The 70,709-nt window shown below is 52.3% G+C and overlaps 2 protein-coding genes across 2 annotated transcripts in view; both read right to left on the reverse strand.

Annotated features, from left to right (window-relative positions):
* Positions 1–5,371, reverse strand: part of LRRC32 (leucine rich repeat containing 32) — a gene marked incomplete at both ends in the record, with an annotated part of 6,042 nt that extends 671 nt beyond the window's left edge. Inside the window, 2 exons of the mRNA XM_084239776.1 lie at positions 1–1,237; positions 5,285–5,371. The exon at positions 1–1,237 is cut by the window's left edge and continues 671 nt beyond it. Of these exons, the coding sequence (XP_084095902.1) occupies positions 1–1,237; positions 5,285–5,371 (1,324 nt within the window). The remainder of the gene's footprint in view (positions 1,238–5,284) is intronic.
* An 18,817-nt stretch (positions 5,372–24,188) lies between these two features.
* On the reverse strand, positions 24,189–58,754 carry LOC311181611 (guanylate cyclase D-like; the record flags this gene model as incomplete). Its single annotated transcript, XM_084250057.1, has 18 exons — positions 24,189–24,297; positions 28,230–28,315; positions 30,516–30,610; positions 31,610–31,708; positions 32,423–32,597; positions 38,439–38,631; positions 39,057–39,220; positions 41,734–41,882; positions 45,867–46,016; positions 46,272–46,428; positions 46,669–46,845; positions 47,383–47,463; positions 48,759–48,887; positions 48,972–49,068; positions 49,723–49,807; positions 51,810–52,164; positions 53,841–54,136; positions 58,133–58,754. 18 exons carry the CDS (start codon positions 58,752–58,754, stop codon positions 24,189–24,191), a joined length of 3,219 nt encoding a protein of 1,072 aa, XP_084106183.1.
* Positions 58,755–70,709: the final 11,955 nt, after the last annotated feature.

Raw genomic sequence — 70,709 nt, forward strand, 5'->3', positions numbered from 1 at the left:
AGAAGGTCACGCAGTCTGAGAGGCCAGGCCCGCTTGGTCCCCCACAGGGCCTGACCCGGTTCCCCTGCAGGTTGAGCTTCTGCAGGCTTGCAAGGCTGGCAAAGGTGAACGGGGGCAGATCCTGCAGGGCATTGTCCTGCAGGAACAGCGTCCTCAGAGACCCCAGGGCTAAGGCGCCCACCTCCAGTGCCTCCAGGGCATTGTGGCTGATGTCCAGGAGCACTAAGCAGGGCAGGGAACCGGCCCGCTGGGCCTCAAAGGCCCGCAAGCAGTTCCGACTGAGGTTCAGGAAGCGCAGGGAGGTCAGGTGCTCAAGAAAGCCCTCCGGGAGGAGCTCGATTTCATTGTAGCTCAAATCCAGGTTCAAGAGCTGGGAGTGGGGGTGGGTGCTGGCATTCCAGCTGGGGTTTGGAAGGGGCAAGGCTGACCAGCCCTCAGAAGGTGCATGGATGCCCTCGCCTCCCAGAGGAGGTCCTGCAGGGAGCCGGATGAGGTTGTTGGACACATTCAGGTAGATGAGTCTGGGGAGGGCAGCCAGGTCAGGGAAGTGCAGCAGTTTGTTCTCCCGCAGGTCCAGCCAGGCCAGCTGGTACTCAGCCTGCGGCTCCGGGGGTGCCATCTGAAAGGCCTCGATACTGTTGCAGCTCAGGTCCAGCACCCGCAGCTGCTGGAGGCTGAAATCAGAGATGCAGGTGAGAGAGTTCCTGGAGAGATTGAGGTGGGCCAGGCGAGGCAGGTCCTCGAAAGCACCGTCCTCGATGTCCATCAGCACATTGCTGTGCAGGTCCAGCTGCTCCAGCAAGGGCGTGCCCCTGAAGGTGTGGCGGGTCAGGCGGGTTAGACTGTTCTCTGCCAGTGAGAGGGTGCACAGGACAGGAGCCTCCCCCAGCAGCGGCTCCACCAGGTCACTGTACAAGCTGTTCCCAGACAGGTCCAGGGACATCAAGCTCGGCAGATGACCTAGACCAGGGGTGCTCAGCGAGGTGCCCACCCCCAGGCAGTTATGGGCCAGGTTGAGGTGCTCCAGATGGAGCAGGGCCTCGAAGACACCAGGCTGAAAGAAGCTGATCTCGTTGCTGCTCAGGTCCAGGTGACGAAGCTCTGTGTAGAAGCCCAGGGGTGAGGTCAGGATGCCCCGCAGCTGATTTCCAGACATGTCCAGGGCCTTGATGTCCAGTGGGAGCACTGAGGGGACCTGGAGCAGACCAAGGCCCTGGCACAAGGCCTCCTTGTCCACCTGGGGAGGCAGGGAGAACAGCAGGCATTAGAGGTGCAATAAGGGTAGAACCAGACTTGGTCCTCTAGGGAGGATGACTTGATTTTCTGTCAGGCTTGATTAGGCTTTTCTTCTGAGCTCCCAGCATATCTCACATTCCTAGTCACCCCAGCCTAGTCATGTCTGAATGACCTCCAGACATCCTCTCATGCCTGGAGGGCCCCCATCCCACTCCCTGCCCCTATCTCTGGGACCCAGTTCAGTATGGGGCATCAAGGAAGACCCAAAGAAGCTTTGATGAGTAGGTGGATAGAAGTAGAAGGACCAACAAACTAACAAAAAGACCTGTACTGAGTATTTTACAGGAAGCTGAGCCATGTATCACCTAGAATGATCCAGGGCCAGTGAGCAGCAGAGCCAAGCCGGGCCCCTGGCTGCCTTCCTTGGGCCCATACAGTTAGATTTAGCCAGCTGGTGTCAGGCTATAAACTACTTTGGGAGAAATGTTTCTGAAAGGGAAAAATGAAATTTGCACCCCTGTCATCAGTTTTTATTTTGGCCTCCCACCCAGCCCTCATTTAAGCCTTCATTCCATGGGCAGAATTCCGGGCACCAGCGCTTCCTCACTGATGCGCCCCAGATGTGACCTCCTTTCTGCTGTTGCTCCCCTCCACCACCCCCTTCGGTGGCCTCGCTGCTCATGGTCCAGTCTAGATCAGTCCCTGGAGAGGGGAGTGAGTCTAAGGGGCAGGGGAAGAGAGGGCCAGGGTCCCCACCCACAGTCTTTGATGGCATAACTGATTTTTCTGTGCGAGCCCCATCGATCATTTACCACTCTGATTACTTATCTAGAACATAACTCATCCTTCTCCAGCACCTACTCTGCATTTTATAGTTTATTGAGACTTCTAGGCCCACTGTCTCAGTGAATCCTCGCCATAGCCTGCCCATCAAACATGATCAACCCTATTTATAGGAAGCCCAGCTCAGAGAGGGGAAGAGAGGTTGAGGATTGCAGCTTCTAAATGGTGAGCAACAGGGCTGGGATGGAACCCCGATGTTTTAACAACCAAAGGCTCCATTCTTGTCTTCCCACCATGTGTGACTTCTGTGCAAACGCAGTTTTTCTCTCGCCTTCCCCAGGACCCCAGGAGCCTCAGGCTTTGCCAGTGAAAGGTCTAATTTCCACAACCTCCCAGCTCAGTTCCACTCCCGCTTAGGCCTCTCTGTTTGCACTGCCCCTTTCATGCTCACCTACCAATCAAATGCCTGGCAACTGCAAAACCCCACTCTGACATGCTGCCGCCTGCTTAAAACTCTGTAGCACAAAGTCCAGGACCTTCAGCAGGGCGGTATAGTGTTTGTGGCGCCTGCCAACCTGTCCCGTCTCCTTCTAAACCACTGCAGCAACCAATGTCCACCTTGCCCTCCCACACCCGCCTCTGGGTCTCCTCCTTGCTGTTCCCTGTGCTGGTTATGCCATTCTCACTAGATCTGCAGAGAGAACATCTGTATGCTGAGCTCTGGGTCTCCTCCTCCAGGAAGTATTCCCTGACTGCCACTGGGCAGGTCATTTCCACTGGGGCGTCCTCCTTCAGAGCCTCAGCCACTGAATTGTGATGCCTGTGTGGGGACCTGCTACACAGTAATCTCAGAGCAAACAGGACTGGCGTGACTGAAGTGGATGCTTGAAACTGGCCCACAGAAAGTGCTCAGAAAACTTTATTAATGATTGGAAAAAGTCACAGGCATCACCCGCTTAGTTAAGGTCTGAAGGATCGACTCAGTCACCTTTCTAAGAGGAAGACATGGGATTATCCAAATATCTACACTGGAGTCAAAGGCCATTAGAGCAAAAAGATGGGGAGATTGAGTCTGAAGATGGCAATGACCTGTATAAGGTCACAGGGAGTGAGCGGCTAAGCCAGTGGGGCAAACACCAGCCTGGGTCTTCCCAGCCTAGCCCAGCTTCCCACTTCATCCCCAGAGCCCCAAGTGCAGGGGTGAAGGCAGGAGGGGGACAGAAATGCCCTTCCTCCCATATCCTCACTGGTGCCCCTGCTCAGGCATCTGCGTGACTCTTCCTATTCAGTGCAGCACAACGGCTGACACTCCAGGGGAGGTTGCTGCATGGAGTTTTGAGACCCGGGCAGATCTATTGTATCCCTATTGTTGGGTACCGCTGTATTGTTGAGTACCCATGTAAACAGGAAATCTACCCCAACAAACTTGCCAGTCCTGCCTGGCTCCTGCCTCCTTCATCTGTCCCGATCTCTCTGCCAACTGGAACCACTAGGTAACACGCTTTCAGTCCTAGCCTCAGCTTCCCAGACCATCCTGACTGACGCAGTGTCGCCGGTCTCCCGGAGCACCAGCTCTGGGCCAGGCTTGGTCTGTGCATAGATGATGAGGCTCATTTCATCCTCCCAGGAACTATTTATTCCATCAGACCCTCAAAGAAAAATGAAGTTCAAGGGGGGAGGCTATTATAAATCAGATAGCCAGAGACTCAAAAGTATCACTGCAAACCTATGCTTGCCAGTGCCAGCCAAGTTCTGACCATAGGCTCGCAGCTGGATGGGCTCCCGGGTTGAGTCCTTCGTGGACACCATTTCCTGGGCACTTACTTGGGGTGGATAAGATATATGCTTCACACTGTACCCCTTGTGCAAATGCACACCTTGTTTCACCTCTGGGTATGCAAATGTTCCCTGGGGTACCAGGCCCTGAGAGTTGAGCTGGGATACAAGTGGGTCAAACCCAGAGTCTAAGATCTACTCTCAGCCCAGGTGCCAGGTACCCCTGCCACAGACCTAGAGAGGCTGCTTTGGGCAGGGTTGTGGTGGGCTGCCTAGGAGGGAGCCGGAAGGCCAGGGAAGCTCTCGGAGCTGCATTCAATGGCCCTCCTGCTCCCTGGGCTCCAAACTCCCAGCATGACTACTTATAACCAGGCCCGGTACTTCTCACAACTTGCTGCCTACTCTCTCTGGAATGCCAGGAGGTAACTGTCCAGCACTTTTTTAAATAGGGAGAAGGACTCGCCACCCCATTCCCTTTTTGCCACCTGCATGCAGAAAAGAGCAGGGAAGGAAGAGTCTCCGGCAAAGGACAGACAGCATGAGCCCAGGGGTGCCGGGTCAAATCCTGCCTCTACTACTTCCTATGTGTATGACCTGGGGGGCCACATCACTTCTCTTGGGTTCAGTTCACCTAGCCGAAAAGAGGTTTTCTGGACAGGGTAAAGTGAGAGGGAGCCCTTAGTACAGTGTGGCACCCCAAGAGCCCTCTGCATATGGCAATCTCTTTTTACTACTTTGAAAATCTCCATAGCTGCAGAGTATGTTGATTTTTCCATGGTAGCTCTGATAGTCGAGAGCAAGCTTTCCTGTCTGTGGTCTCATTTGCCAGGAGTCAAAGCTCATCCAGCTTCCCTCTGCCTGTGGGTGGCCCGGGCCTTTGCTCCCAGCCTGTCTCCCCAAGTAGAATTTGGGATGGCAAGTGGTGCCATCCAAAGCCCTCTCCACCTCATAGTTTGGAGTTTGGGAATCCCAGAGGGGCCGTGGGGGCAAGAAGTGAGATGGCAACAGCAGGAACTGCAACCCCCAAGGGAGGCTGCGGGCCCCTGGCTGCCAGCTCTTCAGCCTCCAGAAGCACCTGCCCCTCCTGTGTTATGTCAAGAGCTTCCAGGCCCAGGTCCAAGTCTGCTGCTGGAGGGCCCAGTCCAAGCTCCAGCCTTGACCTCAGTGACTGCCCAGGCCTCCCTCTCCCCTGAACCCTGCAGGGGCAGAGCAACTTCAGGATGGTCTCCCTGACTCAGGGCAGGAAAAAGGAACAGAAATAAAACAAACCTGGTACCTACTTTCAAGAAGTTTTTGGTCTGGCAGGTAAGAGAGGCTTAGACCCATCACCAACTACCGCACATGCCCAGTTTTGAGAAAGAGGGCAGCTTAGCACTTTAGAAACCCAGGGAAAGGAGCAAATAGAATCAGTTCAACCTAGAGGGGTCACAGAGGCTCCCTAGAGGAGTAATGAGTGAGGTGCTTACCCTGCCTGGGCAGGGCTTCTTACCATCTTACAGGGCATCTTGTCTCGGTGTTGGGAGGTAGCCAGGCCCAGAGTCAGCACAGCCAGGAGCTGCAGGGTCCGGTGGCTCATGGCTCTGTATAGAAGACAGGGTGGAAGGATCGAGAACACGGTCAGATCACTGTCTCCTTCCCACTACCATTCCCCCTCCCCCCCAACCCTTCCCCCCCAGCCCCCCCCACCGTTGGCATCTGCCATCAGGGACCCCCAGATCACAGTTGGAGCTGGGATAGAGGTTCTGTGGATATAGCAAGGAGCGGGGTGAGAAGTGGGGCCGTAGCCCACCACAAAGGGCTTCCAATGTCAATCCAATTTGCTAAGCCACTTCTCTGGGTGCAGGAGTTGTTCAACAGCAGCTGAAGTAGTCAGATTCGGATTTCAAAAGACCCCACCTGGGGGAAGACAGCCTGGAGGTGAGGAGTAGGAGCAGAAAGAACCTATGTCTGCTCTGAGCCAAGCTCAGGGCTGGGGTAAGGTGATGTGGGGAGCTGGGCCTCTGGATCCACTTCCACCCAGGTCATAAGCAGGTCCCCCATCCCTGGGCCCCAAACGGAATTCCTTAATTCCCCCACCCTGGACTTTTATTTTGCCCTTTTTCTTTTGATTTTCTGATACTGGAGTCCCTGCCATTGTTTGAAGGCTGGGCCCAGAGCACTGACAGGAAGCCCGCCAGGAGGCCAGCCCTGCCCCCAGGACTGCTACCCTGGACTTCCCCAGGAGCAGGTGGCCGGGCCCATTACTTTCACTTAAACCTCAGGCATCACGCAGGGGACACCAAGGCCTGCTGGTTCAGCCCTTCTCCCAGAGGTGGGGTTTAGAAGGACCACAGAGACCTCAGCAGGGTGAATCCTAGTGCTGGTAGGGGCTTCCTAACTGAGGACCTGGGTTAAGTGTCAGGAACACACAGATCGATCCATCAATTTCATTCATTCATTCCTATCTTTATTCCTGGTTCTGCGTTGGGAAGTGAGAACACATTCACTGAAAACGATCATAAAACCTATACTGTAACAAGGAGGGGCACATAAAGCCCTCAGGAGCACTGGGCTCTTTTCTCTCCTCCCTGGCTGCCCCTCTCACCTCCTCTTAACCTGCCATGTGACCTCGAGCATGTTACTTCACCTCACTGAGCCTCAGTCTCCTCTTCTGAGGTTAATGCCACCTCACCAAGTTTGTTAAAGATCAAATGAAGTATGTTCTATGACAGTGCAACTGACAGGACATTAATTATACACCACTCACCCTCCCCGATATTTTACTTGCGTTCACGCAATCTTCACAATGATTCCATGATTCGGTTCTATGATCCCCATTCTCACTGTGCAGACGGGGAAGCTGAGGCTCGGAGACATTAAAGAACATGCAAGGTCACACAGCTAGCAAGTGGCAGGCACAGGCAGTCTGGCTCCTGGGTCTGTGCCCTTAACCTCTACATTATAAGGTCTCCAGAGGTGCTCAATAGGTGAGCACTGAGTTGTGACTCTGAAGAATATTTTAGAAGAGGCACTTATAGGACCTTTGAGGACTGACTGTTGGAACCCACTGGCATCTTTGGTGATAAATTTTAAATGCAGATAGCTCTGCTCTGACATCCTTCCTTGCTCCAACATGCAAGGGCCACAGTAGTGGCTTTTAAACCCTACTCCCTGAGTTCCCCCCAGGGTCATGCTAACCCCGTCCTGCTGCTCACAGCTGCTTTCCACTCACCTGCATTACAGGTTGGGCTTTCACAGGAAATTTTGCTCTGCTGTTTAAAAACCAAAACATCACCGCCCGTCTGAAAGTTAGTGTACTCAGAATCAGGTACTAGTCTCAGTGGAAGCTTCGGGGCCGGTACTTCTTTCCATTCCGGCACTTCTTTCCATTTCGTCTCCCACTCTGGGTTCCAAATACCTCGGGTAATTTTCAGTCCCTGACCAACCTTTCACTGCCCCAAACCTCCACCTTCTCCTCTTTCTTGTGCTGGAAACATCCTCATGTTTTGGGTCTCAGCTTATATGTTACCTCCTCCAAGAAGTCTTCCTTGGTTCCCTAAGTCTGGTCTATACATGGCCCTTCCTATTAGCTCTCCCATGTCCCAGAGCCCCCATTGAGCACATGGAGCTGGGCACCATGGCTTGTCTCCGACTCTTCTCTCCTATGCGAAGCACCCCTAGAGCAGAGGGGCTCACTCTCTGGAATTCATCTCACACCACAGAGGAGGTCAGAGGATGCCCTGGGAATGGATAGGAGGAGTCTGGTGCTGTCGACTCCCTTTTCCTTCCTGCCACATTCCTTCTCCCCATCAGGGGGTTCTTTCTGCTCTCCCTGAAAAACAGCCCAGATCTGCCTACCTCCCCCCCCCCCCCCCCCCCGCCCCGTCTTCCTTCACTGTCTGAGGCACCACCACGATTCTGAGCTTCCACCACAGCAACACCCTGACCTCTCACAGTCTATCCTACACAGAGCAGCCTGCGTGATGTCTTTACGTCAACTCTAAATCAAGGACCTGATCATGAATCTCTACTGCTTGAAAGCTTCCGCAAAAACCCAAGCTTCACACAATTGCCTCCCTGATTCCATCTATCATTTTCTGTTGCCTCACCAATTCCAGCTTTCTCACTGTTCCGCAGACACAGCAAGTGCATTCCTGCCTCAGGGCCTTTGCCCTGCGGCTCCTTCCACTGGGAATGCTCTTCCCCAGATCCTCACATGTTTTATCACTTTCCTGGCATTGGTAATTTCCTGATGATTTCTTATTCTGTGAGAACAGGAGTATTAAGCAGGTTCTCACTAAGCTCTACAGTGGGCTGGTGGTGAGTGCGAGGTGAAGGCATGGATGGGCCTGGATTTAGTACTGGACCGGAGGCAATACTTTCTCCTCTTCTTCCTGCCAGATCCCACCCAGCTCCCAAAGCAGGCATCTGCAGATCCAGCAGGGACCAACCTTCTTGTACCCAGAATTTGCCCTGGCAGCTGACAGGACGAGGCCCCTCAGCAGTGGGCACCCATTGGCAGTGCCCAAGACACTGTGGGTAGCATTGAAAGGCAAGAAGGAGAACTGGAGTAACGCAGAGACAGTTCACATCCAGCCTCTACAGCTCGCCAGCCTGGAGCTGTTCCCTTAATCTGTCAGTGCCTCAGTGTCTCATTTGTGAGCCAGTAGCCTGGTTCAGGTTCTGCCACTGGCCACCCTCAACCATTGTGGTGGTTAAGCTGAGAGTCCGTGAATGTGTCCTGGACACGTGTTGTCTTTCCCAACTGGGGCAGCGACCCACAGGGCCGAGCAGCCCATGTGAGGCATGCTGAGGAGGGGAGCCCAGGCCTGCAGACAGGGGGCTCAGGCAAGAGTAGGCAAGTAATATCTCAGGACTCTGGCTGGGAAGAGAGGCATACAAAAAAGGGGTGTGTGTGTGTGTGTGTGTGTGTGTGTGTGTGAGAGAGAGACAAAGAGAGAAGGGGGAGGGAGGGAGGGAGAAAAGGAGAGCGGGAGAAAGGAGAGAGAAATATGGGATGGGGGACAGTGTCTACAATTATCATAAGCCCATTTGTACCATTTAAGGGTGTTGGACACGCTTTGAAATGCTTGCCCTATATTATCTCATTTAATTTCCACAACAATCCAATTAAATAATTACTATAGTTTCCACTTTATAGATGAGAAATCTGAAGTTACTGACCCAATAGTTACCCAGTTCAGAGTGTTTTGGGATTTAGCCCAGGTCCACATGACCCAAATACTGTGTTTTTTCTAGCAGGTGCTAAGTAAGCTGCCTGCCCTGTAGAGTAGAGAAACGTCTACAATTTACAGGAAGAAAATGAGGCTCAGAGAGGTGACTTACCCAAAGTCACACGAGGCAGTAAATAGCATTCCGGATCAGAACACAGTCCATCTGCCTCCAAAGGAAATGGTAGGAAGTGGTTCCACCACATCAGGCCAACATCTCCCTCCTGGCTCTCCAAGCCCCCTTCACCCCCAGCAGGCACACAAGCAGGCAGCCTCCCAGGGCTGGGCTCTGAGGTGCTGCTCTCCCTCCTCTCAGCCCCATCCCTGGCCAGCGGATGCTGCGAAGGGCGCTGTGAATCACCAAGGGCAAGTCCCATCTGGAGACATGTGCATCCCACGGGGGAATTAGACCAGAACCCAAAGGAATGTAGCTGTGATGGTGGAATTTCAGGCAGCTCGGGTGGGGGTGGGGGTCCCTCAGCCACCCCCCCACCCATGAAGAAGGCTGACTTCCGAGGTTCTAGGACAGGTGGGTGCCCCCACTCCGTGCCACAGGCAGGCTGTCCGGGGCGTGGGGTGGGACGCCAATCCCAGGCCAGGGTCAGAGGGTGGCAGGAGCCCTGGGTTCAAATCCTCTTCTGCCCACCTAGCTGCGGGTCCCGGGCAAATGCCAGTGTTTCTGCCCGTGTTCCCCCATCTGTCAGACGGGGCGGCCAGCCCGCTCCCTCTGCGGGGACGAGGCTCGGGGCCAGCAGGCGCGCAGACCTCTCCGGGCCAGGGCGGGTCCACCCGGCTCCACGCGCGGAGTAGGGGCGGCTGGGCCGGGACTGGGGGGTGGGCGCGCTGCACCCTCATGAATTAGCCCTAGCCCCGCCGGGGCTCTGCGCGCGCGGAGAGCGGGGTGGGGCTGGGAAAGTGGGGCGCGGGACTGGGGTCCCCCGGGTCGGGTCAGCCTGGCCAGCCGGCGGCTCCTACCTGGCTCAGCGCGGCTGCCGCTCCGCTCCCGAACAGCACCGGCACATTTTGCGCAAACCCGCCCGCGCCCAAGTCCCACCCCGCGCCAGACCCCGGGGTCCCCGCGGAGGAGGCTCGCGGCCGCGCCACTGCCCCACGGGAGCCCGACCCGCGAGGGGGCGGCGCGGGCTCCGATTTAAACCCCGATGCCGCGACCCGCCCCACCACGCCCCCGGCCCGGCGCGGGGTCCTAGCGCCCGCACGGCGCGCCCCGCAGACGCGGGTTATCTGAACCCCGGGGGTGGGGGAGCATCTTCTTCACGCTGGATCCCCGCTGGGAAGGCGGGGTGGGAGGCCCGGGGGAGCGCGCCGGAGGGAGAGGGGTCGCTGAGAAGTGGGGTGCCAGCGCGGTCCCGCCCGCCGCCCACCCCGCACGTGCAGCCCGCGGCCCGCGGCGTCGGGGTGGGGGGGGCCGGGGGTGACTCCAGGAGTCGCAGGTCCGCGGAGGAAATCCGGGCCGGGGCGCTTGGGGGGCCGGGGGTGGGGGTGCAAACAGGAGAGGTGACTGGGCCGAACGCGGAAGGAAATGACCCTTCGCTGGCCCTGGGGCAGCCACAGAGGGGGTTCCCCGCACCGTGGCCACATCCCCTACGGCGAGTCCAGGCGGGTCGCTTCCCTTCTCTGATGTGCTCTAGTGTCCAAATTCATCCTCTTCCACCCCCTCCCAGGACCCGTCAGCCACCCTGTGAGGCAGGACTGTCACTGTCCCGCGCCTGGGGAAGAGGAAAGCAAATATAAATAAAACCCAGGGGCTTGGGACTGGTAAGGTCCCCGCCTATATTTGGGGAAACAGAGGCACGGAAAGGTTAAATGGCATGTCCAAAGTTACACAGCCTATAAGAGGGAGGGATTTGAGCCCATTCTGCCCCAAAATTCAAGTCCCTTTGCCAGGCACCATTTTGCTCTAGGTGTTCTACAGCGCTGCACACAAGCCCAGCGATTGTCTCTTCAGCTGCCCGCCCAAAGGAAGCGCTTCCTTTTCCACCAGCTCCAAAGCTGCCCCCTCTTCCTGATGACTGGGCCCTACCAAATCACTTGTGCCCTGCCCTGCTGGGGGGGACCCCATGGGAGTGGCTGGGAGGAAGATCACAGCTGTTCCCCACTGCCCTGGTTCAAAGGGCAGAAGGTTCCTCTTCCATGGTGTTCCTCTTCCCTTGGTGCTCACCAGCCCTGAGAATAGCACAGGGGGGCCCATTTAACAGATGGAAAAGTCACACCCCATCCCCCAAGCCTTGTGGCAGATCAGGGTAAAGTTAGGCTTAGATGCTTGGTTCCCTGAATCCTAGAAGGCCGCCCTCTTTTCTTCCTCCGGGCTGGCTGACTGTGGGGAGGGGTCTGGGGAGAGAGGGGCAGCCTAGAGAGGAGTCCCTGTGAGAACAGTGGCCCAGGGCCTAACCTAGCCTCACAGGAGGATTCGGGAAAGCCTCCCTACGAGGCCTTGGGCTGCAGTAGGGAGATGGGTAGGAAAGGTTTTAGGCTAGAAAGGGTGCCCAGACCTCCCCTTCGCTCCCAGCTCTCTGGTCAAGGAGGTCCCAGCTGGTTGTCCTTAACCCCTCTCTGGTCAAATGGAATTTCAGTCTCCTTGTGTGTGAGGTGGGAAAATTGTAGCTCCTTCTTGAGGTTGGTGCCAGATTTAAGCATAATGGACCCAATCTGTGGCCTGCACCCAGCAGATGTGAGGTAACTCCTCAGTCTTTGTTTCAGGGACTGATGATACCTCTGCTAATATTGTGCAGGCTGCCTTTTCCAGATCCTTGTCCAAGGGGCCAAACGTCCAGGGTGTGCTTCACAGTGACTCTGTAGCTCAGGCTCATGGCTGAGTCAGAATCAGGCTGTTCCAGGGCTTCCTAGCCCATCTGCTCCCTCTCCACCCAGGCCCAGGCTGCCTGAAACCTGTGGGCTGATGCAGAGCTTTGGCTAAGGCTGGGCTAGGGCCAGGCTGGGGCTGTGGCAGGTCAGGGGAGAGGCGGCCTCCCAAAGCCTGTGGTTGTGGTTAGTTCCACCTCACTCAGTACCCAGATGGGGCTCCCCAAGAGATGGAGACAGAAGAGCAACCAAGCTTGCCTACCTGCTGCAGATGGCCCTTGGGACTGGGGGTTACTATCTGGAGCCCCACGTGTTCAGCACCTCTTCCTTCATCTCTTCACTTCTTCAACAGTCATGTTGCTATGACTTTTGGCAGCTTGCTTGATCTTTCTGACCTTAGTTTGCTAATGTGCAAAGCGAGGCTAATAATAGCATCTGATATGCTGACTTGCTGTAAAGACCAAATGCAACAACCTATGTAAATTACATGGTGGGGGATTCCGGCCCATGGTACTTGTTCAGTAAACATTACCTCTCTCCCCTGGTGGGCCCTGGATAGCTGGTTAATAACAATGTCCAGAACACACCCTTGTGGAGCTCCCAGACCAGATGAGAGGCAGAGGAGCACGCAGGATGATTGAGTCCAGGGACCTTGAAGGCCAAGTCCACGAGTCTGAATTTGACCCTGAGGAGGAGAAGCGGACAGGGTTTATTTTGCCCGGCAGTCATGCGGAAGGTAGCTTTCTTTTAAAGATCACCGGAGCCAACTCTTCATCCAGCTCTTGCTCGCACACCTGTAGGAATGGGCAGCTCGGTCTTCACAGTGTTGGTATTTTGGTAGAAATGCTGCTATTTCTTCATGAATCTGTCAGTGAAGATAGGAGACCTGTCTTTTCCTGTGTCCTCAGGACTACATTCTAGATGAGAAATCCTCTCAGGAACCGGGTTCAAGTTTCCCTGGGGGGATTTCATCTTGGGCCAGGATGAAACCTAAGTGTTCCGGAAGGAGTAAGTGGCCCAGGAAGTGGACCATGATGAGTTCATCTTGTGTGACCTAGGCCAAATCACTAAGCCTCTCTGTGCCTTACTATACTCATGTTACCATAGACTGAAGTGGGAAGGCCATGACATCCGAGACCCCAATTTAGTTTCCCTTACTCTTTGCTGAGCACCCAGTGTGGGCCAGTCCATCTCATGCAGCAAATGAGGGTAAAGACGGCCACAGTGAGGTGTCTTTATTCTCAATTACTGACAAGGGAGCTGGGGCGCAGAGATTAAATGAATAGCCGAAGTCACACAGCTTCTGGAGCCAGGAACATAGTTGTACAAACGCCCAGGCCAGAGCTCCAACAAGGATTCTCACTCCCTGGCCCTCCCTGCACCTCTGTGGGTCCCTGGAGATTAGGGAGTACCCTCATCCGCACCTCTTGGACCCTGCCTTCTGGGACAGAAAACTGGGTTTCCTAGTTCTTCTCTTGCCTGCCCTCCCTTGTTTCTTAGGGCAACCAGGTTCACACTATAGAAGCCAAGTCCTGCAGGAAAGAACAGCAGGGTTTTGCTGAGTGTCAGCTATAGGGAGTTTGTGAGCTCAAAGCCAGGTTTGGGTGCTTGGAAAACAAACACTTAAAAATGGGACAGTGGTGTGTCCCTTGCTCTGAGGCCCAGCTGAAGAGTTAAGTGGAAATGTTAAGCCTTTTAGGACAAGGTACTTGCATGATCTCACAACCACAATGAAGAGAGGATCCTTGTGCAGAGGGAAGGGGGCGGGAAGGGGGCCCAGAGGGAGTCTGTGGGTACGCAGCTCACAGGGCAGGCACAGCAGCAGGTCCTGTCTGCGTCCTCAGGCTCCCAGGCCCTTGTCCATGGCCAGTGAGGGCTTGGCTGTTTTTCTGATTTCAGTGGGAGCACAGGCCAGCCTCAGGGAGCACTTGGCATGAACAGTGTAGGGAAGCAGGTGTTAGTGAGGCCCCGTGTACCCTCAGCCACACAGGAAGCTCCTGGCTCTGAGTCTGGTCATGGAGAATTGGGTTGAGGAGTCCAGCAACTCCGGGAGGTCCCACAGGAGAGGGGGGAATGAGAGATGAGAAAATTCAAGACCGAGCAAAGCAGGCAGGGCCAATCAGAGCGCATCCACGGCATGACCGGGCCCTGCCACAGGCCATGAAACCACAGCTCTTGCTGCTCCAAGCCTGCTGGGAACCTGAAGGTCCCTTTGCGCCAGCAAGCACTTTCCTTCATTTAGCCAGTTGAAGATTAGCCCCACATACCTTTTTCTTGATGATCTAGGGTTCTCAGTATGGGCTCTGGTGTGGTCCGTGATGTCTCATAAGGCGTAGTCACCACGCTAACAACAGCAACAGCCAAGCCAGGGTGGGACCGCTGCAAACACTCACCTCACTGGCAGGTGAGGCTGCCGGGGACTGCCGGCCACAGGGAGCTGGGGGACCGGGGAAGTCATTCTCACCAGTTGTCTGTTTCTCACTGGTAACATAGAGACAGCCTTTCTGCCAGCTTCAGGGGGAGGTGAAGGAACAGCGCGGTGGAAACGCTCGGGGAGTAGGGGCGTGTTGATCTCATCTGCTTCAAGTGAAAGAATGTGATTCTGTGGTTGACTGAACGGACCTGTTGGCAGATGGCTCATCCAGGGGTGGAAACCGTGACTGGGAAGGGGCTGAGTCAGAGGGACCCTGGTGCTGTGGGCTCAGTGGGCCCGTGGCAGGGTGGGCTCCAGGCTCCTTAGGCAGGGCCCAGCTCCCGTGCAGAGAAGGGCTGTGGTCCAGGCAGGACATCCGTGGTGGGGGTATCCCGCCTCCCTGGAAGACCCTTCTGAACACCCCAACCCTTCCCTATCTGGAGTCCCTCACTGTGTTGAGCTCCCCAAGGGCTGCGGGTTCCTGTTTTCCTCAGGGCAGTCAAGGCAGAAGACCTAGCAGAGCTTCTGGAAGTAGGGTCACCTATACATAGGGGATCCCTACAGATAATGGTTACCTCCCAAAGTTTCAGAGGACTTTGCTTGCCCCCTCTCCTTCCACCCAAGAATGATGCAGGTACTACACCCCCAAAGGGTTTGTGTGTGGCAGACGTCATACTCAGACTGAGGGTGCTATTTCCCTCCCCCCACCCTACTTTCTTCCAACTTGTCCCACATGAGGTACTCCCGGGTTCACCCTACAAGCTCTGTGGAGGTCCACCCTAGTTCCCCTCAATCGCCACAGGAATCCCTAAGACTTGTTAAAACAGTGCCACGCCAGAGTCTGTCAGTGGGTCTGAGGTGGAGCCTGGCGCTGCATCTCCAGCAAACTCCCAGCACCGCTGAGGCTCAGCAGGATGAAGTCACACTGGCCCTCCCCACTGACTTGCAAAGATGAAGGAATGAAATGTAAATGTTATGGTTCACAGGATTATAAATCTTTCTTTCCATGAATCAAATTCTGAGACCAGCATGAGGCCTCTGCTTACTTTCAAGTTGGGCTGGACTGGCCTACACAGCTTTCCAATGCAGCTTCACCTGGCAGCCCATTTAATCCTACAATACCTAACCAGCTCATTACTGTTGTTGTTTTATTAATAAATAATGTATCATTATTTCCCCCCATGACACATGAGGAAGCCCAGAGAGGTTAAGTAATTAACTCAAACTTGCACAGTATGTGTGGATGAGTCCAGACCTCACTGAATAATCTGTTGTACTATCTGTGGAGCATTCATTGGCCAACAGGGTAAATAATCTAAACCTCTTTAAATTTTCCCATGACACCCCCTCTGTGTAGAATTGTGTTTTCCCCTCTTGGGTGCACTGAGGAGGGGCATGAGGAGAGTTGAGTGGAGGAAGAGAAGAGGCCCAGGTCTCAGAGAGGGACCCACCTGCGTTCCCATCCTCCTTGCCCCACCAGTGTGACTTTGGACTGGTGGCCTCATCTCCCTGTACCCAGCCCATCAGGAGGAGCCGTTTGAACAGTGAGCGCCTTCGTGCCAAGTGCCTGCCCTCTCATGGCCACCGATGGCGCTGCTGTGGTTCTTGGCTGGGTTCCTGCTTGTCTTTGCGGGGGCCCAGTTCTATCTTCTTGAAAAGATTTGTGAAACTCCCCCTCTGCTTGGGGGCTGAAAGGTATCTGTGGCTGCATGTCAGGGCAGAGTGGGGGATGGCATTCTTATTCTTCAGGGGCCTGGGTAGGATCCCCAGAAAATAAGTCAAGGGCTCAGAGGCCTGGGCACACCCCACTCTCACTGAAACAGGGTCCTCTTTAGTGACCCTTTCTTGCCCTACTCCCATTGCCTTTGTCCTCCTGACAATAGGGCGTTCCTGGAGCACTCCAAATATGGCCTGGGGGGCAGTAAAGAGTTCAAGGTCACACAAATAGGGGATGGTAAAGAGGGGGACTGGAACTCTGCCCCTCTCTGTGTTGGGATTCACACCTCCCCCACATAACATCCCTGCACACATGATGCTCCCCCCAAAACAGTATAAAAACATCCCTTCCAAATGCCCCTCTTCCACACACATGGCCTGAAGCACAGGCTCATGGGTGCCAGACTGTAATCGCTCATTGCTTGAGACGCTGATACATTATTTATTAATAAAACAATAACAATAATTAGCTGGTTAGGTATTATAGGATTAAATGGACTGTCACGTGAAGCTGCATTCGAAAGCTGCACAGCCCAGTCCATCCCAACTTGGAAGGGGAGCACTGCTGGACAGGTAACTGTGGTCTCCCAGGCTCTCATGATTAGGACAGGATGCTGTGAGCTCAGGACCCCAAGAACTGGGAGTCTGGGCTGGGGATCCAGAATGCAGAGGACTGGATCCCACCTCCTGAGGGGTGGAAGCCCAGACCTACTGCCAAAGCCAGTCCCTCTCTCTAGGTTGGAAGCTTGGGGGTGGTGACAGGCCTTCAGAACAATAGCCCTCTGGCCTCTTTTGAGCTATATAACTTCTGCCTGCTTGCTTTTCCTCCCTCCTGTACACTGGGAGCAGGAGACCTGGGTTTGAGGCCTGAACCAGATCCCCTAAACCAAAGCACCCCTGCCAAAGCCTCTGCTGGCCTCTCAGGGATAGGCTGCCCTTCCTGCTGGCAGAGGCCACTCTTCAGAAACTTGGGCAGCCCCTCTGCCTGCAGGTTATCCCATCAGCAAAGACACTCCCTTATATCATGACCCCCTCCCTGGCCTTCCAGGTCCCCAGCTATAGTCCAGTCCCTTGTCTCCTCGTAGCCAGACCTGTCAAGGTCACTGCCTACTCTCGCTGTCTCCACTTCCTTCCATTTCCCTTGCTTCTGCTTGTGTCCAGCCCTTTCCTTCCAGCAAGCTCCCCAGCGCCCTTGGTCACTTGGCTGCATTCTTCGTAGTCACCCACTGTCTCCTTCCTCAGGCCTCCTCCTCCCTTGGCACCTGAGACACTCTCCTTGTTCTCTCCCTCCTCTTCATCAACTGCATCCATGTGCCGGCCTCCGCGCCTCTGCCATCTGCTCTTTAAGTGTGGAAGCTCACAGGTCTTCCTCCCCCTCGGCCTCCCCGGGGACAGCTGCCTGCCCCAGGGTCTCCCTTTCCTGGTCATCCATCCAGCCGTTCATCCTCCGCATGGCAGCCAGGCGGAATTTCTCCAAAACACAGATCTGACCAGGTCACTCCCTGCTTAAAACCTTTTGATGGCCTGGGGGTCCAGGCACATGTCATGTTTCTATTTTCCTGTCTCTCCCACTCCTCGTGGGGGCCAGATCCCCTATCATGCACCCACATGCATCCTCCGTCATCGCTTCTTTCCTGCTCTGTTCCAACTACGCTTAGTTATCTACCTCCCTCTCCCTTAGCTTCTGGAGCCCTCATATCCATCCCCCCCACCCCCAAAGAAGCCGAGCTCACTGATCAAAGGACTCTCATGTCTGCACTAGAGGAGAGGGGAGATTGTGGCTGCCGGGGGTAGAAAACCAGCCTCCCTTGTGTTTCCCACAGAGGGACTCTTGAAGACACCCTGCCCTGTGCCTGGAAGGCCCGAATCAGCCCGTTACAGGCTCCTTGCCCACAGCCGGGGTTCGGCTTCGGAGCCCACTTGCTCACCCGCAGCCCCCACTTACACTGTAGATTTCGACCTTGGCCCCCGCCCACAGCCCACGCTGACGTCTGTCCCATTCAGCATCTCCATCCGCCATTCTGACACCTGGCCATTGGCCTTGGCCTCACCTGGGTCTCTGGCCTCATCTGCTGCCCCTCCTGAGCTCACCCCATTTCCGTTGGCTCGTCTCCCCCCGAGGCTGGTGACTGAGCGGTCGCTGTGTCTGCGTTACCTTTTTCGGAATAGGATGTGGTTGTGACCAACAGGACAGCCAAGGAGGTGCCCCTGGTGGGTACTTCAGAGTCAGGGCCCAGTCCTGCCATCGGCTCGCTGGGTGACCTTGGGCGGGTCTCCATAGCGTGATAGAAACTTTAGAGAGAATAATGTTTCGCTCACCTGACCGCAGTGAGGATTAAAGCTCGTGGAATCACCCATATCAATGCCTTCTTCTCAGTGAAAAATAAAGACGCCTCTGCGGGCTGCCCACACAGGGAACACTGAAGACATCCTTGTCAGGTGACTGAGAAGGCCCGAGTCAGCCCCTGAAGGCTCCTGGTTCACAGGAAATCCCCAGCAAACTCTGCTTCTCACTGACGCACTGGGAAACGGATCTGGTGGCAGGACTCTAAAGCACGCTGAGCATGGACCTAGGAGGACACATCCCATGGCGGTGGACCGCTCCCAGCACCTGGCTTCACCCCCAGCCCCGGCCACGCACATTATGACAATTCTAGACACGGGCCAAGTGATTGTGGTGATATTCTTCAAACTGGGAGGATTTTGCACCTGGACCCAAAGGTGAAGGCACAGCGTTCAGCCCTCGCGGCAGGGGCCGGGGGGTGGGGCGGGTCACTAACAGGAATACCTTTACTATCAACCTCCTCTAGGTTGACGGCACTGGGGGTCCAAGGGTCTAGAAGGTCTGGGCAATTTGAGGACCAGATGGGCCTAAGGATGGGGCTGGGCCCGGGCTGGGTGGAGGTGGGGGAGGGTCTGTGGGCAGGAACTCCATCATGACGGGCTCAGACCATCAGCAGTGGGGAGGATGCTAAGCAGGGGGCAGGGGTTGGGGTCTGTCCTGCCAGTTGGCCGGGGAGGACCTGAGCCAGTGGGGAATGGAGGCAGGACAGTGGCATGGAAGCCGGCGCCACACTGGGGACCCAATTGATGGGGCCTGGGCAAAGACAGAGACCATCGTGGTGGGCAGGATGAACTTGGTGGGAGATGATGGTTGTGGGAAAGATGGGGAGAGAGGGTGCTCACCCTTGGCTCCAGTCAGGTGTGGCAGAGAGCAGGCGGGGCATCTGCAGTCTCTGAAGTCCAGAAAACGGTCTAAGTCAGCAACAAGAAAGAGCTGCCCACAGGAGCCTTATCCGTGGGCTTGGGGAACTTACACCTGCCTCCCAGGAGACCGCGTGGTAGACAGGGTGAGCCGGCGTCCTGAAAGCACTTGGGAAGACTGAGCATCAACTTCATGTTATTTAAAAGGAAATGCAAGTACCTGGAACCTGGACACACCTTTGACACCTATCGACTCGGGCCAGGACTTTGCCAGGTGGACACTGTCACCTGCCGTCCTCTCAGGATCCTTCAGCCATCAGGGACGTCCCCACACGGGGCTCCGCTGTGGGGTGGGACTCACCTATTGCTCTGCGCCACCATCCTCCCTTCCGCAGTGGTCAGCTGAGCCCAGGGAGCCTGCCACTTTGGGAGGGGCCTGGAACCTGGGGTTGCTGGAGGGGCTCTTGGTTGTCTTTGGAACAGCTTGCCTGCCCCCTAGTGGACTTCTGGGGAGTCTGGCCAGGTCCTGTAAACTCCTTGGCATGGGACCTTGGAGATTAAATCTGCCTTATCCACAGGGAGACTAGAGCTCCCAGCAGGAGTGAGTGTGCAAGCAATTTCAGGGACAGACATGGAACAAGAGGCAGTGTGGCCGGGCCTCGGCTTCCCACAGCCCCAGCTGAACTCAGCAGCAGGGGGAACAATGGTACCCACTTCCTAAGGCTGCGAGGTTAGGCCCCTGGGACAATGTACAACCAACACACTCAGTTCAACACACTCAGTGTTTGCCTCCTGCTCGCCAGCACTCCGCCTCCCACTCTGAGAGGGCAGATGCAGGTGTAACAGTCTTTGAGCAAATCTGTATTTTCATGCAGATGCCATTTCCTTAAAGTGGGGTTCACCTGCCACCACAGCATCCTCCCCCACCTCTCCTGCCCTGTTCTATTTCTTCTCCCGCTGGGGCCATAAAAAGAGGACTTAAACCTAGCCCTGCCTTCAGGAAGCCCCGAATCTGCAGGTCCAGGACTAGACAGGGTATCCAGGGAGCTGATGGGGTACCTTCCCATAGAATGTGAGAAGGAAGGGAGGGCTTCAGGGAAGGCTTCCTGGGGGAAGTAGCAGAAGAGCCCAGGCTTGGAGGGTGAGGAAGAGTTGGCTGGAAGAGGTGAGAAGCAGAAGGGCTGGGGAGGAGCAGGCAGGCTGGTGCAGGGGTTGGTGGTAAGAGCATCTATAGCACTGAGAAGGGCGGTGGTAATAGAAGAGCAGAGGAGAAACTAAACAGGAGATCACAGGAGCTGACATTGTAGGAAGGGAGGTTATTCCTTAAAAGTCTTGGGTTAAATAGTTTATTAGTTTGTTCTTTCATCAGCTCAACTTCACTAGCTACCCCTTTCTGGGCATTGAACTAAAGGGATAACTAAATAAAGTTGGTGCCATCAAATGAGGGTCAGGCATGGCAACTACAACTTGCATACAGAGGATAGCTGGGAAACAGTTTCAAAGGGCTTTTTAGGTGGACTTTGAAGAATGCATAGGAGTTCACCAAATGTTGAAAAATGGATAAAAGTATAGAAAGCATCTAGGTATAGAAAGCAACAAGAGCAAGGGGTGAACCATGAGAGATTTGAGGAAGAGTAAGAAATCTGTCATGGCCAGAGAGCTGTTGTCTAGAGACAGATGAGGCATGTTTAGGGCCTTGAATACCAAGCTAAAGTGCCTGGACTATCCCAAGGAGTCCACCCCAAATTGTGCCTGCCTGAAGAGCTATGAACTAAGTGGTTCCAGATCATGGGGCCTTGTGAGGACCTTCTAGAGCCCTGTGACCCCATCCGCTATAGCAAGAACCCCATCCCCTAGAGATGCCAAGAGTGCCCCATTGCTGAGCAGCAACCCCAAGGGACAGGCTGTCGGGGGAAGATTGGGGGACTTCATAGGGGACCAGCTGGCACTGACTCATCACGAAAGTCATGACTTGGGCCCCATTTCTGGGTTTCCACCTGGGCAGGTGCACAGAAGCCCTATGCAAATGCTGGACCGGCTGTTCACAAGAGAAGCACCCATCCTGAGAGCACCCCCAGTCTCACCAGAAAGGCGTTGTCCTCATCCTTGCTCTGCAGAAGAGAAAGAGCAGCGTGCCCCCTGAGGCCACCTCCTCTGGGGGCCTTCCGGGGACCATGGCTCTTTCTCTGGACTTTCAGAACACTGTGTGCCAGTACAGATGAGGAGACAGGTTGCCAGAGATAAGTCATATCTCCCCTCTGAGCCTCTTTTGCTCATCTGAAAAGTGGGCACATTAACTCCCACCTCCAGCGAGTTTGTGGTTGAGATAATGTGTGTGGATCCAGCCTCTGGGCCTGGCCCACAGCAGATAGGAGGCAAATGTGGCAAAAAAAAACAAGGCCTCCCAGGGTGAAGGAAAGAGCCCTGCCCAGTCAGGTAGGCACTAGCCCTCCTCCTCTGTCCCCACCTTGGGATGATGGGGGAGCTATGAACGCCCCAGATGGAAGGGCCTGTTCACAGGCAGTGTCTCAGCTTGGAGCCAGAATTCTCTCCTAGTTCTGCCCAGGGGATCTCACAGGGAGTCTCTGAGGAGGAGCTGCCTCGGCACTTCTCTGCCTGGGCAGCTCCAAGGGCGGGCAGAGGACCAAAAGCAAGGAGACCCACGACTGGGTCCAGGTGCACCGCAGACAGCTCACACATTAACAGGGCGTGCACTTGAAAGCATACCACAATGTGGCACAGATGGAGCTTGTGGACATCACACCAGTAGCTGCTGCTGCTCGCGGCTGTTGTGCCCAACAGACACATTCAGACACACAGCAGACCCAGCTAAGGTGGCACACTCACGCCCCGAGGCCTGCCGGTACACAGATGCGCACACACAAATTCACAGGGACACACAAGCGCACATACAGGCGTTCCTTGTTTTATGGCACTTCGCTTCCTTGTGCTTCACAGATACTGTGTTTTTTTTACAAATTGAAGATTTGTGGCTGTTTGCCTCTAGTGAGTCTGTTGGCACTATTTTTTCCAAGAGTGTGCTCATTCATGTCTCTGTGTCACGTTTAAATAAGGCACGCACTTTGCTTTTGTGGACATGTGACTGCACACTTAATACACTCCAGTATAGTGGAAACAACTTCGATATGTACCGGAAACCCAAACATTCACATGACTTGGTTGCAACATTTGCTTTACTGCCTTGATCTGGAGCTGAGCCTGCATTATCGCCGAGCTGTGCTTACAGACGCCAGCAGACAACAGGCACGCGGACTCCCACGGACCAGCACACACACGCAGGGCACACTGTCACTGTCTGCTCAGGACCCTTTGAACTGTGACGCCACGTAGCATACACAAAGCCACGTCATTCTGTTCACACACAGTGTACCCTTAGCCATGGCGACAGTGCGCCCCTCGCCGACAACACGCGTGCACAGCTGTCACATTTCACTATTGCCTCCTTTGACCTAATAGCAGACTCACAAGGCAGGGCAGGGTCAGGGACCGGTCGCTGGGGGACGTGGTGGATGGAGGGTTAGAGGCCCCCTGACCACCCATGGTAGGGAAGATGAATCCTGGCTTGAATTCTGGCCTCCTTGTGTCTGCCCACCCCGCCGGGTCTCCATTTATCACACGTGATGCTCAAAGGTACACCAAGTCTCCTGCCCAGAGGGCCTCCCAGCTCACCTAGAGCAAATCCCCCTTTCAGATGAAGAGACAGAGGCCCACAGAGAAAATCTGCTGGCCTGAGCTGGGCTATACAGAGGTCGGAGGAGAAGCCAAGCACAGGCGCCCGTGCCCCCACCCATCTCACAGACATGGACGCACACAAAGGGAGGGCACGTCCCACACTCCCACAGGCTTGCTTGGGGCCTGCCCCGCATGGTATTTCCGCTGTCCTCTCGGTTAATTCTCACATGACACAAGATGTAAGGGTGACCGCTTCCATTTTGCATTTGAGGAAACTGGGGCATAAGAAGGTTAGACCCAAACTGTGCAGGCCTGAGCAGCAGTGGTGGTTCGCAGAGGCACGTCTGTGCTTTCCACCTCACAGGGCCCCATGCACACCTCCTCCACAGCCTTTTCCTCTCTCCTCCCTTACACACGTGTACGCGTACACTCGCAGCTTGGGCGCACAGCCCCCGGCAGAACATTCTCCAAAAGACCCCCCCCCATCCAAGTTCAATTTGAGTGCCTCCCTCCCACCCAAGGGATTTTTTGAAGAAGGATGAATTTGTTTAAAGCTTAACCTTCCCCCTTGACCACTGTCCTCTTGCCCTGTCAGGGAAGTGGATTCCAGTGCCCTCTCAAATCACCCTCTGGGGTGCGGCGAGCACCCTTTGATGTCGAAAGTACTCTAATGAGTTAGTTGTGGTTCTTTTTTTTCCCCTTAAGACAGAAAACTCATTTTCCTAAGAACCAAGGAATTATCATTCTCCCCTTCTCCCCCGAGATTCTGGGAGCCCAAGTCTGGACTCCAACGCAAGGCTCGAAGACCCCCAAGGGCAAGCTGGTGTGGGAAGGGAGGTAGCAGCAGCTGTGAGGTGCTGCTCTGTGGGGGAACCAGCCTATGTGACCTGTCAACACCCATTTTAGGGGTGACAAAACAGAGCCTGGAGCCCTGTGGCCTGCCTCTCATTACCATTCCTGTCTTGTTTTTGCCCCCTGGGCCACATGACCTCCCTTCAGCCAGGCCCCTTGGCTGGGTGGGTGTTCATGATGTGTGGCATAGTGAGCTCTAGAATAACGAACTCTGAATCGAAACCATTGTCAGGAACATAGCACTGCACGAAAGGAAGGCAATATTTCTATTTTTACTGTTTTTGAGGCAAGTTTATCGAGAGGATTCCTACAGTCACAGGTCAATGAATAGCACTCCACCGCACTAATTAATGAGCTCTGCTTGGCTTGCTAGGGGGTTCAGCAAGAGGAGACTCTGCAGGGAGAAGGGTGGGGGAGGGGCGGGGCAGTCCAAGCACAAGGGTCTCTGGGCTGATGCAGGCCCCTGGCCAGCTCTGTCCCTCTCCTTAGGGCTTTGCCAAGTCCTTCCCTGAGCTCCAGGGCCCTGCAGTGTCCTGTCGAGCTTTGGCAAAGGCTGCCTTGATTTCTTGCTTTATGAGGTCCTGCCAGGGGTCCCTAGGAAGAAAGGAGGAAGACAAGGAATGAAACCACCGTCCAGAATAAGTGTTTAGAGCGACTATTGCTCACAAGGAGCCCTTTACTTCCTCGGCTTCTCTCGACTCCTGCAGCAGCCCTCTCCCCTTGAATTCTAGGGCACCGAGACTCAGAGAGGTGAAATGCCTTCTCGGAGGCCACACAGTTGCTGACTTGTCTCTGTGTGTGACTTCCATCTGGAGGCCTCCCGGAGATGGGCAGCTAGCCCCAGCTCTGTCGCTTCCTCAGGACGTGAACTTGAGACACCAGGAGGTCTTAGGGTGAGGAGCTCTGTGACTTTTGGAGTATTCCACAGCTCCAGTGTGGTTATACCAGACCCCACCCTGCAGCAGACACCTTCATCTTCTTGTTTGTCTCACGCACATGCCTGGAGGAGGGTAGAGCAGCATAGCACCTTTTCACAGAGAGAGAGCAAGGCTTGGAGTGACCGTCACAGCAAGCTGGTAGGGGACACCTTTGAGCCAGGTTGGCAGGGGAGAGAGAGCAAAATGGCCACTGAGTGGTGTGTTCCTGTGATATGTGACAGGAGGCACCTCTGTGGCCACGGCCGCCTGGGTCATAGCTACACAAAGACATGGGATGGGGGGTTTTTGTTTCCTCCCCCTGATCTCCACCAGTCTCCCCAAACACCCTCTAATACGTAAAGTAACTTCTGCAGATATGATAAATACATACAGTGAGGATAAAAACATTTTTAAAAGCTTGATTTTTTAAAAATCAGGCTGCAGCATACAGTTCAAGTAGAAATTCGGTACCTGCCTTATAAATGCAGCCCCAAGATAAATTCCCATCCAGTGGCACCCTAAGCCCTTCCTGCAGAGTCTATATGTCTGTGTCTTGTCTATGTGTCTGTCTGTGATCAAATCTCCAGGCATGTGGAGGGGCATCTGGTGGTGTCTCCATGTGGGTGTATACCCGACACCCACAACAGGAGTAGGGCATGTGCACGTGTGTGTATGCACTTGTGTGTATGGTTCATGTGTGAGTAGGTCCAAGTGCCAGGTCTCAGTTCATGGACCCAGGTGAGCTTGGAACACCCACCTGCCTGCCACGAGGCTTGGGAGACTTCTACAGGGGGTAGAGTCACTGAGGCTAATCTCTACTCCTCCCTCCCCGAGCCAACGAGATGAAAATGCTTCTGGCATGTCTGTCCTAGAGTCACCACCACAGGGAGCTTAGAATGACAAATGGCTGCCAGGCCTATAGATCCCCACTCCCAGGATGGAGCTGAGTCCAGGGGAGCTGGGGGGCCCAATGCCTGCTTTGCCAGGACCCTGCTGGGGAGCCAGCGGGAGCTTGAGAATTCAGTGTTCACGTTTTGAGTTGCTGGCAGACATGCAGGCACATCTGCTGGCCAGGCTTATGTGGGCAGGGGAAAGTTCCACAAACATGGCAACAAGGATTATCAGGAAGTAACAAGTCCAGGGACTGTATTGCTTGGGGGTGGGGTGGAGGGTGGGGTGAGGGTGACAGCAGACTCTGTGTAGTCTGTGATCAGTGTCACCTCATGAAGGCTGGAGCATCAGAGCTGAGGCCTGTAGGATGGAAAGGAACTAGGCCAGGTTGTTTCAGGGACAGGGACAGCAAACATAAAGGTCCTGGGGTAGGAAGAAGTTTAATGTGAATTGAGGAACATCAAGGAGTCCCCAAGCGAGTGTGAGCTGTGGAAGGTGTTAGAAACAAAGTTGAGGGTTGGGCACAGGCTGGATGGAGCAGGGCCTCAGAAGTAGCTCGAAAGAGTTTGAACTTGAGCCCATAGAGGTAGGAAGACCCAGAGGGTGTTTAGCAGGGAACTTTCATTTTGATTAAGTCTGTGTTTTATTTACAATATCACTCTGGCTGTCGGGAGCCTGGGAAAGGAGTTGAGTGGCTGGCAGAGCAGCATGGAGGTGGGACACTGGCAGGGTCCACTGTGATGGAGGCGGAACCAGAAGGTTCCAGAACAGTGTCTGGTTTTCAGAGGGAGGATGGCAAGGCCATTCACAAGGAGACAATCTGGAGGAAGATCAGGCTGATAGGGCAGGTGACCACTGGGTCAGAAGATCTGAGTGGGCAACTCAGAAGCACACGATGGGTGTTGTCAGGGTCTGAATGGGAAGGGAAGCCCTAAAGAGAAGCCAATGGAACCCCAGCATTTAAAGGTTAGGGGAGTGAGCTGGAAAGGAGGAAGCAGGGCTGGGGTACCGAGGAGGCTGTGGAGGTGCACGATTCTAGGAAAAGGGAGGGCAAAGGAGAAATGCTTCTGAGTAGTCAAGGTGAAAACAAAAACGGCTCATGGACTGTACCCTTCACAGCACCTCCGTGGACTCAGGGGTGGAAGTCAGACTGTGGGGGCTGCACAGGGAGTGGGAGGTGAGGAAATGGAGTCAGCGTCAGCAGACCGGCCTTCTGAGGACTGTGGCCCCGAGTGGAGGTGAGAGGTGGGGCAGGTGTCAGAGGATGTTGGGTCAGAGTGTTGGGGGAATAGAGGAGGCAGGAGAGGGCGCCTGTCCACATGCGGTGCTGTGGGGAGGAAGGTGGAGGACAGGGTCTGGGAGGAGAGGAAGCGGGCAGAAAAGGTCACAGCAGTTCTCTGGGCGGGTGGGCCAGCTGCCAGGGCACAGGGGAAGACCCAGAGATAAGAGGGGGAACTTGCCCGAGGCCACACAAGCCCGTCCATGGCCCTGACCCAAGCCCAGTCCTCATGTCGCTGCCCCAGCAAGCGGCCGCACCAGGTCGCAGGGCAGAAGGACCCGGGCTGCGTGAGGCCTTCTGTGAGCACCAGTCGGTTCTGCTCCCCAGGAGGCTGGCGTGCCTTTATGAAGAGGGCACACTTTCTTCCTATGCCAGTGTGTGCCCATCCACGTACCTCCACCCCGCCCCCCTACTGAGTGCTTCTGGACCCCACTGTGTGTGTGGGGGGGGTACGGGGCACCCTGTCCTCAGGTACTTCTTTGCCGGGGGTCCCTGGGGTCTGGAGCCCCTGGGCACGCTGACGCAGTGGAAGAGAAATCGCTGCTGTAACCAGCGCCTCCTCAGCAACCCGCCCACGTCTGTCCATCTGCCTTGAGAGCAGGCCCTGTAGCTGCTGTGGTGCTGGTCTTTTCCCAGAAAGCCCACGTGCATCCCACACGTTTCTGGCCTTTGAGACGGAGGTGGGGAGCAGCCGGGTGTTGCTGAGAGGGCCATTTGGAAGTTCTGATGAAGGGAAAACTGGGGGAGGAACCCCAGTGTGATTGTGCTCTGATGCCCTGGGGTGGGGACTGTCCAAGGCATGGGTGGAAGAGAGGGAGGAATACAATGTTGCAGTAAAATGCTATTGCTTCCCCATGCTGCCCTCAGGGTGGGGCATGGGGTCCCGGGGCAGAGAGGGCAAAGGGAAAAGCCAAAAGGCCAAGAAGGAACAAGACTTCTGAGAATTTGTTTCATCTGGCCCCTAAAATGTGAATGACCTTTGCTCTATAAATTCCTCATTTGCAGAAATGTCTGAACGGAGACAAATGCCTGGTCATAGGGATCAGCTTTTGCCTGTGATGGGCTCAGAAGGGCAAGATTCTAGATGTCCAGCAAGGAGGTGGTCCACACGCTGCAGTGCTGCCAACATCCCCTAGGGGGCTTATAAAGCGCCCTGAACAGCAGGGGCAGGTGTGTGGGTGGAAATGGGTCATCTTATCGTTTATGTTGGCAGCACGATCTCTTCCATGCCAAAGCATCAGAAACAGGCCGGAGGAGGCCCACTGAAGTGCTAACAGGGTTGTCTCTCACGGTGGAAAGGTGGCGATTATTTAATCTTGAAAGAATTCTGGGTTTTCCAAGTTTTCCTCACTAGGCATGTAATACTTTGATAACCAGACAAATCATAAATATCAAATTTCAAACAAAAGAGGCCAAGCTTTGGGGGGAATTCCTCTTACCCAGGCTTGATGTCCAGAGGCGGGGGAAGGGGCCTGGGGAAACCTGCCTTTCCAGACAGCCAGTAAGTCTCCTCTATGCCCTTGCCCTGGAACAGAGAAGAAAGGGGACTGAGCAAATCTGCCCGAGCAGTGAGCAAGGGCAGAGGCGCGATTCCAACAGCTCAGCGGAGCATCCTGGCGCCCAGAGGCAGATGTCGGGTCCAAGTGCTGACTCCTGCTAGTTATGTGGCTCTGGACAACTTTACCTCTCTGTGCTTCAGTTTCCTCAATACCTCACAGAGTTGTTTTGAGGATAAAATAAGTTAAAATCTAATTGTTAGAGGGCCTCCCCAGTGGCGCAGCGGTTGAGCGCCGGGTTGCGAAGCTGCCCGCAGCCTCTGCAGCGCCGGTTCAATCCCCGGCTGCTCCCCGGTCACCAGAGGAGGGTCCCACATGGTGTGCAGACCTCTCCTGCCGCCCGCTGCTCCCCTCAGCAGTGTACTTTGGTCCTTCTGCCTGCTCTGCTCCCCGCTCTGGCTCTGGTGAATTCTCTCACCCTCCCGCGCTTCTGACTGTGCCCAGTGCTTGTAGGAATAAATAAACAAATCTTAAAAAAAAAAAAATCTAATTGTTAGAGAAGTAAGTGAACACTACATCATGAATTCTGTGATTAGCAGGTCTAAGTATCTGGGCAGGCAGTGTGAGATTAGAATCTTAGAATGCTAAGATGCCCAGGACTTCTATGATCTGTGATTCACCCCAATTATTGAGGGACCCGAGGCCTCCCTTAGGACGGGAGTGCAGTCACCTGTAGGTCAAGAGTTCAAGGGGCATGAGAATCCCTGGGATCTGGGCTGACTACTAGATTTTCTGTACCCCACACTGGGCCAGGGATGGATATGCAGCTCCTGGGCCAGCCTGGAGATTAGCATGCTGCCCCCCACCCCATGCCTTCTCTGTGTCCCTTTCTGTCAGCAGAGTCCTCTGTTTCTCAGGACACCCAGAATCCATTCTCACAAACAAGACACACCTGCTATGACATGTTCCAGCTCTCTCTCCCAAAACCCCAGCTTCTGGAGCAAGGATCCCACATATTCCGGCCCTCGTAGGCTATGTGATCATGGACAAGCCCCTTTTGGAACCACACCCTCCTGCTCTGACGTTCCACTGTGTAATGAAGTGAGTCTGGGGGCCTAGTCACCAGCCCAGGCCTTTAAATGTTTAGGCTCTCAGGGCCTCCCTGGTGTCACAAGGGGTTAAGTCTCAGCACTATGAAGCTATTGGCAGCCACTGTAGCATGAGTTCAATCCCGGCCAAGAAGCTAACCCACATGGGGCAGCAGACCTCTCCTATCTTGCCTGCTGCTCCACTCAGCAGTGTATTTCAGTTAGTCTGCCTGTTCTGTTCCCCGCTCTGTCTCTGGTGAATCCTCTCACCCTTCCCCCCACCGCCCCGCCCTTCTAGCCTAGACCCCAGCTGTTGTATGCATAAATAAATCAATCTTTTTAAAAAATAAATGTGTAGGTTCTTCTAGTCTCCCCATAAAACCTGTCTCCAGCTAAGGAATTGGGGAATTCAGAGGGAGTGGGGCAGGACAAAAAATATTTATAGGAATAGTGTACTCTTAGTTCTATTAAACATTAACATTAAAAAAGACATACAGAGGCTACAGAGTCATCTCTGCCTTTAAGGTGCTCATGGCAAGTACAATGCTGTATCACATCTACAACAGCAGTGGGCTGGTTGTGGGACTAGTGGTTACAGAGAGAAAGCAAGAAGATGGGTATTTCTTGGTCAGGGCATGTTTCAACAAGATAATCTCTGTTTTAGGGTTCTGAGGGATGAGTAGGAGTCCAATAGTGCTAACAGAGAAGGCACAGGCTTTGGAGGCAGGCTTTCCAGCCAAGATCTGGAATACAAACTGTGTGACTTTGGACAAGTCACTTTGCCTCTCTAATTTCCTCAATTATAAAATGGGCATGTCCATCCTGCTTTCATTATTTCTGTAATAAATATTTAATATATGTTGTGCATCCATGTGTGTCCTGTTAGGTCAACAATAGAAGTAACTTCTCTGCCTTGGCCCTTCTCCTCAGGAAGAGACAAATGAGGGAGAGGTGCTCAGGAAGAAATTTCTGCAGAACTTGGGAAGTGGAGAGGACATATGAAAGTTATCCGCTCTATTCCCCAACCCCAGGCCTACATTTCTTTTAGCCACACCCATCAGATGAGAATCTCTTCTGTTGCCCACAGAAAGTGAACCTTCAACGATTTTCCCTATCAGTTCCAAGAGAGAAAGTCCCTCACCTTTAATTCAGTCGGGCCTCTGATGTCGATTTTGTAGCCTTCATCCAGGCTGAGCAGTGTCTGGACAGTGCTTCTGCTGACGTGAATTCTGTAAGCTAAGAAGAAAGGCAGTTTCAAGTCACCACCTGGTGGCGGTATACCTAGTAAAATCATTAAGCCTGGAACAGTTCCAGTTCCAATTAGTAATACACACAGTTCTGATTCATGTAATATGCAGTTCTTGGCCCTTTAATCAGTAGTTGGTTCCTAAAATAGAGACTTTGAGGAAAAACAAATTATTTAGATCAAGGGCTAAGAGGAATTCAAGATGAAGTCAGAACCTCTAGGAACGTAGTTCCTACTTGTAAAGATGTCCATGAAGGCTGAGTTGGTACAGATAAGCAGTTTATTTTTCTTTTAAGAGAAGGACTCCCCAGTGAGGGCATCACATGTAATTATGTAGAATGTGCACTGAATGGGGGAGAGGAGGTAGCAGGACTTCAGCTTTTTCGGTTGTTCTAATGAAGCCACAAGGGCAGCTTCTGCTGCCAGCAAGGGTCTAAAAAAGTCATTAAGAAAAACTGGAAGGGGGCCTCCCTGGTGGAGCAGCAGGTTAAGACGCAACCTGTGAAGCTGTCCGCAGCCTCTGCAACGCAGCAGACCTCTCCTGTCTCGCCCGCTGCTCCCCTCAGCAGTGTATTTCAATCTGCCTGTTCTGTTCCCCACTGTCTCTCTGGTGAATCCTCTCACCGCCCCCCACCTCTGGCCTGTACCCCAGCTCTTGTATGCATAAATAAATAAATCTGAAAAAAGAACTGGAAGGGCTCTTCTCATTGCAAAGAATGGGAAAAGAAGACCCAGAGGAAGAACATTTTGCTAAGGACATTAAACAAGCCAATTGCAGGCCAGGATAAGACCCAGGTTTCCTGACTCTCAAGTCATTATTTTCTATCCTAATTCTCTCGTGAGATCATCACAAGAACCCTGTGGAAAGTTAAAAGTGCCGGTGACAGATGGTACAGCGTTTTATGACAGCAAGGGTACGCTGCCACCACCTGGTGATTTGGTTACTAAGCATCGTTTCAAATAGCAGAATGGAAATATGAGATACTCACGCAGCCCTGTGGATTCCATCCGGGATGCAGTGTTGACAGTGTCCCCAAAGAGACAGTACCGAGGCATGGTGAGACCCACGACCCCTGCTACGCAGGGCCCTGAAACCCAAACACGCCAAGTGAACTCCAGCAGGTACTGGCTCCAAGAGAGGGCCCAGTTATAGTCTTGCCCTTCCTATCCCACCTCTGGGCTCCACTCGGGGAGGTGAGGATGAAGCTTTCTGTGCCAGCCCAGAAAGGAGATTCTGCCCAGCCCCAAGGTCTTCCTGGAGGAAGTGGTGCATGAGCTGTGTTTCAGAGGATGAGAGAATGAGTGGACAGGGGACTAGCAGGTGCAAATGTACAGAGGCAGAGACCCCATGTCCCAGCTGCAAGCAGCTGAGTATAGATGAAGGAGGACCAAGTGGGAAGGGAGGTGATGGGGCTAGGAGCAGGGAACTGGACATTTTCCTGCACGTGAAACTAGGGAGGGCGCCTGGGCTAATGGCAAAAAAAAAGACTGTATTAGACATCCTAAGGTCTCCCCCAGACCCAGCACAGCAAATATTTAGTTGTTTGCATGACTACTGTCCTTTGTCCTGCCTCCTTGGCATATACTTAGATGCCCTTGATAGAGGTTGAGACGAGAGAGAGAGAGAATCAAGCATCCTCTATTCTGTTATTTATAACATCTCAAAGCATTAAAGAAGTGAGAAAAGAGGGAACATTTTCTTCTCTCACAGAGTTTTAGAATCTCAGACTTCCAGAAGCATGCCATTGGAGTTGCCCCAGTGGGGTTGGGAGCCTGGTCTGGCCCACCACCCCTGACCGTACCTGAGTGCAGGCCAGCCCTGATGCAAATGGGCACGCCGGGTGCGTGCCGCATCCTGAAGTCTCCCACAGAGCTGAGGATGTCCAGAGCCATGTTGGCGACCTCAGCTGCGTGCCGGCTGCCATTGCGCCGAGGCAGCCCCGAAGCTACCATGTAGGCATCTCCGATGGTCTCCACCTAGGAGTCACAGCCTTTATGCTCCAGCATAAGAACACACCTCGCTGGCCTGTCCCCCATTCCACACGAGGCACCTCTCCAGGCTCCTGACACACTCCTTGCATCTCTGGCCCACGGTGACCTCTCCCCCGGGTCTCCGGTTAGCCAGCTAGCAACAGTTGCATCAGCACAGCTCCGATGGCCTTTGTCTGGGTTCCAGGTGACCACACCTGACTCACCTCCTCAGACCCCAGGCTCAGAGCCCTGTGGCAGCAGACCCTGTCTGCATGGTGCCACCGTGGCAGGTCAGGGCCTCATCTGCAGAAGCATGGAAATATTGGGTGTATATCCTATTTTTCTGAATTCAGTGACCTCCCAAGGTGTACTGGGAAGAATATGAGTTTTGAAGTCAGATGGTGTGGATTCAAATCCTGGCTCCATCACTTACCTTGGCAGACCACTTCACCTGTGTGAGCCTCAGTTTCCTCTTTTGTGGAATGTATATTAAAGATAAAGCATTTAAAGTATTTTAAAGAATCAGGCCCATCGCAGAATCTCAGTAAATGAAGACTTCTGTCTATCATCATCATTATTATTTCCTTGGGGAAAGAGAGTATCCCAGAATCTTGCAATGGAAGAGATTTTAAAAGTTATCCTCCCACCTTCCCAGTCTGCTCAAGTCTCTTGATGGAAAGTACCATCCCTTTCGAGGTGGCAGTTTTTCTTTTGGCAACTCTGATTTTCAAAAGTTGAGTTGAATTGAACCCTGCCTCTCACCTGAGGGATCCTGACCTCACAATCCTTTCCTTCATGTCCTCTCTGTTCCAAAAGCCCTCTCTAGGAGTTGAGGACACAGATATGGAGGAACTGTGGTCACTGTTGCCACAAGCCAGGTCACCCAACGTGAAGACAGTGACTCTGGCCTCTCCTCTGCCGGGTGAAGCGCCCAGCCCCTGCCCTGTTGCTCCTACAGCAGACACAGGCTGGACCAAGCGGCCTCTTTTAGCACCTGGTGGACTCTCTCTGCCCTCCCTTGGCACCAAGTAGACAAAATAATGATGGTGATGCTTCCCTCGCCTAGAAGGGCCACTGTAATTCCTAAAAAGTTGGGCTGTGGCCTACTCTCTATGCCCCCCAAGTCTCTACCTCACCTGGGCTGTCCTCTGCCTCCCCGTGGGGAGATCTGGCCTAATCACGCCATATTCTGCTCATATACTTAACATTTGCTGCCTATGACCAGTGGTTTGAAATTCATGCTTCATGTTCTAACAATAAGGGAAGCCACGATTTGCAAAATCTCTTGACTTAGTTCCAAACAGTGGCTCTTAGGTCCCCAGGCTTCAGCCAAACAGGAACCCTTTCTACTCTCCACAAGTCACTCAATACTTGCTCACCAACGTGCCCTGAAATGTGCTCACCAATGTGTCCTCTGCCTGAAATGCCCCCCTGCCCAAGACAGTTCTCAGTTGACATCTGAGCCCTCCATCAGCCCTTCTCACACCTGAATGAGTCCAGAGCAACTTCCTGGTCACCAGCTGGGAAAAAGATGTCTCCCTCCTCAGAGCTGTGATCTCCCTCTCTCTCCCTATTATCAGCTGTTGTTCATGCAGCATGTGAGGGCTAGAGGTGGTGGGGTGGAGCAGGCTACCCCACTGTGTGCATTGACCTTCCATTCAGTGCCCCCAGAGAGAAAAATCTAAGTGAGCTCCAGCTTTCCCCCGCCTACCTTTCTTCCCCTAAGGAAGAAGCTTGTATTCTGTGATTGGCAAGATTGGAAGGGCTAAGTGTTCCCGCGAGTACTAACGTTGCAATTCTTACATGCCAGACACTGTTCCAAACCCCTACAAATATTATTGCATTGGGTCTTCACAAGGACTCTGTGAGGCAGGTACTATTATGATCACCACTTCGCAGGTAGAAATTTGGCCAGAAAGGTTAAGTCACTTGCCAAGGTCACACAGAGCAGATTTGAACTTGGTCCAGCTCCAGAGCCCACACACCATGCTCTCTTGATCCTGCCTCTCCTTTCTTGGGGAAGATCTGCCAGTGTGTGAGATTTCCTCTACTCTCCCCTGTCCCTGTTCAACTGAGCTGTGATTCGGAAACAGTGTGCCTGCCTGGGGACCCAGTGCTGCCTCAGATGGCTGCCCCAAGTCCAGACTGGGGAAGAAGGGCAGTAGGAAGTCCCATAGTGTACACCCATCCAGAACACATTCTTCAACCTGCTGAAGCCAACCTCTAGCCTTCCCTGGCCTGCTGCATGCATCAGAAGGGAGGGTGCCGTGTAATTAATAATCACCCTTACAGCCTGACACACAGAGATGACCAGCACAGGCCATGCCCTCTAGACAGTCAAACTTGTAGAGACCATCATCACTCAATCGCAGTGGGCACTCGATGCCAGGGAGGGCCAGGTGTGGCCCCTTCTCAGATGAGAGAACACAGCCAGGGGAGAGGTGAGAGCAAAGGTTTCCATGCTAATAAATATAAATACGAATTCTAACGGCCACTGGCTTGCTGTGTGACCTTGTGTGAGTCACTAACCTCTCTCTCTGAGCCTGCACCCTCATCTCATCTCGGTAGAAGTAGGGATAACTAGGGATAACGATCCATCCTTTTGAGAGGCATTGCAAGGGTTCAATGAGATATCCTGTGATAATCCCTAAACTACAACCCTCGGTGGTTCCCACCCCAGTTCCATGCCTTCAGGGGGAGACCTTGGTGCCTGCACCACACTGGTGAATGAATAACTGCTTAATTTGCAGAACAATTCTAAGCCACAGGCATTTGCACTTCTGTTTTCCAAAGGCGGAACTCAGAGTCAGAGAGGTAAAGTGATTTGCCCAAAGGCTGCTCAACAGTGTGACTGGGGCCAGACTCACCCCCGCCCCTTCCTCCAAGGGACTGGGTAAGTCCTCGCCTCCCCCCACAGCCACATGGCCTCTGCTCTGGAGTCACGTCCCATAAAAGTGCTCACTCAGCGTGTGCTGGGAGGGATCACAGACCCCCACAGAACCGGGAAATGATGGCCTGGCTGCCTCCCAGCCCAGTCCGGATTAGAGGGCAGTAACCAGATCCTGCTGGGGATGGAGGGGAAACCGAGGCGGAGGGTGTGAGTGATGAGAGACGCGCTCACACATCTTGACAAATGGCTCTCCTGTTTCCCCACATCTGGAGGGGTGTGCGGGCCTTGTTTTATTTCATTTTACTCTGCCAGAAAGATGCAGACCTCTTGGCCAGAGTTCAGAGCAGATCAGAAGGCGTGATTCAGAGCTGGGAGGGACACATGTGTGAGAAGAGATTAGCAGGGGAGGAACAGACAGGCCTGGGATGACTCAGGGCACATCAAAGCCGGGGGGCTCAGCCAGAGGAGATGAGGAATCTTTTTCTGGGGCCCATGGGGCCAGGGTGGCTCTGGAGGCAAGATGGAAACCCCGTCGGCGTGAGAGATGACACCTCGAACCACAGGCAGGGCAGGAACATAGGGTCCTGAAAGTAGACCTTGAGAAAAGCTACGTCCTTGGGATGCCAGTGGCTCAGGTCTGCAAGGGCCGGAGTCGGGCAGTGTGGTGCCAGTGGACGGAGCTGGGCTGTGGACACTGCAAGTTCCTCCCTGGCTCTGCCACCTGCCAGCTGTGCGACCTTGGGCAAAAGTCTTCTGTCTCTGGGCCTCAGTGAGTTCCTCATTCAGTCCGCATATTTCTTGAGGCCCTATGATGTGCTGTTGGACATTGGTGGGCGCTGGGGACAGAGCGGTTCAGGTTGGAACCATAGAGTCTGGATTTAGATAAAGTCTAGGGGTAGTAATGAGGGCATCCCCCAGGAGCTCCTAGTCCTGGCTGGGAAGGCAAGGAAGCTAACCTGAGAGCAGAGGAGGACAAGAGGGAGGTCATGTTCTGGGGCAGGGGGCGGGGCTGCAAGTGCACAGGCCTTATGGCTAGAGCAAAACTATGAGAGGAACGAGAGTCTGTGGAGGTAGAGTGGCCAGGAGGAGCTCAGAGAGCCTTGGGGCTACGGAACCTGTGCTTGATCCGGAGAATACGCGTGTTATGGATTTGGTGAGCACCTCTGACAGGGCAGGGAGGGTCTTGGAACCAGAATGCCCAAGTTCAAATCAGGGCTTCACACCCCCTGGGAACATGCATTTAGGCCAGTCCCTTCATCACTCAGTTTCCTCATCTACAACGAGGAATGTCAGTACTGCTTCGTGGACTGTTACGATGCTAAAGTAGATTAATCCATATAAAACACTTAGACTAACATCCAGCAAACTGTGTGCACTCAATGAGAATTAGAAATTATTGTTGTTGGGATACTGTAAATAAGCTGCCAGCAGACTGCCTGCCCTTCAAAGAGTCAGTTCTCTAAGAAATTTCCTGCCAGGCACTCTTACCCCAGGTTTCAGCCCCAGAGCCAGGCCATCTGCTGTCCCCACCTCACTGGAGGACTGTGGCTAGAAGGGGACTGGCAGGTCGCAGAGGCTAAGGCCAGGGGAGCCTGAGGATGGCTGTTTTCTGGGAACTCCCTTCCACTTCCACTTCCACCAGCATGACCGAAGCTGACCCAAGGCCCCCAACAACTGGCCAGAATAAGGGGCAAGGTTGAAGTGGGAAGGTACAGCAGGTGTAGAGGGAGAGGAGGCTATTCACTGTTTACACAGCACTGCTACAAGGGGAATAGGATCCACCCATCATCTGTGACTCCCCAGGACAGGGGTCATTATTCCAGATATAGAGATAAGGAAACAGAAACCCAGGGAGGGGAAGCCATTTGTCATTCACTAGGGTGGAACTCAAACCCAGGATTGAGAAGTGTACAGGGAACTGATCATGGAAGGCGTTTAGGGCTCTGCCCAAACCCCTGATGCTCTCCTCCAGGGTCCTCCACCCACCCACGGCTCCCACTGGCCCACTTCATGTCCAGCCATCACAACACAGTCAACATCTTCTGCACACACCAGACTCATCATCTTCTGCAACCACTCCCACACAATGTTCAGGGACAGAAAGGGCACCTCCTCCAGGAAGGCTTCCTTACTCTTTATGTTCTACATCTATCCCTAGCTGAAGTAGGGGCCCTCTCAGTCTCTGCTGCCTTTCTGATCATTTTGTTTACTTTTCTTGTTATTCCCTTTTTTTTTATTGTCTTTTACCTGCAACACTGAGAGCTCCTTGAGGACAGGATCCCTAAGACAGGAGCTGACTCATCTGCTCTTACACAGGGTCTGGCACATTGTAGCCTGCCAATAAAAGCTTTTTAAAAGGGCAGGTGAATGAACAAGGGATCTCTGTGGTCCATTAAGTGCACCCCTCTCTGTATCCACACCTATTCCAACATGTCTCTGAAGTTTTTCCCATAAGAGGTGGAATTTGTTTCCCTGCCTCCTGAATTGGGGCTGACCTTTGGTTTGCTTTGACTGATACAACATGTCAGAAATAACAATGTACCCAAACCCAGCTTAGAACTCAAGAGATCCATGCTTCTGCCTTCTCTCTTGGAAGTATCCACACCTTATGAACAATACCCGCTAGCCTGCTGGGTGATGAGAGACTAGTGGAGCAGAACTCAGTTGTCTGAACCAAGGTTCCAGAGATGCGCTAGAGCCTAGTTAAGATCAGAACTTCCCTTCTTACACCCAACCACCACAGATGTGTGAGTGAGTCCAACTGAGTTCAGAGAACTTGCCATGTGACCCCTAGGCTTCTGTAAAACACTGTTTTACAGTACTGTGTTTGGGGAGTGTTTGCTACACACAAACAGCAAACTAATAAAAGCACGTAAATGAGTGACCAGAAGTAACTACATGACACAAACACAGCAGTAAGGAAGGAGAGAGGAAACACCCACCTACAGAACACTCACCTTGTACACGTCATGGCTGCCCAGAACAGCATCAAACAGGGTGTAGAGGTCATTGAGCAGGCCCACCACCTCGATGGGCTCACTCAGGGCTGAGATGGTGGTGAAGCCAACGATGTCACTGAAGTATATGGTAACCTGCTCAAAGTACTCAGGCTCCACAGTCGCCCCCATTTTCAGAGCTTCAGCCACAGACCTGAAGGGATAGAAAGGACCAGATTCACAGATGGGGGACGCCTTTTCCAGTTTAGAGATGTGGTAGGGATACTTGGGGGGAAATCTTGGATTTGGGTCAGAGGGTCTGAACAGGTTTGCTGGTGTGCTGACTGCCCTCTAGCAAATACCTGTCCCTCTCTGGACAGCCTCTGAGGTGCAGTGGAGGATGTTGCACCCTCTCCCTGCTTTCAAAGGAATGAGATAGTAGAAATTTAATACATTTGTGCCCAGCTAATTTCCTGCTGATATTTTCAGGACTCTGCAAATATCTTGGATAAATTCACAATGAATGAATTGAATGAATTCATGGAACCTAGATTTCATGAGCATCTGCTATATTCTAGCTCCCATGTTATTCTAGCTGTTGGGGCTACAAGCATAATCAAATCCACAGGGGCCACTCACGGAGGGAGCATCTGAGAGAGCAGCCTCTCTGTCTTCTGCTTCTCCAGCTCCAGTTCCTCAGTCCGCTCCTGGATCAGGTCCTCCAGGTTCTGGGAGTACTTCTCCAGCATCCGCAGCATAGAGTCAGCAACACTGGTCTTCTTGCCTTGCGTAATGCTTTTGAACTGAAGATGGAATGAAAATCTCAGTTCATCCAATTTACCCCAGGTTGGGTGTCTGGGCCACAGGAATGAACCAGATGCAGTCCTTGCCTGAAACACCTGGACCGATAGCAGCAGACACGCAACAGACAGGGGATGTTGTTCTGACAAGGGAATGCACTGTTTCTCTTCTTGTTCCATAAAAATTTAAGTACTAAGAAAAATAAAATGATACCACAAAAATAATAAATATGTAAAAACACTGTTCAAAAGAAATGTTTTTAAAAAGGTCATCTATATGTAAAATGCATACCAGAATTTGTCAAAATTTGAGATAGGAGTTCCCTAGCAACAAAGTAAAGAGAGAACTATGATTATGTAATCCATGGTATCCATGAGGCAATGAAACATTAAACTAGTTGTTCAAAAGAGACAACTATTGCTGGTGCTGAGCAGAGAGAAATACTCTGTCTTTGCATAAGGACATCATGTATGGCCATAAATTATACCCTCAACAATATTGTTTTGGAAATATTGAAGCAAGTTTCCGAAGGAGATTTACTAGAACTTCCACAATGTGGTTCCAATAGGAGAAAAGTAAAAAGCAAAAGTGATGAGGTTTATTCCAAACTCAGCACCTGTGTATGTGTGTGTGTGTACATGTACAAATCCAACCTCCACTAATGCTACTTCTCTCAGCAAAATGTTTATGATGTGGGGAGTGGCACCCCTAAAGAACACCTATTTTGTATTGCCCACTAAAAGTGAAGGCACAAGTTTAAAAGGTCAAACAGGGTGACTGTGACAGCTGCTGACCTTGAAACACCATTGAGGACATAAAACCAATTACAAGGTCACCTCTGCAAGGAGAACACCTATTTTATAATTGAAGAGTCAAAGGATCCAGGGAATGAAAAAACTTGCCAAACACAACATGATGGTGGAACTGAGTTTCCAAGTGACGTCTTTTATATATTAATATTATTATCAACCACCTTCATTGAATTATTTTATCATTTGGAATTTTTTTCTATTTTTTTCCTTGAATTGCCCAGGGGCACAGTCACAGGATCTGCAAATAACTATAATTTTCTTCTTCCTTTCTAATCTTCATTTTCTTGTTTAATTGCACTGGCTAATACTCCCAGGACAATGTTAAGTGAACATGAAACAAGGTCTTTTGACTTCGAGGTCTATGTTCCTTCTTCTATACCTCACCCACTCTCACCTTCTTAGAAAACTACCTTTTGTTGTTAAACTTAGTTATCTCACATGATTGTCACGCCAATATGCTGAGTTAGGCCAAAGTTAGTTTTTCCAGGTAACATCTCAGGAAGGTGAGGCTCAACAGAGCAGTCAACTTGGCCAAGGTTAAATAGTAGGTAAGTGGCAGCCTGGATTTGAATGCAGGCTTTTGGGTCCTTAGCCTCCCCACGTGTGATGCAGTCCCCACCTTCTGTGTGATGCCTGTGGCATGTACCCATCTCTCATCTCTGCCACTGAGCCCTAGACAGGGATCTTTTCTCGCAGACACCCCTCCCTCTCTCAGGACAAGGCCTCCTCCCCCACCCCACTGGCCAGGGCAGTCTCTGAGGCTGGACAGATTCCAGCCTGTTGTTTTAAGTACTGGTTACTCATCCTAGCTCTGCAAGCACTTCACAGCTGTCACTGAGAACTGCTTTACTCTGAGGTCCAGGTTTCTCATCTGTGAAATGGGGATCCCACGCACTCCCATTGCTGGAGCTGAGCTGTGGAGGGGATGTGGGAAGCGGAGGTGTGGGAAGCTTTTCGGAGGACACCTGTGGTTTTGCTCTGTCTGTCTTCCTGCCCCTCGCTCCCTCGTTGCCCGTCTGAACCTCTCCTTGACAGCATTCCTCTGTGGCTGGGAGTGGAGGGTGGGAAGAGAGGCATGAAGATGTCACCTTGGGCTTGATGGGTTGGCGCTGTGGGAGCCATTAACCAGCTCAGTCAGGCCCACACACTCCACTGCCTACGAACTTGCACAGACTTGCCTCTCCCTTCCCACTGCAGTCCCCAAGGCAGGTCTGGGGAGCCCCAGGACCCCTCATATCTTCCACTCACTGGTGCGGGGAGCCAGAGCTGTCTCCAGAGCCACAAATTGCACCTCTGTTCTGGTGCCAGGGGCCCAGTGGCTCGGCAGACAGACAAACCTGGGTGGGGTACCAGCCTCACCTTTCACTCCCTCAGTTACCCTGGCAAGTCCCCTCACCTCTCTGTGCCTCAGTTTCTCTCCTGTGATGCCAACATAATAACTACTTCTTTGGAGGGTTTTCAGGAGGGTTAAATGAAGCAAGCGCGGCATCGAGCACAGGACTAGGCACTCAGGAAGGCACTCAATAGATGTCCCCAGAGCCCAGCTCTGAGGGAGCTTTCCTCTGAGAGTGGACCCAAGCCCACCCTCAGGGACAACAGTGCTAGCCAGTTGCCACCTTTCCAATTCCACATAGAATTTCTAGCCCCAGGGATAGTCTGAGACTCGAACCAGGCAACGGGAGCAGCCTCTGGGGAGCACTGACCTGGTTGTAAATCTGGTCCAGGCTGGGCCTGTCCTCTGGAGTCTCCTCCCAGCACTGCTCCATCAGCTGCATGCACTCGGGCGGCCCGTGGTCAGGAGACACGAGTGGCCGGCACCGGAGTCGGGGGGACGCCACTTTCCTGACAATTTCTGTAACAAACACCCAGAGACAGCTGGACCTGAGGTTCCCCGGGAAGGCTCGTGGGAGGGAGGGAGCCTGGGGTCCTGAGAGGGAGAGCAGGGTGACTGGGGATGTGTGGGGAGCAGACCCTGGGGATACTCCTTGGGCCCCAGCTCTCTGCTTCCAGTCACACTGGCCCGTGGACACAGGTTGGAGCTTGAAGCCTTCTTGGATCTGTCTGTGAGTGTGGCCAGGAAAGGGTTGCAGATGGGGCGGGGGGTGTGGTGGGGAGTAGGCTTAAGCAGGATGTAAATTCTGGACCTGCCACCACCTCTCTGTGTGACACACGGTAGACTAGACAGTGACCTTTCTGTGCCTCAATCTCCCCATCTGTGAAACAAGCTTAACAAACTGCCTTCCAGAGAGGGTGTAGAGGGAGATGATGGCTGTCAAGCACCTGGCGCAGGAGGTTGTCACCCAGCCCCAGGCCCCGCAACAACTGCAGCTGCCCCATGGCCAGTGGCAGCATGCTGGGAACCTTGACACTGTGGCTCTTTCCACCAGCCCTGCCACCTGGAGACCTTCTGAGTCAACTCTCCACAAGAGTGAAGCAAGACTGTGCTTATCATCATCTTCATTATTATGTTCCCAAGAAAAGCCCGGCCCTCATCTTCCTGCCCCTACTCCCTGTGACAGCTCCCATCAGCCTACGTTGAGGTCAGACACATCAGTGTTCTCATTCTGGCCCTGCTGCTCGCCATCACCCCGTGCCTCAGTTTCCCTACCTTGTGGAAATAAACCCAATGCAGGCAGCTGCTATGCAGGTGGGAGAGCCGAGGGATTCAAAAGGAGGAAGAGGGGTTGGGCACCAAGTTCATGGAGGGGTCTCCCAGACTATGCAGTCATGCTGAGCACAAGCTATGTCACCTCTCAGAGACTCAATTTCCTCACCGATAAAGGGGCATAATAGTAATGTACAGCATGGAAACTATAGTTTTATACTGTAACACATATTTGAAAGTTAAGAAAATAAGTCTTACAAGTTCTCACAAAAAAAATTTGTTGCCATATGTTATATAGCTATAAACTCTGGCGACTGGCTAGACATATTGAGGTGATCACTTTGCAATATGTACAAATATTGAAATATCATGCTGTACACCTGAAAGTAATATAATGTTATCTGTCAATTATACCTCCTCCCAAATAAAGTTGGCCTATTGGGCTAATGACATCTTGCTCTTCATTATTTTCACCCTGAGTAAAACACATAATAGTCTCCATTCCAGCTGCAGCGAATAATGCTTGCCAGAGAAACCATCACCATATCCTAATCTCAATAAAGTCTAAAGGCGCCTCCCTGGTGACGCAAGGGATTAAGCACCGTACTGTGAAGCTAGCTGCAGAAGAGTTCGATCCCCGGCCGGCCAGGGAGCTGACCCACAAGGTGCAGCAGACCTCTCCTGACTCTCCCACTGCTCCCCTCAACAGTGTATTTCAGTCAGTCTGCCTGTTCTGCTCCCCATTCTGTCTCTGGTGAATCCTTTCACCCCCTCACACCTCTGGCCTGCACCCCAGGTTTTTTTTGTATGCATAAATAAATAAATCTTTTTTTAAAAGTCTAAAACTTCAGCTTTCAAGAAAAAGATTGGGAGGGGAGATGACATTAGTACAGACCCCAGAGGGCTGTTATGAAGTGTAGCAGGTTAACCTTTCTGAGCGGGACTGGGATCCTCCTCACCCAAGGGAGGAGGTGAGGAGGAGGCTGTGGAGCTGCGAGCACAAGCTTTTTTTTGGATTTCAATCTCCCTCTCATGCCTTTGTTGACTTCCCTATTGAGGGGTAGTATGTGAGTCATTGTCCCGTTTTACAGACAAAGGCAACTGAGGTTTGGGGGGAGGGGAGGTCTCTCACAGCCACAGGGCTGGTAAAAAACCCTAGAACTTGGCCTGATCTCTCATCTGCCCACTTTCCCAGGTGCCAGAGGCATTGGGCCCAAGTCCTCCTGGGGGAAGGGCTGGGAATCTGCCTGTCCTTGCAAAGGAGTGTGTGCAGATGGAACCAATAACACACCACACACACTCTTTTCTTCAAAAGTATTCAGATAGTGTCGTGATGAATAAAATACAAATCCACTTCAAACTGTTGCCGATTTCAAAGCAGATTTTTGTCTTGGGGTATTTTTTCGGTCCTCAGATATTAAAAGCCAAATAGCATGTGAGACTCTAGCCTCTCCTGACAGTCACAGGGAGGCCCAGATGTGAGTGTGCTGCAGAGCACCGAGCCAGGCGGGGGAAGGTTCATGTTCCCTCACAGCACCAGGCCCACGGGTACACACAGTGCCTCGCAGCTACTGACCCACGTGCTGGGGACCGGTGGGGGGCGGGAGGCAGCAGAGGGGGCTGCACCATCAACTCCATAGTGGAGCTCTGGGAAGATGCTCCAGAGATGACCCAAGAGCATGAGGGCAAAAGACTGAGCATAGGTCAGGGGACTTGTGCCCAAATCCCAGGCCAAGGTTTCCTCTTTTCTCCTCTCTGAGTCCCCATTGCATCCCCTCTGAAAAGAGTGCAGTCGCCCTCCTTGTCTGGAGACTGCAAGTGCAGACACATCCAGCATCTTAAAAAGATGTCATCTGAGAGGAAGCAGGCCTGCTTCCAAGAGGGTGAGCAGGGCAGGCCCTGGGATCACCTGTGAGCAGCCCCCTGAAGCCACCCAAGCAGGTATTTATTAAGTGCCCATGAAAACCTGGCACGTTGTCTAAAGCGTCACTGAATCCTCACATCTGCTCTGGGAGGCAGGCCTCATGGTTCCCATTTATAGATGAAGAAACTGAGAGCCCGAAAGGGATTGACTCAAAGTCATGAGGTGAACAGGCTCACAGCTGGGCTTAGGCTGGTGTCTTTCAAATCCTGTGTTCTTAACATGACTTCCCTGAGGCCGGGGAAGCACACCCAGGAAGTAGTAGGCCTTGGACTCACACCCCAATCTAAGGGTGGTCATGAGGTCCTGGGCCTGGTCCCTATACCTAAAGCCTGGGGGAGACCTGGCCTGCGGACCCCACATGGGCAGCAGGACTTTCAGACGCCATCTGGCTGGTCCTCGCCTGTCCAGCAGGCGGATGGGGTGGGGGCAGCTCAGGATGGTTGAATAAATGGCCCAACAAAGGCCCCTCCCCTTCCCGCTCCCCCACCTCATAAATTTGGGGCCTGGAATGCTCATTATTCTCTAAGCAGTGCTTTGTGGAGAAAGGAAGCAGGACCAGGCTCTTTATGAGTTAGAGATTATGCACGAAGAGTGGAGGGGAAGGTGGGCTTGGCTCCATCATTGCCCTGACTATGGCTGAGATGTCAGGAGTTCTGGGGGGACAGGTCCCCAGAACTGGACAGAGACTACAGAGGGACAGCTGGAGGAGTAGCTGCAATCCCTAAAAGAAAACTCAGATGAGGAGGAGATATTCCTACAAAGAGAGAGAATGTCTAAGACAAGGTGATAATGGGGAAGGTGTGAGTGGTTACGCCATACACCCAAAAAGATGGGGACAAAGATGGTCTTGAAGGCACCCCACCCGGGCAGAGGACCAAGTCTCCATATTCGAATAGCTTGGCCATATCAGATATGGGCAAGATGCCAGGTACATTTTTATTGGATCCCCATTTTAAAGATGAGGAGGCCAAGGCTCAGAACAGGTAAGTCATTCCTCACTCAGTAAGTAGGTGAGGCCTGTGTTGACACAGACTATGTCGGGGCAAGTGACTTGGTCACCTGCACCCTCCACAATGGCACTGGGAGACAGAGGAACCAGATAGAACTTTCACCCAGAAACACGTATTTATTCCTGGAGCTGCTTAGTTACCTGGCTTAAGGCAAAGAAATCCAATACTCATGGTCAAACCAGGCTTGTGTGTCTATTTGGTTATTTTTAAGCCTGGGTTTCGTGGCGGTCCCCGAGCTCCCTAACTACGTGGGGACTCTCATCAGGGACTGGCCAAGGGAGGAGGAAGACTCCGTACCTTCTGCCGAGAGCCCCGAGGAGCAGTAGGGCGGGCCTCGAGTCAAGACCTCCTGCAGGATGATGCCGATGCTGAAGACATCTCCTTTGAGGGTGCCCCTCCTGGGCGCCCCAGGGCCCCGTAGCAGCTCTGGAGCTGTCCACAGCAGCTCTGCAATCACAGGGCCAGGCCACGTTGGATCACCCCCTGACCCTCCTGACCAGGCGCTTTCTGCTTGTGGCTCCATTGACCTTCCACATGATTCTGGAAGGAGATGCTTCTGTTCTCCCCATTCCCAGCCAGAGGAAAAACCATCAACTCTAGGTCATGGTTCAGAGGGCAGGAGGAGATCCCCCCCACCCCACCGCCTCACACACATCTGTTTCAGAGGCCGCCTGGCAGCCTCCTACCCACCCCAGAGCTGACCTTCCGAGGCCGGCCTGGGGCAGGGAGTCCGCTGTGCATCCAGCAGTTCCGCATAACCGTGGTCAGTGACCTTCAGCACAAAGCGTCCATCCACTACACAGTTTCGGGACTTGAGGCGGCCATGAGGGAAATGTCGATGGTGCAGATACCGCATGCCCTGCAGTGGACAAAGTGGGCCTCCGTTGGGCTGTATGAGTGAGACGAGCCCCTGGTCCTCTTAGAATTCTCACAGACCCCAGGAAATCTTCCCGCTCCCCTCACTCTGCCACGCTGTTTAGATTTTCTTAGGTCAAGTGAAAAGAGCCCAGGTCTGGCAAATCTGGGCACCTCTTGTCTCACCACCCTTTCCTGTGCCCCCTCCCACCCCTGCAGCTCCAGGCCCAGGGAGGCTGCTCACGCGGATCAAGTCCAGTATCAGGGAGGACTTGAAGGTCCAGTCCAGCTGCAGGGCCTCGTTCCGCAGCAGATCCTCCAGGCTGCCCCGGGCACAGTATTCCAACACCAAAGCACTGACACCAGGGGCCACAAAGAAGCCCAGGCAGGCAGTGATGTTCTCATGTCGCAGCTCCCGCATCTGCTGGAGCAATGGGCACCTTAGCAACCCGAAGGAGATCCTTGAAGCATGAACCAAGTTCAATACACGCCTTGTCCCCAGACCTTACCTCCCAGTTGGGACTGAGCAGGGAGACATCAGAAGTGTTGATTGGTAGATGGGTGGATGGACAGAGAGATGGACAGATGAATGAATGGATGGATAGACGTATGTTTGGATGGATGGATAGAATGGGTGGTGAGGGGGGTGGGTGAGTGGACGGATAGATGAATAGATAAATGGATGGAAAGAAGAATGGATGAAGGAGTGGAGGGGTGGAGGGGCAGAGGACCTTCAGAGATGATGATGTCTTCTAACGACACTGATGGAGGGGGCAGTGCCCTGTGGTCTTGGTGATGATCACATTGGGATGATGTTGTGACTCTGGGTGTGCTGGGATGTGATGGTGACAGTCATGTGACTGTGACATCCCCATTGAGGAAGGAGTGATCCAGACCAGCGGGGGTCTCCTGACAGCGCCCAGCCCCCCCAACCCCCTTCCATCTCTCTCCACCCTACCTTTCTCAGGAGGCTGAGGCAGCTGGGCCGCAGGTCAGGGGCTGTGCCAGCTTCAAACTTCTTCAACCACACCCACTCTCCCTGTTCAAGGAAGAGCAAGAGTTCATTCGCTGCTCTTCACCAGCCATGCGACCTCAGGCCTATCCCTCGGCCTCTTTCAGTCTCAGCTTGCTCTCCATAAATGTGTCCTTTCTGTGTGCTCTGAGCTGGGCAGAGCCTGGCCGGTGAAATAAAAGTTAGATGTTTACTGCAGCCTGGGAAGCGGCAGGGCCCAGCCTGTGCTCAGACCCAGGTTCTAATCCTGACTTCCCCACTGTCCAGCTGTGTGGCTTCGGGCCGGTGGCCTCAGTTCTCTGAGCCTCCTGTTCCAGCTCTGTCCAGTGAGGATGGTACCCCCCATGCCCCTTACATCACCAGGGCTAAAGAGGTGGTGGACCTAAAGCATGTCAGTGTTTGGCTCCCAACCTTGACGTCAGCTAACAACCAGACACCCAAACCCGGTGAAGTGGCTCAAGGGTAGGACAGGGGGGAGGGTGGGAGAGGCAGGGACCTCAGGCGGGGACCCTTTCCTTGCCCAGCCTGGCCCAGAGTGGGCAGTGCCCATAGCTCCTTCTCCCCTTGTCACCGATGGGTGATGCCTCCTCAGCCTCATTCAAAGCCTGTCAGCTAACTCAGAGAAGCAGACAGAACATGCTTTGTGCAATATTAAAGCCTCCTTTGAGCAGAACAAAAAAAGAAATAAGAAAAAAGATGACATTCCCCGGGGAGGTGGGGTAAAAGGCAAGAACTTCATGACACTTCCTGTGGAAACAATTCAGCCCTGCTCATCGCCCCTGAGAATCAGGGCTTCAGTGAGTAGTGAGTTGTAGAATCTGAGAACCATAGCACCTGAGAAAGTGCCATGTCCTAGCAAGGTGAGAATTGTGCTGGTCTAATCTCTCACCTTCCAGCTTCCCTGCCAGCCAGTGGTCCAGCCTTGGCCCAGGGGCTGGGCTGGGCTGGGTGCTGTCCCCACACAGCAGGATCCGGGGTGCCTAGGTTCCATGGCCTCTTGACAAAGCAGACAGGAGGGTGACCTAGGCTGGACTCCATGCTGAGAGAGGCCCTGGTATGGATCACACAGGCAAAGCCTGTGTTGCCCCAGGTCAGACCATGAACCGCAGTAGACTGGAAGATACAAGTCCTGCTTCTTACTTCGTGCCCTGCCACCTCCTTGCTCTGGGGCCCAGGACAGTCACTGCCCTGCTTCAAGCCTCAGTTTCCCAGTCTGTAATCGGAGAAGGGCACACAGAGGCCAGAAAGGAGAGGGTTCCAAGGCTTTTCCCACACTGGCTATGGTTCCCAGGCCTGGGCATGGCAGTGGTAGAGGCCCTTACCTGGTACAGGGCCACACTGGTGGGCTCCTGAGGGGCTGGCAAGCTCCTTGATGACCCCTGGGCCACTGACCTCAGGCTTCCTCCATCTGCCACACTTCTTGATTCACTCACACTGTCCACATGCAGCTTCTGTAGGGGCCAGGCATGGTCAAGAGCCTGGACTAGGCCTCAGTTCTTGGCCTGCCCACCCAGCCCAGTGCCTCCCCCACCCACCCGTCTGCTCAGAGGCCGATGGATGAAGGTGAGCTCCTCAGCTGTCAGCAGGATCCGATGGGGGCCCCGCACCAGTCGCAGCTGCTGGATGCCCCATCTGTAGGCGAGAGAAAGCGCAGGGCAGAGGATGGCGTGAAAGTGACCACCCACTCAGTTTAAGCTCTCCCCACCCTCTCTCTGTTTTCTGTGCTGTTTTCCCAGCAGTCCCAGCTGCACTGAGAAGTTGCCTTTGGGTCCTGCCTCCAAAGAGCCCCTTGGCCCCAGCTCTGAGCTGGCGCCCCCAGCCTGAGGTATCTGCTGGTTCCTAGCCTCATGTTCCAAAGTTGCCTGGAGGTCTCACAGGGCAGCCAGAGCTGCCTCCTCCTGGAAGTGATGAAAGTCTTAGGGACACAGAGGACCTCAGATCCCAGGAAGAATTTTCAAAACTGAAGGATGGTCCCAGGGGGTCATCCTGGCTGAGCCCCCATATACAGATGCACAGCCTAAAGCTCAGGAAGGGACCATCTCATGTGAGAGCCCAAGTTTCTTTCTTCCTCAGGTCCCAAATGGACATCCTCAGGAGGCCCCATGGTCTTGGCATGGCTTAAAGCCCCGACCCGAGGCTCTAGGGTGGACAGGAGTGTGGGCTGTCATGGGAGACAAAGAAGGAAAACCCTTTGAGATTGCCAGGGCTGTGCAACCTGCGGAGAGACCCTGTGGGGTGTGTGGGGTGGGGGACAAGAGCGAGGCTCAGGTGCAGACAAGGTCTTACCTCATAAGGCAAGTGAGGGCTCCACCTGCGAGTAACAAGCCACAGGCCAGGACCAGAGAGAGGAGACTGCCGGGGGGCTGCAAACCTGCGGGGGAAGCAGGGCAAACGTGAGCCCCAACAGTAATGACACAGAAAGGATACCCCTCACTCCGTTCCTGCCCTGACTTCTTAGGGCTGCCTAGGAAATAGGGACAAACCCTGCCGCTCCCTCACCAGGGGTGAGGCTCAAAATGGCCCTAGGCTGGGAACTTGTGTCCGTGGCCGCTCACCACGCGCAGGCCTTGGGTCCCAGCACTGTGTCCAGTGCTCGCCTCAGTGCCCTGCCCCAGGGCCCCTCATGCCCTGCTCAGACTCCACTACAGTCCTGACCACACGGTGGCCTTCTCCCTGCCGGCACCTCTGGCGCGTTCTCACTGGACTAAGACAGCTGGCGGCAGGGCGCGGCCTCTTTCATCTGGTATCCCTGGCACCTAAAACAGAACCTGGACAGAGCAGGTGCTGAATAAAAATGTCTCTGTCCATCTTGCGTGTCCCCCGTGGGCCACGCGCTGCCTGCTTTGGGGGCCAGCTCCCCCGCCACTCACTCCGCGAGCCCTCCTTATCCTGAATCCAAATCTCCAGCCGTCACGTCAGGCTAGGATGAAGGAGGCTGCTGGGGTCTACTTTGCTTGGGCAGCCCTGGCATCTGTCTGGGCTGGCAGAATGGTAAGATGCCAGGCCCTGTTCTTGGAAGAGGACCATGCCCTCTGGGCTTCAGAAGGGGAGCGCTGTTCTCTTTGCCCCTGCTGAGGGCCCCAACTGAGTTTGTCCACATGATAATAACAGCAGCGCAAGCCTGGCAGTACTTATTATCACGCTGGGGTGCATTGTGCTGCACCCAGCCCCTGGTCTACGGGGCTTGCACACCAACGCCGTTATTCCTGGAAACGACCACTGGAGGGCGCTATGGCCATGCTCACAATTTTGCAGAGGAGGAAACAGGCGGATGAGTGGCTGACCCCGTGGTTTTGCTCTGGCGTCCCATCACTGCAGCGCCCTGTCTCTCACCCAAGGCCCTCGGAAGGAAGCGTTGAGTACAGATCGGGAGGAGGTGAGGGAACACGCGTGCACATGTGGTGAGAGAACATTCCGGGCTTAGGGAGAGGCCAGCACAAAAGTTCTGAAGCAGGAGCGCGCCTGGTGCATTCAAGGGAGAGCAGAGCAGAAGGAAGACCAAGGGCGGGGTCTGGGGCAGTGCGTGGAGAGGTCCACCGTGACCACTCTGGGCAGGGCCACAAGCAGGAGGCCATGCTGGGGTGCCCTTGTAGGAAGGGCGAGGAGAGGTGAGGTTTGGGGCAGGGCAGGGACAAAGGGAAGACTGGTCAACCCTGAGTTCACCCACCAACAGAGCTGTAAGCAGGTGCACCTCAGGATGTGGACACTTGTTCGCACACTAATGTGTGTGTTTAGCTTTGCATATCTAAGCACGAGTCTGTGGGTACAGTTTCATCGGGGCTGAAACTCTGGGATGGATACAAGTTTAGGCATCAGAATAATGTCTCACTTCCCTGTGGTCATAAAATAAGAGAAATTCTGCACTTGTAGTCAGTAGATTTGGGAATGGAGTAACCTCAGCTGTGTGACCTTAGGCAAGTCACCAAACTTTTCAGAGCTTCAGTTTTCTGCTGGGTCCTGCAGAGGGCAATGGCCTTGTCACAAGGCTGCTGTGTGGTTTAGGAGACCAGGAGATGGGGGCACCTGCAGCAAATGCTCTAGCCCTGCTCAGCTGAGGGGAGGACTTGCCAGGCTTTCCTGGCACTTTGCAATGGTTGGTTTAGTCTTTTCAACAGAGTGTCAAGTCTCTTCTTTGTATCTTTTCTTGATCCTATATAAGACTGTCACATGCAGAGGCTTAAAGAATGGATGGTGCATGGATGGACCAATAGCCGGATGGATGGATGGATGGATGGATGGATGGATGGATGGATGGATGGGTGGGTGGATGGATGGATGGACAGATAGACAAATGGAGAAAGGGATGAATGGGTGGATGGATGATGGATGGATGGATGATGGACAGATGGGTAGATGGATGAATGATGAATTACCTCTCATGCATAATGTGTTGGGGTCAAACCAGCATTTGGAGTCTCTGGCCGGTGGGACGCCGCCAGGAAAGTGTATGGCCCTGCCCAGCGGCTGCACTTGCCATGTGCCTGTGTCCAGGATGTGGGTGGGGACCAGCTGGCTTCCTTGACCATCTGTGTCCAAGATCACGTACTGAGCCAGCCTCCTGCCCTTCTCATCCATCCGAATCCTCTGGCCACAGCCAGCCACATCCAGAGTCCTTATGTGGTCCCCTAAGTGGGCCCCTGAGAGCCCCGTCCCACGGCTCTCAGAGCGGTTTAGGGCATGGGCCAGCAGCACCACGGCATCATAGATGGTTCCAAAGAGGGGGGACACCTAAGGAAGAGAGGATTCTTTAACCCCATAATTCCATGGCACAGATTTCCAGACATCTCTGAGTTCTGAACACCTGCCAGCAGCAAATATTTGGATTACTTCCCCTTTTCCTTCTCCTTACCCCAATACAGTCCTCTCTTCAGTCCCTCCATTACCTCAGCTCCCCTCAGCAGCCTCACAGTCCCCATGGCCACCACCATCATGACAAGCACCACCACCACCAGATCTGATGTCCCCAGGCCTATCACATCAACCTAATATGTCCGAATAAGAAGTTCTGCTTCTAGAGGTTCTGTCTGGTTCTATCTATCAAACCCCACTCCTCCCACATTTTAGGAAATGGATCTACCACCTGAACAGTGTTGCAAGCTCCCGCATGATTCCCCACACCTTTCTTTCTGTCCTCCAGTTCACCATCAAGCTTTTTACTGCTTTCTTTTTCAGAATTTACTCCTAACCCACTGTCTTCCCACGGCCTCTGTGCCCACACCTGGGTGCCAGCCAGCCCCTCTAGTGGGTCCCCTGGACCACACAAGAGCCTCCTAAGGTCCTCCTGGCTCAATCTGGCCCTCCCCGTGAAGCAAGCAAAGTGATTTAAAAAATAAATAAATAAACCAAATAATTAAAAAAAATAATTATGGTGTTTCTCATTTCACCTTTGAAAAGTTCCGATTCCTCATCCTGGCTTGAGTGCCTCTCGTAGTGAGGGCCCAAGTTTATCTCCAGCTCCTCTCACCCCTACGCTTGAGAGCCCAGCCGCTCCATACTCCGTTCTGCCTGTTCCTGGGGCCATTGGAGCTCATGCTGCCTCAGGGCCTTTGCACTTGCCATTTCCAGCTGGGTAACTGTCCATCCACAGCCTGCCTGTTGCCGCTACCGTTCAGCGCTCTGCTCCGGTGCCACTTCCCCAGACCGGGTCTCTCTGTGTACGCTCTTTCTCGATGTCCACCCCAGCCACTCTAATCACTCTATCCTGTTGTATTTTCTTAGCACATTATTACTATTTGAACTTGGTTTTCATGTTACACGGTCTGTTTCCCCCAATAGAATAGAAGTTCCTTGAAGGTCAGATAAGTCTTGTCCATCGCCATGACCGAGACAGGCACAGTAGCACATGAGGGCCATTTATCAGATAAATGACTATTTGAATGGCCTCCCACCAGCATCTGCATGCCTGTCACCAACTCCAGACACTGGTCTACTTGTCACCAGGAAGCAGACACCCCGAAGGAGACTCAAGCAGCTGAGCCCCAAGCCAACTGAGCCAGCAGCCACACACCATTCCCCCTTCACATGCCCAGCAGTGACTTCAGAAAGCCTCCCTCCCTCCCACCCCCCCAACAGTCTCTGTCTGATCTTCACATTTTGCTCAAAATTCAGAGAAAGAAGAAGAATGTTTGCAAGAGAAAGAGTAGATGGGAATTAGAGCAATGAGTTGGAGGTAGAAAAATAGAAGCAAGAGAGACATAACAGAAAAAATGATGAGGCAGGTCAAAAGAGTGAATATGGGCAATAAGAAGGAAGGAGAGAGAGAGAGAGAGAGACTATACTCTGGGACCATGCACTTTGTCAAATAAGGGACAGGCCATGTGCCCACAGTGGAGCCAGGCAGCCTGGAGCAGGTGAGGAGCACATGCGTACCTGTGTGGGCCCGTGGGAGGTCTGCACTGACCTACCTGCTCTGGCTCCCAGCAAGCAGCCTCCTCTGCGCTGACCCCAGCAGCTTTGAAGGCCTTGTCAGCAGGAACGGACTCCAGGCTGATGGTGAGCACAGCATCGTAGACTGCTTGCAGGGGTCCGCCATCACCCAGGGCTGGGTAGGAGTGGTTGCGGTAGGGCAAGGCGAAGAGCATGGTGTCGTAGGGCAGGAAGACCAGCCTCCCGTCTGCCAGGCCCTGGGCCCACGCTTGGCTCAACAGGGCCGTCTGCTCGGAGCCCCCCAGGAGCGCCGAGTGCATGCACAGCACCACGACTGCAGACAGAGGGGGCAGGCTCACTTGGCAGGCCTGCCCTGAAGCCCTGGAGTCTGGCCCCTGGGGGCTGCTCAGAATGTTCAGGTTTGCCCCCTCCCTCTGCTGACAGTTTCCCTCTGCCTCCCATCAATCTGGGGGAAAGCAAAATTTCCCCTCATCTGCTCCCTGTCTAACAATAACAGCCATGGCCACCAAATCAGGGTTCAACCCGGTGAGAAAAAAAATTCCCTTCAACTGATGGTATTTCATGCTCACACATCCTTCTAGCTGCCCATCCAATCATTTGACCCACCCTCCCTCCATCCCCTGGCCCTGACCACTGCTGAGATTTATCGACAACTTGCTATGTGTTATCCTGAATTACTTTTGCAAACATTTAGTCTTTCCGTATTATGACAGCACTGGGAAGTATGTTTATCATGAACTACTGTCAGCTGAGGTGCAGAGAGGCTAGGAGTCACCCCCCAGGATATGTTAATCACCATCCTAGGAAACTCAGCATTTGAAACTGGGCAGGCTGTCTCCCATTTGAACCTGGGCAGGCTGGTTCACAGTATTTAGAGTTTTCTTAAAAATTGAGATAACTCACATCCATTAAAAGCATTCAATTCAGGGCCTCCCTGGTGGCACAGTGGGTTGAACGCAGCGCTGTGAAGCTGTCCGCAGCCTCTGCAGCACAGATTTAACTCCCGGCCAGCCAGGGACATACCCCCATGGTGTGGCAGACCTCTCCTGTCTTGTCTGCTTCTCCCCTCAGCAGTGTCTTTTGGGCCGTCTGCCTGCTCTGCTCCCTGCTCTGTCTCTGGTGAATTCTCTCACCCTCCCACACCACTGGCCTGTACCTCAGTTCTTGTATAAAAATAAATAAATCTTTTTTAAAAAGCATTCAGTTGAGTGGTTTTTGTATATTCACAAAGCTGTGAAACTATTTAATTCTATTTAATAGCACTGTTTAATTCTAGAACATTTTCATCACCCCAAAGGAAGCGCTTTCCTCTTAGCAGTCCCTCCCCAATCTTCTCTTTCCCTAGCCCTAGCTCACCACCAATCAACTTTCTGTCTCTGTGGATTTGCTAATTCTGGACCTTTCATGATTCCACAAGTGGAATCCTGCAGTATGTGGTCATTTATGACTGGCTTCTTGCACTCCACATAATGTGCTCCAGGCTCAGCCATGGAGTAGCTGGAGCAGAATGTCATTCCCTTTCCTGGCAGCATGCTATTCCCCTGTGTAGATAGACCGTGTTTTGTTTATCTATTCATCATCGGTTTGCAATCTCTGTGGCCCTGGTGGTGTCTCAAGGCCTAAGCAGACATGAAAACCTTCCCCTTTGCTTTAGTCAGAGAAATAGGTGCTCAGTGATATGACAGCCAATTTCAGACCCAGACGCCCGAGACAGAAGGGAGCCCCTGCCCAAGGCATGGGTCTTCTGAATCATGGGTCCTGACCAGATCTACAGCTCCAACCAAAAAGTGGCCAGCCCCTTTCTCCAGAAATTTCAGGAAAGCAAAGCCAACAAGGAAAGCCAAGGGGCTCTTTGTTGGAGCCTGAGGATCTCTCCTCATGTAGAAGTCTAGCCTGGAGTCCCGGCCTTTGTTGAGGGTAGGGCGGAAATAAATTCAGGCTTCCTCTGTCTCTGGGTTTCTGTCTTTCCCACCAAAACCCAACATTCTCCTGGGAGCCGGAGGCACTGTTCTGCATTTGGCCACAAGGAGGAGCTGATCCCCACAAGTGGGAGGAAGTGACTGACAGGTTCCTGGGAGGGCACTGATTGTGAGCTGTGCGCTCTGTGTATGCTGGGCACTGTTCAAAGCCCTTTATCTGCAGTAGCCTGTCTCATTTCACACTCTGAGGAAGGAGCTTTCAGTAACTGCAGGTCATTGTTGAGGAAACTATTGCACAGAGAGGTCACACAGCTGAGAAGGTAGAGGCCGAAGTGGGTCTCTGGTCATCTGACTCCAAAAAAATGTGTCCATAACCACTCTGCCTCGAGGCTCCTGTGAACCAGCACTATGGCTGGAATGGGGTAGAAAGGGAGTCTGTTGCAGCTTCCCCCACCCCCGCTACCCACAGACACAGAGCGGTCTATTCATTCTCGTCGTGAACATGCTATCACCATCCCTCTGCCCTTGCTGCCCCTCTGCCTTCTCATTTCGGGCTCAACCTTATGTTACCTCCTCTGTGAATCCCTCCCCACCCCCAGCCCCATGGGCTCCTCTGTGCCCTGTGTGGACATCTATCCTGACAGACTTCAGCTCCCCCCACCCCTCGTGTCCCCAGAGCTGGGCCAGGGGCAGGCACAGTGCCCTGCGACTTGGTTGAACAAAGTGTTTACAACGCACTTGGCCACACACACCTTCCTGTGACCCTGTAAAGGGGATTTCGTTATCCTCATTGCAGCTCAGGGCTCAGAGAAGTGAGGCGCCATTCCTAGGGGTGCAGAGGGCACACCTGGGTCGTGCCTCATTCTCACTTGGCTCTGATGCCCTAACCTAACACCAGCTCAGAGGCTGCTCAGCCTGCCCCTCCTTGCTGGCGCTGGCCTCGATTTCCTCAAATATAGAACATGCCGTCTGGTGTCAGTGTCTTTCAAATGTGCTGTCAGCAGCCAACAGTACAAAACGCTTTTGCCCTCGTGTGCTCCCGGAGTGAGTACTTCAAGCTTGAGTGTCCCCACAAACTGAAGGGAAGTTTCACAGGACAGGTTTCCCTGCTCCTGCATGCGATGCACACTCACAGGCACTCCTGCTGTTTCTGTTTTCTTCCATTCCTCGCAATCCTAGTCCTCTTTATCTTCTTCTATTCCCTTTTTTTCTTTCTTTCTTTTTTTTTTTTTTTGTATGTGTGATGCTATTCTTGATTCATTAAATTGGCTTCTAAACTCAACTGGGCCACAACCCACAGTCTGAAAAACCCAAATCTAGATGAAACCTAAGGTCCCTTTTATCTTTCAGGTACTACCTCTCCCCTACACTCTGCCCACCACTCCTCTCCCTGGTTAATTACTCCCTTGAAGACAGTTGGAATGTCACCTTCTCCAAGAAGCCTTCCAGATCCCACAGGCCTGGCGCCAGGCCTTCTCCACTTCTCCAAGTCTCTGCTCCCTGGGGTGGCTTTGACTTCTCCATCATAAGCACCTGCTATGCACCCGCTTGCCCATTAAACATTTCCCCCTTAGAGAGACCAGTCACCATTTCTGTCTTGTTTACCCATGCAACCCTGCATAGGATTGGGGGGTGGGTCTTGAGAAATGTGAGTAGTCAATTGATCAATCAACAAGTCCATGAGGGCCTCCCCTGTGGTGCAGCGGTAGAGCGCTGGGTTGCGAAGCTGCCCGCGGCCTCTGCGGCGCTGGTTCAATCCCCGGCTGCTCCCCGGCCACCGGAGGAGGGTCCCACATGGCGCGCAGACCTCTCCTGCCTCCCGCTGCTCCCCTCAGCAGTGTACTTCGGTCCTTCTGCCTGCTCTGCTCCCCGCTCTGGCTCTGGTGAATTCTCTCACCCTCCCGCGCTTCTGACTGTACCCAGTGCATGTATAAACAAACAAACAAACAAACAAATAAATAAATAAAACATGCCTCTATTAAAAAAAAATAAAATAAACAACAACAACAAAAAAAACAAGTCCATGAATATTACAACTCTAATTCCAAGAAATAAAATAAACATTGGCTCTAACTCCCTTCCTGGGGTACGCTGATCCTCATTTACCTCACTGTACCAAGCAAGAACCAAAAAAGCTCTCAGCTCCCACTCTATAGCCAATGCAAGAATCAGAGCTCAAAATCTGGCTCTGGCACCACTTGCCAGGTGTGTGACTTGGACACATTACTTCCTTGAGCTATAAGGTATAGTACACACCTCAGCAGGACTAGCTCACAAAGCTGCTGGGAGGTTAAATGTAGGGTCATTGCCAAGAGCTTGGTCCCATGCCTTGTGTAGTCAGTCATAGGAAGTCCAAGCTTCCCACAGGGGAAGGACCCGCATACACTTACTTTTCAGGCCATCCACACTGCAGAGCTGTTTCAGGACCTCTGTGGTCCCCTGCTCCCCAGGTCCCAGAGAGGTCACCAGCCCCACAGGCAACCCATGCATCCTGAGAGTCATGGCCACCTGCTGGGCGGTGGCCACCCAAATGTCCTGGTGGGAGGACACAATGGCCACTCGAGCCCAACCAAAGTGTCTCATGATGGACAGCAACACATGGGCAGCTGAAGGCAAGGTGGACACCAGCTCACCCCCTCCTTCCAGAGCCCCACATGCCCAGGAGAAGAGAGTCTTGCCCCAGTCTTGGGCCAGCAGGGCTGCTGCTGGGCAGTAACCAGGATTGACAGGGCCCACAAAGGCAGCTACAGTGCTCCTGTGGGTCAGGAATGTTGCCAGGGCATGAGGAGTGTCACAGTCTGTGGGAAGGACCACGGAGGCCAACTGTGAGTCCAGCACCAGTGATGAGTCCTGATTGACTCGGTCCACAGCCAGCTGGGCAGCCGCACTGGGGAAGGCCTGGGCGAAGATGGGATCACAGTCCCAGGGACCCAGCACCCCGATGGTGAAGGTCCCAGCCCCCAGGGCCAGATCAGGGAGGAAGCCAACCCAGAGGAGGGTGCCCCAAGGCATCACGGAGAAGAATGGCAGAAAAGAAACTGCCCTAGGATGATGAAGATTGGACCCCCACAGGCCCTGGCAGGGAGGGCAGATCTTCCCACGCTGTAGCATCTGGTACCAACCTTCAGGGTACAAGCACCCCTGCCATCCTGGGAAAGGGAGATAAGAACAAGATTTGCTTTCTAACATTTTCTGACAACACTTCCTACGTGATTTTTGAGGCAGCCACCCGTTCCCAGAAGCTCAGCCTCCTTATTGGTAAATGAGGGGGTGGAATCCATGATGTCTGAAGATCCCCAGCTTCAGGACTCTAACACTTCCCCCTCAGGACTGGTTCACAACCCGTCATGCCCTGGGCTGGGATGTGGGATCCGCAATCAGAGCTGCCCAGGCCGGCTTGCTGCTTGCCACACTGTGGCCCTAGACTAATCTCTGAAGTTTTGGAGACTTGTTTTCCTCTGCTGCAAAATATGAATAGTGAAACCTAATTTATGGAATTATTATGATGATCGAATGAATTGATTAGCACAGTCCCTGCTACTCAAGTATTAAAGGAATCCTGTTCTGTCAACCTGTTATGGTTATTTCTTCTTTCCTCATCCTCCAAGGGGGGCCAGGTTCTCCTGGCATCCCTCAAAGCCTCTCCTGCCTCTTATCTTCAAGGCCAGCACACCCCACAGCCCTTGACTCTGCTTGACTCTGGACTTTTAGCATAGGCAGGGCCTGGGTAAGAGTAGCTCTCCCACTGTCTGTGGCTAGAGGGTTGACAGTACAAGTATCCCCCTAAGAGCCCTGTTAGACAAAGGTCGTCTATCCTATTGTACAGATGAAAAACCAAGAAAAACTGAACAGAGTTCATAGAGTGAAAGGATTTGGACAAATCTGTTCAACTCATTTCCTTCCCTGGCCTCCTTGACTAGGACATTTGGACAAAGCCATTCCTCAGTCCATCTTACTGCTCCTCCTGCAGCCCTGGAACTCTACCCGCATCCCTGCCAGTGTCCATTCCTCACCCACAAGACCCAGCCGTGTTCCTTCCTCACCCTTTATGCAGCCAGCAGCCTTCCATGGTGGGTGTCCCAAGAAGGCATAAGATCCAACCTCACCCTTAAGAAACTGCCGTACTGGTGGGGAGGCAGGTCCCAGCCCAGAGAAAAACTGACTACAAGGCAAAACACTAGGGAGACTGGACCATTGGGGAGGTTCTGAAGGCTGAGGAGGGCTCCTGGAGGGCTTCCCAGAGGAGGCACACCAGGACAGCTCAGGAGAGTAAGGGCACTCTCCAAGTGTCAGTAGCAATGGTCTATGTAGAATTGCTCCTTAGAAACTATGCTCAGTGCAGATGAATAAGAGCGTTGGAATCACACCGAGGAATGAACCTTGATTTTACTCACTAGCCCCGAAACTTGGGTAAGATTCTTAACTTCCCTGAGCCTCAGTGTCCTCATCTGTGAAGTGGAGCTACCTGATAGAGAGAGAATAGCTACCTGATAGAGTTGCTGTGAAAACTAAAATGTGTAACGTATCTACAAGGTGACTACTCATTGTCATAAGCATTGTCATAAGTTTTACTAAATGGAAGGCGCTTACAAAAGTACCGTTAGTACTGTGCCAGCAGGTGCCTTAGCAAGTAAGGTGAGTGCTCTCTAGATGGAGTAGTGATCACCATCATTACCATCTTTGGATCTTTGAGGGGAGGTGCTGGATGAGAAGGTGGGAGCCCTGAGTTCCAGCCCCTGCCCCACTCGATGCCTCAGTCTCCTCATCTGTAAAAGTGGCCATTCTGCAAGACTGGTCAACCCTGGGCCCTTCTGGCCTGTGATACCACAATTGTCCCCTGTTGGGGTGGAGTGTCTCAGGAAGGGTTGCTCTTCTGCCAGCCTCTGTTGCGTTCTGTTCCTCCCTTCTGCCACGAAACTCAAAGTGGCCTCCCGGCATCCCTGCCCCGTGGGATGAACTCCTTGGAGCAGCTGGGCTTGTTGTGGGTTCTCAAAGAGCTCACCATTTCCAGCTGGGGACCTCTGCATGTGATGCTGATTCTAATGACAGTCGCCTCTTCCCTCACTTTGTGGATCTGTTATCCACTGCTTAGCCTGCTCCTCCCAGAAGCTCCAAGAGAGATCTCTTACCCTCTTTTTCACAGGAGGAAGCTGACTCTGGCTGGGACAGTGACTCATCTGAGGTCTCATCAAGAGTTTGGGCTGAGTTAGGACTAGACATATTTTCCCACATTTAGGCAAAGATGAAAATCGCCTCTTGTTATTGAACACTAGAGTGGAAGGGCCGCTGGTGACTTAAACATTTACATCAAATTCTCTGTGTACAGGTGGGGAAACTGGGGCACAGAAAAGTGTGTCCGTTTAGCCCTAGCTCTGCTGCTGATGGCGTCCATACCCTTTCCACACCTCAGTTTTCCCATCTGAACAGGGAGGGCTTAATTTAGATGTTTAGGTGTCCAGATAGCCTTTGGCTCTTATGTTCTGTTGGTCAGTAAAAAAAATCAGGAAATAAGGGATTTTTGTCTTTGACCGTCACACCCCCTCTCCCTACCCTTCCTTCAAGAGTGTGTGAACTGCCAGTGGTCCCACCTCTGGCATGAAGAGCTAATGGGCCACACTCCTGGAGAGAGCCCATTTGCATTTTTAGATTGAGGGAGATGGACACTGAGCACTAGTTGTGATTTCTTGGTTCAGGGAGCCAAGTTCATGGAGTTAGTCAACTCCATAGACTCATGGCTGAAGAAGATGAGTATTCCTTTAATTGCATTAACAGATGGCTAAACCAGGGAAGATGACAGGAGCCCAGGGAAGGGCGATGTGGGATTTCTGCCAGCACCAAGCCTCTTCAGCCCCTGTAGCCAAGGGTCATCCTCCTTAATCACAATCTATTGCCTCCCAATAAGGCAAGCTCACTCAGACCCACCTGCCATGCTGTGCTGTTGGGACTGACTCAGGTCCTCTTTGCAGATCCTAATCTTCCTGCACCAGGTCCTCGGATGTCAAGTTCTCCGAGCAAGCTCTGTTCTGGGGAGCTGCTATTGCCACCACAGCTTGTTCAGCCACCACTTCTGCTGCCTGTGAGCTTCTGAGACTTCTGCTTGGGGAGTGCCTCATACGTGGCTCATTCCTTCCCTGTCCCCCTCAGGGGCCTGAAGAAGCCATTTGGAAAATCAAATCTGTTCAGACCCCAGAGCTCCAGGGAGCCAAGCACAGGAAGGGAGGAGGGAAGGAAGAGAGAGGAACTGAGGAAGGAAGGGAAGACGGATGGGAAAAAAGGAGAGAGCAGCTCTGTGTTCAGCACTACGGATAGCACCAGACCTGGCTGGCACTCCCAGAAGGAAAGTAGGTAAGCATTAAGTAACCAACACTGTTGGGGGCCTCCCTGGTGGTACAAGGGGTTAAGATGCAACCTATGAAGCTATCTGCAGCCACTGCAGCACAAGTTCGATCCCCAGCCACAGAGCTACCCACATGGTGCAGCAGACCTCTCTTGACCCACCCCCTGCTCCCCTCAGCAGTGAATTTTACTCTGGCTCTGGTGAATCCTCTCACCTCCCACACCTCTGACCTACACCCCAGTTCTTGTATGCCTAAATAAATAAATCTAAAAAAAAAAAAAGAAAAGAAACCCCCACTATTGAGCATCAACTGTGTGCCAAGTCCTGTGGTGGACAATGTTTATACAACCCACCAGATAAGTATCATTACTATTCCCATTTTATAGACAGGGAAAATACAGCCCAGAGAGTTTAGGCCATTTGACCAAGGACACAGAGCTAGTAAGTTGCAGCCCAACGGCAGGTCCAAGCTACGTTCATCAGTGCTCATGGATTATTTGACATTATAATAGAGATTTTTCATCTTTTCTTGGGGGAGGGTGTGGATCCTAATGTGATGCTAGGCATGATAGAGTAGTAAATTTTAAACTCTTCTCCTCCTACCCAAGTGAAATTATCCTTTAAGTATAGTAAGTATCCACTGTGCGCTAGAGATTTTACATACCCATATCCTTTAACCCTTACAAAAACCTAGTGAAGTGGCTGCTGTATTTCACTTGCTTCACATCGATTTAGTTATTTAATAATATTTATTAAGATCTCTTAAATTTCAGGTGCTGTTTTAGATGCTTGAGATACGCCAATCAAAACAACACCTCGTAGAGTTAACTTTCTTTTTTTTTATTTTATAGATCTGGTTTTTTTTTTAAAAAGATTTATTTATTTATTTATACAAGCACTGGGTACAGTCAGAAGCGCAGGAAGGTGAGAGAATTCACCAGAGCCAGAGCGGGGAGCAGAGCAGGCAGAAGGACCGAAGTACACTGCTGAGGGGAGCAGCGGGTGGCAGGAGAGGTCTGCGCGCCATGTGGGACCCTCCTCCAGTGGCCGGGGGAGCAGCCTAGGATCAAACCAGCGCTGCAGAGGCTGTGGGCAGCTTCGCAACCCAGCTCTCAACCACTGCACCCTGACTCAAACCCACATAGAGCTAAGTTTCTAACAGGGGTAAGGAGTGGTGGGTAAGTCAACAATCAATAAATATGGCAAATAAGAAGACTAATTTTTTTGATGTTAGAATGTGGTAGTAGGTATTAAAAAGGAGAAAGGAAAGAAGGACGATAATGTAACATTATAACTCAGTATAGGAGTTCTCCATATTGCTATACAATCTTTATAAGCTGTGTAAATACAATGGCGAAGGGACGCACAGAGAGGATATGTCATACAGTAATTATCTTCTTGTTGGAGATTTTTGTTTAGCCTAATCTTGTTCTGAAAGAATTTAGGGTCCTTGTTGAGGTGCCAAATACATGCCTACATGCTCCCAGATCCATTCCCTGACTTTCCAGACCTGACTGGGCACCCACGAGAGGGGTTATGGAGGGAACTCTCTCCTTCAGGGGACTGACCCTGAAAACCTCACTTCTGATGTTTCCTGCCACTGGTTCTGTGTGAAGCCAGCCAGTAGGAGACACCAGAAGAAAAAGAGAAGCCAGGAGATTTCAAAGTCTCTCTGCTTTGGACAGCATGTGTCTCCTCCCTGGTTCTGGCCTCATCAGACACCCCTCCCTATGGTACCCCAATTTCTGGGCTCAGGTACCAACACATCCTTCATCCCTGTGTTCCTATCCTTGCCCACATGGGTAGGAGAGAATTTCTGCTGCTATTAACCTCTGAACTGCTTCATATCCCAACATCTTTGCAACCACCTCCCCATTCTAATTTCCAACTTCTGAAGTACTGGTGAGGACTCTGTTCTCCAGAATGAACACTGACTGATGACACTTTCTCCCCCTTCCTGTCCCTGCTACCGTCCTGAGCTATGCTTCACTCCCACTGAGCCTAGGCAGGCAGGAGCATGCTGAGCTGCTCAGCCTGCATCTAGCCCAGGAGGCTCCATCGATGTGGAAATACCAGAGGGGCTTTAAGAAAAACTGTTGTGTTTGGCTTCCATCCCAGAAAGTTTGATGGTCTGGAGTGCTCCATAGGCCTTAGGATTTGCAAAATTATGCAGATGATCCTAAGAAACTGCTGAAGTTAGAGAATTAATTATGTTCACAGTCATGAGTGCCAGCTATGTGGCAGTCACTGGGTTCAGTTGTTTTACATACATTACATTATTTCACCCTCAAGCAATACTGTGAAGTGAGTCATATGACCCCTATTTTACAGACTAGGAAACTGGGTGCTCAAGAGTAACTAAGTAGGGCCTCCCTGGTGGTGCAGGGTTTGAAATCTCAGCACTATCAAGCTATCGCCAGCCACTGCAGCACAATTTTGATCCTTGGCCAGCCAGGGAGCTACCCACATGGCGCAGCAGACCTCTCCTGTCTCGCCTGCTGCTCCCCTCAGCAGTGTAGTTCAGTCCGTCTGCCTGTTCTGTTCCCCACTCATTCTGGTGAATCCTCTCACCCCCCACCCACACCTCTGGCTTACTCCCCAGTTCTTGTAAGCATAAATAAATAAATCTTTTTTTTTTTTTTAAAGTAACTGAGTAACTTGTCCAAAGTCACACAGCAAGTATATGAGCCAGAATTTAAATATATATGGGTCTGACTCCAAAGCCGGAGTTCTTAGAATCCCACCATTTCCTAATGTATTTAACATAAAAAATAGCAACATTCTTGCTTGCCCCTGATGCCGTCCTTTTTAACTCACAGTTTCATCCTCCTTGCTGTGATCAAAAGCTTGAAAAACCACTGTGGGTCTGGAAATCTGTCAGACTATGCCTAAAGGAGGTTTGAGGTCTTCAAGGTCATTTCCAGTTTCAGCTTCTGCTTCATCATTCTCTTTGTCACAAAATTGCCTCCTGTTCATTTTGCTGGATGCCTCCTCTGATGTCCTCAATGTAACGTAAGTGACAAATGCTAATAATTCTTTCATAGACATCAGCCTTTCATCATTGTTTGAATTTTTTCCTTATCATAAACCCTGAAGAATAGCCACTCAGGATCAAAGATAAGGAACATTTTAAAAGTTCTTGTTACTTATTGCTTCAGGCTGCAGCTCCCAAAAATGTTCTAACACTAAGACTTGTTTTAGATAATTGGAGACATTTGAAGATGGACTGAGCATTAGCTGATACAAGGTTGTTGTTAAGGTTTTTAAGGTGTGATGGCAATGTGATTCTGTAAGAAACTGGCCATTTTTTTCAAATATGCATATTTGAATGTACATAGAGGGACATGACATGATGTTTGGAGTTTATTTTGCAATTGTTAGACAAAAAAGGGAGGGGCAAATGAAATATAGGAATGTCTTAATTTTTTAATCTAGGCCATGGTTCATTATACTACTCTTCTGACTTTTGCATATGTCTGAAAACTTTCATAATGGAATAAAAAAAGTGTTAATACCAATCAATAATATATGTATGCAAGGTTAGCCATCTCTTCTTCAGCATTCAGTTTTGCTAATTTAACCAGCATTTAAAAACACCATGCATGGGCCTCCCTGGTGGCGCAGCGGTTGAGCGCTGGGTTGCGAAGCTGCCCGCAGCCTCTGTGGCGCCGGTTCGATCCCCGGCTGCTCCCCGGCCACTGGAGGAGGGTCCCACATGGCGCACAGACCTCTCCTGCCGCCCGCTACTCCCCTCTGCAGTGTGTTTCCTCAGTCTGCCTATTCTGTTCCCTGCCCTGGCTCTGGTGAATTCTCTTGCCCTCCCGCACTTCTGACTGTACCCAGTGCATGTATAAACAAACAAACAAACAAATAAATAAATAAAAACATGCCTCTATTAAAAAAATTAAATAAATAAATAAAAACACCATGCATTGTATTAGTGTTCTGTGTCATATGACAAATTATAAATGCAGTAACTTAAAACAGCATGCATGGATACAGTTTCTGCAGGTCAGAAACCTGGTCTTAGCTGGGACTTCTGCTTAGAGATTCATGGGCTGCCACTGAGGGCTGATTTCTCATCTGGAAGCTCAACTGGGTAAGAATACTCTTCCCAACTCCCTCAGTTGCCGGCTGTAGATGAATGGCAGCTTACTTCTTCAAAGCCAGCAGTAAAGAGAGCCTCTGCTGGCAAGACCGTCTCAGACAATGTAACAGAAGGTAATGTAGCATCATCATGGGAGTGACATCTCATCGACTTTGTTTGATTGTATTGGTCAGAAGCTACTCACACACTAAGGCAAGGGATTACACAGGGGTGCCAACACCAGGCAGTCGTGGTCACACAGGGACCACCCTAACATTTGACTACTCCTTGTACCTAACGAACAATAGAAGAACTTGAGAGACTGGAGAAGTTCAAAGATTTGAGTAACATTCTGCAGGAAGCAGGTGAGGATTTGAATCACAATCTGAGCCTTGCTACCTATTTCATTGCCACCTGCTTCTTGGCTCTGGCAAGAAGACAGCTGCAGACTCCTTTTTTCTGTCCCTCCACATCCCACATCCCTCCCCTAATTCCTACCATCTTCTTCTCGTCTCCCTCCAAGCTCTGGGCTAGGTCCTCTTCTCTAGTCTAAAATCTTCTCTTGGGAAGGTTATAAGGAGACCATTTTCACACGAAAGGACTGATGGTAGGTAGGATTCCCCTTGAGTTGTACAAGAAAGGAGGATATTTATTTACCTATTTTTTTTAAAGATTTATTTATTTACGTATACAAGAACTGGGGTGTAGGTCAGAGGTGTGGGGGGGTGGTGAGAGACAGAGTGATGAGCAGAACAGGCAGACCGACTGAAATGCACTGCTGAGGGGAGCAGTGGGAGAGACAAGAGAAGTTTGCTGTGCCACGTGGGTCACCTCCCTGGCAGGGGATCAAACTCGTGCTGCAGTGGCCGCAGATTGCTTTGTATGCTATGTGTTAACCCCTTATGTCACCAGGGAGGCCCCAGAAAGGAGGATATTTAAAGAAAGTTGTACCAGTCAGGATCTCAGCAGAAAGAGGATGGCACATGGAAATTAGAATAATCTGAAGAGGTCTTATTTACAAAGGAACTATTAACAAAAGGATGGAGAGGATATAAAAGATAGGATATGGTTTGAAGTAGCAAAACAATTACCATCCCCAGGCCCAAAGGGAAGAGGGGACAAAGCAGTCACTAGATGCTGGAAGGATAAAGCCAGGAGAGATGCCTCCACTGCCAGGGCAATGGTCTTGGCTGAAGGGTTCGGCCTGTTCCAGACAACCCTGCACGGAGGCAGCAATGGAAATAAATGTCTTGACTCCGCTCCTCCCTCCCTTTGGTCTTTTGATCCCTTGATCCAATGTTCTTCTTGGACCAACAAGCCCAACCAGAAGCCAACAAGCATACAGGAATGATGATTTTTTTTCCCAGCTTCCCCAGTCAGAGAGTTCAGTGAGGAAGGGTAAAGAGATCATCTGACAGACAAAGGGTGAAAGCTGGCATGGCCCACCTCTTCGTCTCTCAGCATGCGCCCATGGAAGAGTTGTCCCTAAGAAGAGGACTTGCAAAGTCTCGCTCAGTAGCTAATACAGCTATCAGCTGTATTAGCAAGATGTTATCAATTCAAGTTACAACCATTCACCCTCTAAAATGTTAGTCACTACTGGTGTTCTGAGCATAAGAAGATGGGCTCTAAGTAAACAAGCAACATAACACATGGCTGCTGGGGTCTCCACCTCCACAGCTGACTGGTCATCTAAATTGCTGATCAAAGCCACCCTCATCTACCATTATTCTGTGTTCCCCTAGTTTCTCAGAGCACCCCAGGTAGGCAGACTTCTCTACTGGTGGGGTGAGCCAGAATTTCTTCCCCAAAGCACCTGCATGCTCAGTGATCTGGTCTTTACTGGGGCCCTCCATTTACCATGGACCAGATACTTTCTTTCCTGTTTTTTTTTTTTTAAATATGAATGACATTTTATTTTATTTTTTAAATTAATTTATTTTTTATTTTCTTACATGATTGTTCATTTTTGTACAATATTTGCTTTCTCCTCTCAGGTGTAGTCCCCGTAGAAGTCCCACCACCAAGTCGCCCATGCACCGTCACCACAGTCCCTTGTGCTCTCTCCCCTCCCCTGTTTCAATCCCTTTCCTTCCCCCTCCCCTATTGTATGCCCCAGACCTAGGGCCTGCCTGGACCAGGTCTTTTGGCCAGGAGAGGACTAAATGGTCCGCCTGTTAATACCTTGGGTGCCAGTCCTTGTCCTACCTGGGCCCCTTATGTGGCAATAATGAAATTTCCTTGTCATTTGGATCTGTCACCTTGGTCCATAAAGTAACAGTTCCCTCTCTCCCTGTTGATTTAGGGTTATGAAGGGCCTAAAGTGGTGATGGGGTAGTTTCAGCTTCTTCCTCATCTAGTGAATCACTGTGTTGTCTGGTGGAACTGCTCCTTGTCTGGAGACCCAGGTGCTCCCAACCACCAAGTCCAAGGTCACAGGCACAGGCAGCAAATATTCTCTCAGTCACTTTGCGGCGTGATAGAGAGAGAGGCCACTCCCCTTTATTCCGTAATTCCTGACCTATGCATTCTGAACACAGGAAGAGGGCACTCTTGGCCACTGGCGTAGAGTCTACATTGCAACCTGTAAATACAGGATATTGTGGCCCAGCTTATTCTGTAACTAGCCCTCAGCATACTGCTCCAGAGTTCTAGCAAGCCAGGTGCTTCTGGGTGACAGGAGATGAAATGAGCCTACTGCACCGATCCTTGGCAATGAGACCCTCCCGCTAGTCTGAGGCGTGGTCATGCAGCACGTTCTGTGGGATAGCAAGCTGACTCGAGGTCCCTCTGAGCTCTGTTAGGACAGAGAACTGGGGACAAAACAGAGAACTGGGGACAAAACAGTAAAGGTATACCACTTTCTGGAAAACATTTGCTGTGTTTTTTCTCCTCACTGATAAAAAGGTGGTAAAGAAGAATTTGCCAGGTCAACGGCCTCATACCCGGCGTGAGGGGCTGCGGCAATTTGTCCCAGCGGAGACATCTGCAGCGGCAACTTCACTCGGCTTCACCCTGGAACTCAGTTTGTGATTCTACTCTTCTTCAGCACCCGTCTGGCCTTTGTACCCGTCAAAATGCAAGGTGCATGGGATGTGATAGGGCTTGCGATCCCTGCGTCTCCTAAGTCTTTGGTGGAGACACTCATTTCTGCGTTTCCCCAAAGGATATAACATTTATTTGATTCACTCTCTGGACAGGGAAAAGCTGGGTGGGGAGCAGTTTCAGGGCTGTCCCCTGATGTTCTCCCCCATATAACTCCATTCACAGGCCAGGGAACCAAGGTAAAGATTTCATCTGGGGCTGAGAAATCACCCACAGGATGGAAGCCTGGCCCCATTAGCCTTATTTAGAAGGCCCCAGGCCAAGACTGCATAGGTACTACTTGACATCCTGCTCTTTCCCAGTAGCCTTGGGGCAGTTTTTTTCTTCAGGCATCAGTGACAGTCAAAGTCAGTGTCTATAACCTCCTGGAGAGTCTGGATACTTTCTTTTCCCCAGAGAACAGTCATCCCTGGTAAATGGCCATAGGACCCGGTGGAGGAAGATTCACAGCATCTACTTTCCTTAAAGGGACCCAGAATTCCTCTCAGTCAAGGCTCTACGCATCTGAACTGCTCAGCTGGGGACCTGGGTCAGAGGCAATCACGTGGTGATGATTTCTACCCAACAAAACTAAACATGCTCTTATTTTGCATGTCAAAGACACCTTGGAAGGTGTCCATGCATTTCCCCCCTAGGGGCCCTGTGGTTAATCAACCATCCCCTAAATGCTCCAGTAACCAATAACCATTTCATGCCAGTGGCTTATTATGACCCTGGTGCCCAGGTTGCTTCTGATGGCTAAGAGCTGCCACCTATCTGGGCTTCCACTATCTACACTGAGATCAGGGGGCTTCCAGGACAGCTGCCCCCATGGCCACCTCTGGCCTGCAGAGGACATGTTCGACTTCTTCAAGGACAGTGGTGTTCCCCTCCCCGTGACTGCATTCCTTACTTTTTTTTTAATTAAGATTTATTTATTTATTTATACAAGCACTGGGTACAGTCAGAAGCGCAGGAGGGTGAGAGAACTCACCAGAGCCAGAGCGGGGAGCAGAGCAGGCAGAAGGACCGAAGTACACTGCTAAGGGGAGCAGCGGGTGGCAGGAGAGGTCTGCGCGCCATGTGGGACCCTCCTCTGGTGGCCGGGGAGCAGCTGGGGATTGAACCGGTGCTGCAGAGGCTGCAGGCAGCTTCGCAACCCAGCACTCAACCGCTGCGCCACAGGGGAGGCCCATCCTTACTGTTTTGGTGAAAGAGCGTCCTGTTCCTCCCACGTGTATGAGCAGTTCACATGTAATAGATCCGCTTCGACATGTGCACTTTCCTGAAACTTCAGACACTTGCCTACATAGAAACCAAAGGATGTTCTGATATTTCAGCCTCATTCAGTGAGGCCACCAATGGGTGAAAATTTTAATCAGTCAAACAGATGATTAAAACCAATTTTGGGTGATCAAATCAAAATACTATCATAATCCCAAGCTAGGACACCCATGTC

This window comes from Talpa europaea (assembly GCF_964194135.1).
Source record: "Talpa europaea genome assembly, chromosome: 1".
In the NCBI taxonomy this organism is placed as follows: Eukaryota; Metazoa; Chordata; class Mammalia; order Eulipotyphla; family Talpidae; genus Talpa; species Talpa europaea.